This window comes from Scomber japonicus, chromosome 11 (assembly GCF_027409825.1).
Source record: "Scomber japonicus isolate fScoJap1 chromosome 11, fScoJap1.pri, whole genome shotgun sequence".
NCBI lineage: Eukaryota > Metazoa > Chordata > Actinopteri > Scombriformes > Scombridae > Scomber > Scomber japonicus.
The window spans coordinates 13,144,593-13,216,681 of NC_070588.1; the positions used below are offsets into that span (position 1 = coordinate 13,144,593).

At 39.2% G+C, this 72,089-nt stretch overlaps 4 protein-coding genes across 5 annotated transcripts; 1 reads left to right on the forward strand and 3 right to left on the reverse strand.

The window, feature by feature from the left end:
- Positions 1-24,737: 24,737 nt before the first annotated feature.
- On the reverse strand, positions 24,738-28,351 carry c11h3orf38 (chromosome 11 C3orf38 homolog). The gene is made up of 4 exons (XM_053329259.1): positions 28,167-28,351; positions 27,411-27,586; positions 26,436-26,677; positions 24,738-25,334 (listed from the first exon to the last, which is right to left on the reverse strand). The coding sequence occupies exons 1-4, from the start codon at positions 28,291-28,293 to the stop codon at positions 24,971-24,973; spliced, it is 909 nt and encodes a 302-aa protein (XP_053185234.1). The 5' UTR covers positions 28,294-28,351; the 3' UTR covers positions 24,738-24,970.
- A 960-nt stretch (positions 28,352-29,311) lies between these two features.
- zgc:152951 (uncharacterized protein LOC569013 homolog) lies at positions 29,312-40,528 on the forward strand. Of its 2 annotated transcripts, XM_053329252.1 has the most exons (12): positions 29,312-29,475; positions 30,749-30,988; positions 31,267-31,384; positions 33,627-33,779; positions 33,905-34,099; positions 35,442-35,515; positions 35,606-35,803; positions 36,290-36,427; positions 36,524-36,613; positions 36,829-36,972; positions 37,597-37,734; positions 37,779-40,528. In XM_053329252.1, the coding sequence occupies exons 2-11, from the start codon at positions 30,749-30,751 to the stop codon at positions 37,723-37,725; spliced, it is 1,479 nt and encodes a 492-aa protein (XP_053185227.1). In that variant the 5' UTR covers positions 29,312-29,475; the 3' UTR covers positions 37,726-37,734; positions 37,779-40,528. The 2 variants fall into 2 exon arrangements, with proteins under 2 accessions (XP_053185227.1, XP_053185228.1); XM_053329253.1 differs by lacking the exons at positions 33,627-33,779; positions 33,905-34,099.
- Positions 40,529-40,659: 131 nt separating this feature from the next.
- On the reverse strand, positions 40,660-54,724 carry LOC128368355 (zinc finger protein 654-like). The gene is made up of 12 exons (XM_053329147.1): positions 54,545-54,724; positions 53,482-53,627; positions 53,164-53,245; positions 52,305-52,440; positions 51,910-52,112; positions 51,567-51,703; positions 51,164-51,305; positions 49,019-49,303; positions 47,711-48,904; positions 46,546-47,336; positions 42,380-43,482; positions 40,660-42,278 (listed from the first exon to the last, which is right to left on the reverse strand). The coding sequence occupies exons 1-12, from the start codon at positions 54,722-54,724 to the stop codon at positions 42,274-42,276; spliced, it is 4,404 nt and encodes a 1,467-aa protein (XP_053185122.1). The 3' UTR covers positions 40,660-42,273.
- A 5,913-nt stretch (positions 54,725-60,637) lies between these two features.
- htr1fa (5-hydroxytryptamine (serotonin) receptor 1Fa) lies at positions 60,638-61,846 on the reverse strand. Its single transcript, XM_053329255.1, has one exon. The coding sequence runs from the start codon at positions 61,844-61,846 to the stop codon at positions 60,638-60,640; it is 1,209 nt and encodes a 402-aa protein (XP_053185230.1).
- Positions 61,847-72,089: the final 10,243 nt, after the last annotated feature.

Genomic DNA, 72,089 nt, shown 5'->3' on the forward strand with positions numbered 1-72,089 from the left:
TGTGCCATGCTGAGCTGGAGGGCTACGAATCATCTCACATCCGTCATGGAGGCTGGTTGCAGGGTCAAACTCAGTACTGTGGCGAATGGCCCTGTTATCACGCAGCTTTACATTCGCTGCGCTGCCTTTTCTCAAAGGCAGCAAAACAGGACTGGAAGACAACCAAAAATAGAGACGCCCAATTAGAACTGCTCCCAAAGCTTTGATGGAATTAGCAGTGAAAGGGGGCTTGCATAACCCACCCTCCCAGAAAACGACAAAATGTGCAGACAGCATATGCAATGCTGTCCTATTTACTGGAAACGAGTCCTGGGTCAATTTTCTGGTGCCGTGAAAAAAAAAATTACATAAACAAACTGTGCAGAGGGTAACTTCCTCTTTCTTGTTGTCCCTTTTGGTAAAGCACATTTTTGCTCGTTGTTACATTAAGTTTGGCCCTGTGAGAAATTGTCCGGGTTAGTTGGTGTGTAGCCTGCAGATATGCAGGTATGCAAACCTGGTTGCCTGCCTCAGGCAATACAGTCAGCCATTGCAGAAAGGGAGTTTCATCAGGCTATTTTATATATAGCACTTTTTTCTTCTTTCTAAGTTTTGTCTAAACCAAAACAATGAATTTGAGCAAAGCCATTGATCAAAAAATGTCACTGAATGTTTTGTCAAATAAGACATAGACTACTGATGAATAGAAAAAAGTGTACGCTTCTGAAAAGCTTTTCCTAATATATAATTAGATGAGACCCCTGCTTGACATTTTTCAAGATGGTATTGTCAGTTATGAAGGTTATTATTATGGTTGTTTACAAATTACAAGTTTGCCTTTGCATTTTTTGTGTTCTTTTGTTGTGGCTAATTATGCTTCTCATCACAGCAGAAAAGGATCTTTTTTCATCAGGTGACCCGCTGTGAATATAACATTCTTCTACACACATACATATGCACACACACACACACACACACACACACACACAGTGCCAGTTTATTCCCGGGGGTTTGGTCATAGCTCAGCATCCAATAGCTTAGCTGCTGACTGGTCTGAGTGGATGCACATCAGCATTCCAGCTGTACCAGGACAAATAAACAGTTCCAATATTCCATGTTAATAGATCATTGAAGTTCTGATCTGACTTAAATATGACACATTCAAATGGGTATTTCTTGTTGCCTTACAACAAATAGAATGATGGATCTGAAACAATAAATCAACAATAAGTAAATCAATATTTAATTTTGTAAAAATGCTTAAACAAGCAGTAAAAAGGCTGCCACTTTTTTGCTTTATAGAGTTCATTTCAAGTTTCATGTCAAAAGGGATTTGACAGGGACATTAAAAGGATGTTATTTATAATTTCAACCCACTGTGTTGTAATTTCATTCAAAGTTCAAACTAAAACTGGCCAAAATTGGAGTTAAAGCAACAGCAGTCATAGGGTTAGCTAGGCAACCTGGCCTTTCAGTTTAATATTATATATTAATATCCATTGAATATATTCCAATGGATCTGTTTAGTGCAAAAATATGTTGCACTAAATCTGTGAAAAACTGAAAAAAAAGTATTATATTATATTATTATATAGTTACAGACTTATACACAAGGCCAATAATGGCTGGTTTATGCTTTTGATCATTTTTTGATCCATCATGCCAAGTCCAGATGCAAATTACTGTCTTTCTTTTTGTTTGTTTGTTTGTTTTATTTGTTTGTTTTTTGCCAGTACTTTGCATCTTTGAAAATGGCCTTTGGGGGACATAGACACTGAGATCAATGTAGATGTATTAACACCTTGTTAAAGGATAAGTCAGGGGATATTTTTCTTATTGGCAAGAGATCCAATGGAAATACTTAAACTGTGAACAGATTCTATACTAGTAGTATTGTCTGGGTGACATGTTTCTTCATTATTAAAAAACATGATCAGAATAGTTTAGATTTATTCAACATATTTCATCAATCCTGTTAATTTACATTTTCACTGTTGTAGCATTTATTTTATTTTTTTGTATAATGTATAATTAAGACTATTACATTAAAATCTCTCACTTTTTAACATGTCAAATGTCTGGTACATAAAAAATAATAAAAAGAAAAAAAAAATACTCTAATAATCTTATCAACCTAAATTTTGGTCTTACCCCCTTGCCATTGTGAGAAGAGGCCTGGATGGGCCAAGGGAGAGGCCAAAGGCGGAGAGACAGAAAAAGAGGTGGGTGGGAAAGAAAGAGGTAGACTATGGCAGTTAATGGGTTAAGTCTATGGGACAACTCCCCTCCTGCTCCCAAGTAGAGAGAGGGAGAGGGATAGAGAGAGGCAAGCAATTGTTGGGAGCTTCCTCCGTACTCTCACTAAGTAAGGAGTCTGATGGGGGTGGTGGTGGTGGAGCGAGTCAGGGGGGGACAGAGAGCGCCGCCGAGCGTGCCTAATCAGACAGGACAGTTCCTGCTTATTATAGAACCAAGCACGGATAATAAAATCTGAATCAAACTGCCAGCTGAGAGCCACGAGAGAACCTCCTCCTTTTCAATTTTTAAAGTTATGGAAGCGCTTGACACTGGGGTGGATCAAATAACACCAGTTTGCGTGCAAATACTTACTTAGCGAGCCAGCACGACCCAAATCTGAGCAGCCGACACGCAGGTGAGTGGCACTGCAGCTTCAGCTAATTACACCACAGCCCCACCAACCCTCCATGCCATACTCTCCACTCTCCCAGGACTACCACGCACCGCCAACTCACCAACTGTCACAATCACTCCCTTGAGCAAGCACAGTTCATTTATTTCCATTAGTTTTCATGAGAGTGGTGAGCGCAATGACAAATTCATGTTTTGGCTGCTGGGAACTGGTAGCAATCACGGAAACACCAAAACAGCCATACACACTGTACAGGAGAGAGAGAGAGAGAGAGACTGGGGAGAGAGCAGAGAGGGAGAGAGACAGTAGCAGCCAAGGGGAGACTGGCAGCACTGTGTGAGCTGCAGGCCAAACTTTATCTCCAACAATTTACGCTCATATGCAGCTTATATGCATTAGCAAAATACATTTTGGGGGATATAGAATGCTGCTTAGATTAAGTTTTTCTTCTGTATACCAGGCAGAATGTTAATTTGGAATATAGCTGCCAAAGTTTCACTGCAAACAGGGTTCGAGTTAGGTGGGAACCAGTGAGAGCTAAAGAGTAAAAAGGTTCACAGCGGACGCGGAAGCGCCACTTGGAAATTCTCGCGCGTGCCACAGCCCTTCAGTTCAAATAGGTTTATTTTGAAATGCTTTATTTAGAAAACCGGATTTTCTCGTTGTTGCTTTGTTTGACTTCCTGCCTGGCTTTACACATTCGGCCACGGCACGCGGAGAAAATAGACCAGAGGCCGAAAAACGATCGCTGTGGGGCTTTGCGCCTTCCTATGTGAACGACACCATTGGTTAACATGGGTGCCGAAAGGAAACTGGCTCTGCTCCTCAGCACTTCACAGCTAATGCCGGCGCTTCCGCGTCCGGTGTGAACCTGGCCTAACCGGGAGACACACTAGACTCATAGCTGAACTGAAACAGGATTTTCCTCGACTTCATGCAGTTAATTGTCTCGCACATTGTTTAGAATTAGCAGTTAATGAATCCTTTAAGTTAGTGGCAGGCGCTGTTATAATAGCAATCCGCCAAAGTGACAGCGCTCCTGGATATGAAAGGGAATGGGAGATGACACTCTGATTGGTTTACCTTGTGTTACACCCAAAACAGGCCTATGATTAATGAGGGGACTTAAGTCCATCCCTTTTAGACCATGTGCCTGGCGCAGTGACCATTTTTCCAGCGATGAAATAGCAAAAGTGGATTTGGACACACCCCAAAGGCACTTGCGCCACGCGCTTCACGCCATGCGCCATAGATCGTTAAAATGGGGTCCTTTTTTATGTACTAATGTTTTGTAAATCAAAACTGTTTTAACTTTGACATAACTTAGAAATCCAAGCACACAAATGAGTAAATCAGCAGTACAGATTATTATTTTTTTACTGTGATTTTGTGTGTCTTTTGGTTCTCAATGACATCTGGCTTCCGTACATTTCAAACACCCTGTATTTGACCATCAACCTACACCTACCTGACAGTAGGTGTGCCATCTGTGCCTGCTGCCCCCATCTTTAGTGCTTAGTCAGCCCCAAACCATATGCTTGGTCATTGCCCTGTATCTATTTTAACTAATCTGTGTCCACTGACTGCATTCCTATGCCACATGCAACTGCTTGTGTGCAAGTGTATGTTGATGCCCACAAAAGTCACCAAACAGCAACATTTATTCAGTCAGGGAAGTACACCTCATAACGAGCATGTAAGGCTTTCCAATATTTAACCCAAGTTGTCTGGTTTAATAACATGTTATTTAACTAATGTGTCACCCTAAATATACACTATGAAGCCAGACACTCTACTCCCACATGAAACACTAACAAGCCATAACTGAAATAATTCTTAGTGTTGAGAAAAACCAACAGTGACCAGAGTGGTTATCTCATGGCATCAGAATCTGGAAAATAGTTTCCTCCTTTTGCAGTGTCTTCTTTCAAATGTCAAATAAGAGCGAAAAGTCTGAAATTGATGTAAATTTGATTACTTATACCACTTCATATTTTCTTAATTTACAAAATGGAAAAACATTATACACAATGAAGCTACACCTGGCCAATCATTCATCAACATTCACTGCAATTTATCCACATTAACATTATTCCAGTTGAGGTTCAACATGCCTTCAGACAAAAAAAATCCCCACAAACTTTCAAATTCAAACCTGGTTAAATCACCAGCTGAAAGCAAACAACAACACAACATAATGATGTAGAACCCATGCATACAAAGACACACACAAACACACACACAAGCCCACAGAGATATATGAACACACACTCACATTATGTCATCTGTTTTCAGCAGTAATTTAGCAGTCTGTGATGAGATCTGGCAAGACCAACATGACAGGATAATGACTAGGCTGACAAGTATGAGTAGTAAAAGAAACACAAATTGTTTTGTTTTTTTAAAGAATAGATTTTGGCTCTTTTCAGGATGTTTGTGTGTTTTCTGCGCAGAGGCTGACAGAGGAGGCTGTTAATTACTGTGATAGAGAGAGTAAGAAGACGTTGACAAAAGGAGGTGATTTATATGAAGGATATGATGACATGATGAGTCTGATCAGGTGGAAAGAGATGATTATACCTTGAAAAGTATAGTGCGCATTTGTGTGTGTTTGAGTGACAGAACAAAAGAGGTTTTGGGCATTTCTATGTATGTACACATTTTCTATTGTTACAGTGTACCAGAAAAAAAATTAAGAATAAATAAAACTGTGTACGTTTTGAAATACTGTAAATCAAAATGATGAAACTTACAATGTACTGAGAGAGCCAGTCCAAGTTCTGAAGAATTTTAATGAGATGTTATTTGAGGACATTATTTGAGAAAAATATAAACACTGAATATATTATTAATTTGTAAAAACATTCCAAACAGATTCTGTCTGGTTTTAAGATGTCTTTGGCTTTATTTCATCTCACTGAATAGTGTTCTTCTTTCTTATGTTAATCAAGATAAAGAAAAAGAGGAGACACTGAAACAATATGAGAAACAAAGAGTGAAAAGGGTTTTAAAAAGTTATTACAACATGCTGGCTACATTAGTACAGTCATTTTACAGTCACAGTGATGTAAACCGAATAGTTGCACCACATATTTACTTGCCACAGTTTACAGACTGTCTTGAGTCCAGGTGGCTGGATATCTGGATAGTTCTGGTCAAAGGGCTTTGTTCATTCATCTGAAACTGATTATTAAACTGATTACTCATACACCACTTACCTGAAGCAAAGACAGTCAATATTGCATTTGATAATCTGTATTTTATGTAGGCCTATTGCAATGAGGGCCTTGTAGGTCACATCTTTTGCTCAACTGTCTTGCACACAATGTCCTAAAAATAATGTTTCAGTCTGACATTTTGCAGGAAAAAACAGAATTCACCCCAAGTTTGAGCTTAAGATGTATTCAATGCTGATGTCACCCAGCCCTATACTACCATAAAGCTGAGGGACTCAAAAGATAAGATACCAAGATATCCTGACCTCTGGTTCTGAGTGTAAACCAAGTGCCAGGCTACAGTTCCCATAATGCAACTGGATAGCATCTTTCATTAGACCTTCCTGACTCCAAAGTACCCACTTCTGTCAAATCCCACAGCTCCAATTTGTAACACAGGAAGCTAAAAATAAATAAATAAGTACGTTTCAAACTCAAGCTATATAATCCCAATGGTATCATCAAGTTTATATTTTTTTCAAACTTTGGAAGCTCATCCCGAGCCACAAAATACATTATACAACTACATGCACAGGCTTTAGTTTTATTCATTAAGAGTAAATAGAACCTTATGTGTACAGGACGAGGACTAAGATTACAATAAGAAGAAATAGAAAAATTAGGCAAAATGAGAATTGTAAATTAATATACAGTATGAGAAATATAAGAGAAAGAGGACAGGAGCTGCTGCTGTTTCCCTACACAGCCTGTGAAGATATTGTGTTGCACTGAAGGAAATGGTACTAGCTAAAATGAGACTAGACAGAACAATGAATGAGATCAGATGAAATGTCCAAATGAGATTAGATAACAGACTAATAAGACAAATTAGATCAGACAAGAAGGGCCAATGAGGATGATTGTGTCACGACATCTTGTGGTTGAGTCTCTCCTGGGCACTTTTGTTGCGTGACAATTGCTTCTCTGATTGGCATATTTTCTCATTATACAAATCCAGACATGAGACTAAATGAGATGAGAGGAGAAAAATGAACATAATGGCATGGCAAACAGGTGGCTCTTGCCTATCAGTGTGCAGCTTGGGCCTCAAGTCCTCTGATCCCTTTTGAATGAGAAAACACACTAAAAAGAAAAGGATTCAAATCAACTCAAAATGAGACGAGATGAGAGTAGACAACTCAAGATAAATCACAGTGAGGAATATGCAGTCTCTCATAAACCCTGTGATCCCTAAATATATAAGACAAGACAAATAAATGAGAAAAACTGAGACATAAAGAGCTGAGGTAAGATGACACAGTCTTACTATGTTGAAACAGCGTCTTTTCACTCACTTAATAACAGAAGTGAGCCACCAAGAAGCCGGCAGATCCTTATCTGCAAACTATGTCCTGTCTCCCTAATCACTGCAGATGTGATAACTGAATTATCCGTCTCCTCTGATCTTTCCGACTGATAGAAAAACTACACTTCCTCTTCTCCAGGGCACAATTCAACTCCAGTGAACTGCCACCATTTCCCAGCCTTGCATCTGCACCCCGGCTCTGATCATATCTCTACATATCTCTACAGTTCAGCAGGAGGAACAGGCGAGATCACACAGAGTCAATTGCCTGTCATGATACTTTGGTTAAGAGCCAGCCATGAACAGCGATGGTTGTAATGTATGTCACGGCTCATAAGCAGCACGCTTTTGAGTCTAAGCAAAACAGTGGTAAATGGTCAGAGGAGATCTAAGCGCTGAACAGGCATAAGCATCCTTTCAAGTCATTTAAAGATCACACATTAGATTTTTTTAGTGAAATAAATCATGGTAACACATCCACAGATTGATACATTTTGTTTGTTTCCCTGCACATACACACGTGGAGCATTTGGTGTTAGACTTCTTACACAAGGACACTGTAATGTGGACAGGGGGATTGCTGGCCACCCTCCTCTACCATCTGTTGTACAGATACCCACTGTTTGAGTGGTTCAACAAAACTTGAGACACAAGTTTATTTCAAAACCTTCTTTAATTCTAGTTTTGATTTTGACATGTTCAGTCAGAAACTCAAAAAAACTGTTGATTTACTTGTAACATTGCACCTGAAAAGGGGGGTTCAGTCTAATACTTAAAAATATGATATTGCATGTACTGTTGGATTTTTTGGTCCATTCTGCAATACTTGGCAATAATACCTGATAGCATAAATAAAATAAACAAAGAGATATTTAAAACTTTAGCTTTAGAGCTGCAGACTTTAAATATATCTGTACTTTACCTTAAAGAAAATTTATTTTTTGATGATTAATCCATACAGAAGTCAGTGCACGCCACAATCCTCATAACACTTTGACTTTAGTATTGATTCTGATTGTTAGTAATCCAACAGTGATGCTAGATGTGGTTAGTGGTGCATCAGACAGACTTTTGAAACAGAGGTCAGTGAATCAATGCTTTTTTAAGCCTGATGTTAAAAGTGAAGTGTGTCGATTTTACACATAAAACTTTGCTTACAGATCTTCAGTGGCATTAATGCATGGGTGAAAAAGTTATATATTGCCTTTTTTTTTAGTTCAGAGCTGTACAAAGTCTCATAAATTCAGGGCAGTAATGTCGGTTGGGGCTTAAGACAAGTTTAAAAATGAAAATAAATCTATGGTTACTTTAAAGTTTTCTAGAAATGTAGATAATAAACTCTTTGCAAACAATACAGAAATATATCCTGTTAACCAATTGTCCTGCCCTAACACCGCACTAAAGCACTTTGTGGGCACAGACCTGGCAATGTGAGACTTGAATGTGGTTAGCATTTTAATTGGTTCCTCATAGCACCATAAAAAATTCACAGAGAATCACTTGGGCACAGAACAGAAAACCTCTTAAATAGTTCTTTACAGCACGGTAAAGAGTTGTGAACCATTTTCTATCATTGTTTTGTGATAAAGAGGTTACACCTGGGCCTGACAGGCTCCCCTTTAAACTACCAGCACCCACTTTGAGATCCAAAAGTTTGCTTTATCAAATTGTATTCTGCTCAGTTTGATAAATGCCACTGTTGTGTTACAGGAAAATTGATTATTGCCACATAGCCCTCCACCTTCCTCATCCCCTTCAAAAGAGAGATGCAAAATGATAAAAGATAGCCAGTTAATGAAGCATGAATGATTAAAGAGTCCCGCAGGGAGAGGTTGTCAAACACTGCAGACAGTAAACCTTTTTTATTTGTGTCATCCTCTGTTCATGCACTTTCAGCTGGGGGCAGGATATACACAAAGAGAGAAAAAGAGAGGGAGGGGATGCTTTGCCACAGGGTGAACTTGAAAGAGATCAGACAAATTAGCAAAAAATAAGATAAACAAAGAGAATGAGAGACAAGCTGAAGGACAGGTTTATCTCACCATGAAAGAGCTCCGAAGTACCAGATTTGGAGCAGCATTGGGACCTTATTAACTGCACAGACATATTAAAAAGTGACCTGCTCTAACATGAATTACATGAAAAACCAACACATTATAATCTTCTTAGCCTAATGCAGGCTATTAGACCCCCACATTAAACACCATTAACCCTGCAGCACACCTCAAACACACACACACACCTAGAGTGACTCAGCTTTCCAACGCTGCAGCTTCCTCCTTATTTCACATCTCCTCCCTTCAACCCTCCATCTTTCCCTCCTCTCTTTGATCAGGAACCCTCAGTAAACAGAGGCAGGATTTACATCAGTGGAAGCAAGCTGCTCTCATTGCTTTGCTGTGCCAGAGCCTTTTCTATCAGCAGAGCATTTGAGGCACCCAACATGGAGGAGAATTACATCAGCTCTGAGGGTGCAGCTTTTCTGTCAGCCAGACTATGACTGTGTCTCAGAGCCTGTAAATAATCCCTAAGTGCTCCTTATTTGACCTCAGATTGATTTGCTGGAAGTAAATCTCACTGCAATGCACATGAAAAGTGAAATGCATTAATGGAAGTGTGAAAACAGTCTGTAGCAGCTTCACTTGAGTAATTTCGTTTATGTCAACAAATCAAATATTCAGAAAACCATATATTACTCAAAACCAGCTTTGTAAACGGTGGTTATAGAAATGAATAATGATTTTCAAATAACAGTAGCATTTCTCTCATGCAGTAGATCAAACTGTAGTTCTCTTTATACAGCATGCTATGTGGTTGTTATTGAAAGCCTCTTTAATTTTCTCATCAGGATCTTATTCACTTTGAAAAATCCATCAAATATCCAGATTTCAGATATTCCTCACAAGTCAAACTTATGGTCTAACTTTGTAAACAAGAAAGTTTCTCTTCCTTTGGAAAAGACTTTTTTCTTTTTTCTGTTTTTATCTTTTTGGTTTTTTAAGTTTTATCTTTTTTATTTGATCATTAACCATCCATTGAAGCTTTAACATTCCAGAAATTCTCTCTCTCCCACTTATGTGCATACAAACAAATGCAGAGTTTGTGTTTGAACTTAAGTGTGCACCACAAATGTGATGTTGTCTCTTTTAGTAGGATTGAAAGTGATATGTGCACATGGTAAATACATACATCTATATAGTGTGGTATTGTAAAACACAGAAACCTGCATATGTGTGGATGTATGCATGTACAGTATGTGTGGATGTGTACTTGACAAATGCAGGCTAGCTTGGTCAGTTGCTCTTGGCCTGTCACCTCATTTACAAAACAGTGCATAGAATCCATACCAAAAGTGTACATGCACACAGAAGCCAGTAATGGCATGCACCTAAAATTAGTTTGATTTATAAAACTGTGCACATGAATGAATGTATGTGTTTTAACCTTTATAAATCATAATCAATTTGAAAATGTGCGCATGTGGAAAAACCTCGTCACTTTATCACACCCCTTTCACTACCACAATTTGATCATAAATGGTCAATGCAAAACTTGGTATTTTGTTAAGCATCCACTGCATAAAAGACACATGCATGAGTGATGAGACCACACACTCAATATCTAAAATACAATAAACACTGCATTCATTTATAAATACTAAAATCCAGCTTCCAGGTGTTTCTCTCATTTACACAGTCCAAATATGAGTGCAGGTGTGTGTGCCAGGTGACTGTGTACTCAGACTACCAACGACAAAGCAACAGGCTACAAGTCATTTTTAATGCGGTGACGTGAAGCTACAAACTGATGCTTGTCACTGCATGACGGGCGTGATGCGCTACAAATCAAAGTTGGGTTGCACTCAACTTTTTTCAGCACTCCAGTGATGCAGTGAGGCATCAATCAGTCACATGTTTTTGATTCACCATTAGCCAGTTCCCTGTGCTATTTAACTCTACCCTTCTCATTTACTGTGACACTGGCAAAAAAAGCAGCTTGTCAAAGGGTGGCAGCTGTTACAGGAGTACCAGGTATGTAACGTATATTTGTAAATGCACAATGGCTAGCTGTGGGAGTGTGTAATTTAAGAATAGTAAATCATATTTACTGTGAGGCAACTGGAGAAGGCAGAGTTTGTGTGACAGCCACCACGGTGTCTCCAGTAGGCTCTGTGTGCCCGACAGCACAGTCATGTTCACTGCAGCAATTTTACTCAAACACTAGCGTTTTGTGATGAAAACTAAAATCATACTCAGAGACATATTCACAGTATTAGAGGATATTAAAAACCTAATAATGCTCTTCTCTGCCATTATTTTGCTATTTGATTCAATCTTGTATTTCTACACCTGTTGATCATAATTTCATCAGTTAGTTAACATGCTTGAGGTGAACAGACTCTGCAGAATCTTGCCATTTGCAACATCCCGGCATCATCCTAGCATTTCAGCAGCCGTGGTGCACGTCCCCGCAACTGACCATGAGTGTGAGTAGCCTACAGCCTACAGATCAGTCCTCTTCACTATAAGTGGGGAATGTGATGATGAGACAGCGTGGATGACATATTGAACAGAACTTGATTTGATATTTGAGTTTCCTTATATCTTTTAAAATTGAAAAGTGCTTACTTGTGGCTCACTACAAGCACAAGCACAAATAACACTGCTGGTTTGAATGTTTATAATGAAGTGGCTAATTAATATTTGATATTACGTGAAATGAAATGTGTGGGAGGAATCATTATACAACCTGGCGCCAATTCACCACCTCACCATCTGCATTGCCAGTTTCCCTTGTCTCCAAAATATTCAAAGGCTTTGCAGGGGTCAGAGTTTCTGTACAGGTGCACACATTCTCCTGCCAAGTTTGTTTTTATAAATCACAACTTTTTCATTAGAAGTGGTGTCTGCCTCTTTTGTGTGTATGCAACGATTATAAATGAAGCCCAAGGTCTTGCCATTAGCAGGTGCGTCTTTAATTACTTCGTTAGTCGCTTAATTATAAAAGGTTCATGGCAGCAGACAGATGAAGAACATAAACAAATAAAAAAGTTGTGAAAATTATCATTAGTTTAGTTTTAGTTTATTTAGTTCATTTCAAACATGTAAATAAAAAAAGAGAAAAACATTATCAGACAAAATGAAAAGACATGCACCAGTCAAAGACAAATGAAGGAATGAAAGAAAAGCAATGATAATGACAAAATAAATCCACAACCAGTAACTTGTATCACTTCAACCATCACCTTTCCCCCTCAGTAGTATTGATTATATGCTCTAAAGAGGGTTTTTGGCTAATTATCTGCATTGCTGATCTAAGAACCTCTATGTGCCCCATTAATGTACAATGTTTAAACAGATGTTCACCTAATGGGGATCTCCTAATATAAACAGCTACTGTATGTGAACTCCTGCTATATAAAGTACAATCAGGATGTCTTCTTTGCGAGCAGATGGTTGCAATTCTGCCAGCGCTACTGTAACTAGCACCAAGCGATTATGTGTGATGATAAGTTGCTTTTCAGTTGAAAGCCTATCGTTAGGGCTTTAATTAAAGCAGTAGCAAGGCGGGTGACACTGTCTGCCACAGATTCCTTTTACCCATGGGGGGAGGGGAGTGTCTCTCACTCCTTCTCTTTCTGTCAGAGCCACATGGTTCATATGTGTGCCACATGAATCTCTTTTTCCTTTCGTGTAAGTGGATTGGTATATACAGACTCAATGGCACACACACATAGACACAGATGGCAGTGTGTACCGGGGGCAAAAAAGTGTCGCCTTGTGTGGTCGAATGTCTAGACTAAGTAGATTCCCAATGGCATTTATAAAGGCGATTGCTGGGGAGAGGGCAAGGAAGAATCTCGTGAATTAAAGCAGTCTTTCACTCTTGTTTTGACACGAGGGCCTCATAGAAAAATCCTTTGCTCATTACTGTGGCCAAAACTACTAGTGCGTACAGTGTGACTCGATAGAATGTGTATTCACTCTGCAGACACATTGTGTATCTGCAGCCCCTTCTTTGCCGCTCTTTGTCCCCCAGATAGACAGTACTCATTACAAAATGAGTATTGTTTTGTTCACCCAAGTAAAAAACAACAACAGTAATCCCCATATGTACAGAGGACAAGTGGATAGCCAGGGCCTCTGTGTGACTGTCCTACTTTTTGGGGATGCAGATAGATTAATAAAACATGGTTGGGAATAAATGTAGCACCCTAAACCTGATTGGGGAGCCAAAGGAAGACAAAGTCGACTTTAGATACTTTTATTGTTTTGGCTCAAGAATTTTAAATGCAGTATACCCGACCTCTATGTTTTAGAGAAGCCCAGATGGAGAGGCAGTCAATATTATTATTTAACTTACTCCCTCAAAGGTTTCTTTCTGATAATTTTGCCGTTATATGGTTTCTTACATTATCTTTACCATAAGGCATATAGTGTCAATAAACCTCTGTTTCAAAAATAATAAATATCTTGTCTCACTGATTTGGCTTTACACAAAATGAAACTCTGAAAATGTTAAGGTTGTTTAACATGTTCTGGTGCATATTGGGTAACTAGTGTAGGATTGTTCCAGACAGGCAAATCAAAGACAAATCCATCACATGACCTCAATCTCATTGTTTTTTTTTACCAGCTGAAGACCACCTAAAGGGAAAAAGTCACAGAAACAAGAAAAAAGTGAATATCCCATTTATCTGCTAATATTTAAGGATTACTTAATTGACTGCAAAGAATGTACAACAACATTTTAATATTCATATCTCATTCATTTAAGAATGAATAAATGAGACGTTTATGTTATTCTGTCCAATAATCAGCTGATGTGGGTGTGAACATCCTTTAAAGCACTTTAAAGTCACTATTTCATTATAAATATAATGCACTGGCGCCAAATAATATCAATATCAACATCCTAACACTGTGTTTTCCCAGCTTAGAGTGGAATAAAGCCGGTATACCTTAAAATAATTGCTTTTGAGAAAGCACGTCACTTAATCCTGACCTTTCCTATTTCTCTCTTCCTTTCTCCGTCTCTGTGTCTCACTGTCTCTTAAACAGCACTTTGAAAGCATCAGGCATCTGGCAGTACCCTTATTAAAAGAATATACAGTTAAATTGAATGCCATCAATACCACTAAACTGCAGGCACTGTATAAAATGTCAATCAGTGTCCTTGAGAGGATGGTCATCGGGTGCTGCCAGAATGAGCTGATTTGAATGCTCCTTTACTTTGGTAGTGTCTCTAGATTTATAGAGGCAGGAAGGACAGTTTACTTTATATCAGACAAAAGAGAAAAATCACAAAGTTTCTCTGTTCTGCCAACAGGGAGTTTTTTACTGTCATTTCAGAACATAGAGTGCTGGTCAGAGACAGTTTTACATATTAACTGCCATCAAAACATATTAAAAATGACCTGTCCATCCTGTTAGTTTGTTTTTTGTATGACAAATTTAAGGAAATCCTTTCTCATTGCCCACTGAGAATATTTGGATCACTATAATATAGAGTGCATATTACTTGTAACACCTTTCCTACATGTTCAAAGTGCTTTACAATTAAATGCAAATGTTACTGACAGAACAATAAAGTCCTAAAATACCATACTAGTAATTTAGATGCTGGGAAATGCAGTTCAAGATACAATCATAAGAATGTATGCATATTTTTGCAGCACTATATACGCCTGAAATTACTTTTAGAGAGAATATGGAGGAACTGGGAGTTTTCTGTGGTTTCCTCAGATTCTTGGAGCCATTCCTGAAAAGCCTGTCTCCACAGTCTACATAGCTGAATAATGTGAGTCCTGGACGTTCAATTACAGTAAGTGATAACATGACGTTAACCTGATCCCTTAATGAAACAAAGTTTGACTGATGGATGTCATTTCAGACAACTTGGGTGTGTTTAGTGCAATGGAGTGAGCTATCAAAACACCTTGGAGCTGTTTGAATGAATGCTGTACAGCATAGTAACCACCAGGAGAAAATGAAGATGGATGACCCTGCTATGAAAAACATTCCTCGGTCAAAGGTCATACATCAGCGTTCAAGTGCGGCCTCTGACTCTCAGTTCCTCTCTCAACCCAGACTAGACTCAATGCAAACACAATCCCATGAGTGAATGCTGGAAAGTGTTTAAACTGAGAAGATTATTAACCAATAACACAGCACTGCATAGGACCACAAGTCAGCACCAAGCACGAGTGCACATATTCAGCATGCAATTCAAGCTTCATGTTTGCCCCAAAGCAAGGGGAAAGCTTTATTTATTGACATCTGATGGGAAGTAAACAAAATATCTCAACTGTTTTAAATCCAATTGTATTGTAATGCAGTCATAATCATCATCCCTGCCATTACCGCTGCTGTTCCTGAAATGAAATCTCAGAGTCATCTTGTCCCCTATTACATTACAGCCTAGAGAAGGTCAAGGCAACATGTGTAGACTTGTTCTGCTTTCCTCCTTGACACGCAGAATTAATTCATGGCAATAGCTGCAAAGTTGCAATTTCCTGTAATTTGCCAGGAAGGGACATTCTGCATGGGAGAATTCAGCCGTCACTTGTTCTCTCTCTGCCTTAGCTCTTCATTTTCTCTGTGATCCCAACGAAATGCAGTATAGACAATTATCATCTCAAACCTAATGATATGAAGCCCAGAGATGTTCCACTGAGTATGACTGTTTTCCAAATATTGCTGTGATTTTCTGGCTTTTGCTTAAGTGCCTCATATTTACAGTGCACTTTCTAGTTGAGATATATAAGTATTGTTTTTTTATAGCTTGTTCTACAATACAGTAAGTGCAGTCAGAGCATAGTTCAAAGGCATACTTGTCAGTGTTTTGAAGCATATGGGCTACGTGCTTCTATACTTGTTCTTTTATACAGGCTTTTCTTAAAGCTTTTTTCATGGACATTATCTTCAAGAAGAGACTTACCAGTGTTCTTTTATATCCAAAGCCTCACATTTGCCCTTGAATCTCCACACACAAAGACTAAACTAAATAATTCATATGCTAACACTTGTATTGAAGGTATATTATCCTATAAAACAGTCGGTATGTTCTCCAAAGCACCTAAAATTGTGTTGTCAGCACAGCCAGGTTGGACCATAACTGCTTATGTGTGCTTCTACGGCTCCACCCGGCAAAGAGTCCCTCTATTGCACAAAACAAACGCTCCTCCATGTGTATGTACATCATCACAAATACCTCTTCATCACAGGTATGGGAAGCACATTATGGGCTGCTGGAGTTATAACCTACCAAGTGTATACAGAGAAGAACATTTGTGTCATACAATGTGATACTCTGTGGAAAGAAATAATAATAAAATAAAAACAATTTTGCTGACGCGTCTGCAGTGGGTTACTATACTGCCAACTGGCAGCTATGACGATGATGACATATTGACAGAGGCTCCACTGGGACACTCCCAGCTCCATCGCTTTGGTGGGCCCAGGGAGAGAGATTTCTGCTTTGGGGTTTCATTGGGGGAAATCTAGATGTGGTTGATGACGCCTGCAGGCCTCTTGGATGAGGATGGATGAGGACATCTGGCTGTCAGCAGTTAGGATGCCTATCTGGCTCTGTCAGAAGTCCACAAGGGAGAGAGAAGACACTAGGGGCCTAGTCTCAAAAGGCAAACGTATCCTTCCTCCCTTGCATTCCTCATCATCCTCATCTTTCACAGGCTGGATTTTAAGGTATTTTTGTCTCTGCAGTTTCTTTATCTGCCAGGATGCCTATATTCCTGACAGAAATGAATCTTTATTTGGTCATCGATTGCTGCTTTAGTGCAGAAGGTGCTTGCTATGCCTCCCTAGACTTGAGTGTCTTTAACAAATCATGCTGTTTTTTCATTGGAGGTAGGTGCAAGTGGAGGTGCCAAGGGAGCCACTTTAGATGATTGGGAGGAACCTATGATAGCCTGTGGGAGACAGTCATTGATTTCACTGTCTTCACTGTCTTTCTAGCAGTCTGTTTTCAGGGCCTTCAGGGCAACACAACAAACACACAATAGGGGGTGAGCAATCCACAGTCCAATCCACAGGGTGCTTTATCAAACAATATGACCTTCCACTAGAGCACTGATTCTTCCCTTCATCTTTGCCTTCACCCTCCAGCATCTCCATCACTACAACCAGAGGCGCCTGAGCAATGGAGCAGTTGTAGAAAATGCATGCCCATTATTCGATTAGGGCAAACAAAATTATAGTTTTTCTAACCCACTTTTTGTCTTTTTTTGAAAATAAACTTATCATACAGTCCCCACAATCAGGTGATTACATTTAAGAATCCTATATCAAGTGCAGTGCAGTTGATGCATTCTTGGTGCAGGTGGCTGTTTCTTGACTTAAGAAGAGAAGAGAACAATAGTTAAGGAGGTATAGAAAAAACAAGAAACCTGTTTGAAATTACTTTGACCTTTTTTTCACCCAGAAACCCCAGCCCAATCCCCACCAATTATGTATCTTTCCAAGTTTGCTCACCCATTTCAAAACACAATCAGGTGCCCATGCCTACAGCCTACATTTCTCACTAGGTAAAGTAGGCTTTTAGCACCCACAGAGCTGAAGCAATCTGGGCTCATTATCTCGGTGTCCTTTAAAAAGGTAGCAGTGGATTAACATAATGATGTGAGGTACCTTGGCTTGTCTGCAGGTTTTAACACAGCCAGGAGTGCAGTATATATGCATCCCACTAGCATGGCATTGAGTTGTTGAGCCATTCCTTGGTGAACCATTAAAATCAGTTCTAGAAAACCTCAGGAAGGGGGTGAAACGAAATGGATTTAATAAACGAATACAGCCGTCTTGGGAATTTGAGTCCGGAATGTTTTCATTTTCTCCTACTGAGGACTGCTTGGTTAATTGGGTTACGTGGGCTCAGCAAGGAAGTTGTCAAGCTTCAGGGGTTTTTATTTGTGCCTGGCCATCAAATCACAGCCCAGGGCAGTGACCCTTGGGGTGACGCCCCCATGAGGCCCCTTAAGGTACAGCTGTCTGATGAGTCAGTCTAGAAGCCCCACTTTCCCTGAAAATCCCAGATTCTGAGGTGATAGAGTGACAGAAGGCAAGAGGCCACACAGGTTGGTATTATTGGAGGATTTTAGGGCTCCCTAGGTAGGCTTAGAAAGTGAGTGTAAGTGGCTGCTGGGGAGGAGTAGCAACCACAAACTAAAAGCTAATGATAGTACGTGGATGATAATTAGACTCAGTGGACATTGATTTCATTATAAACACACACACCTGCAAGCAGTCACACATTTTGAAACAGTATGCAAATGTAATGTGTTATCTTGGATCTAGTGCTAGTGATCCTATTTTTAAAAAACATGATTTATTAGTGTAATTTGGATGAACGTTTATTCATTAGGAATAGCCTTTAAAATCTTTGATTCTCTGATCAGCATCACCACTGGGCTGCTGTGTGTTAGCTGATAATATCTCAGAGGAAGGTGTTGTGTGAGTATGAGCTTGGAAATATGTTGAGTCAAAGGTAATAATATGGTTTGACATTGATTTTTCCTAGCAATTTTGAACAAAGTCTTCAGCGCTGCTATAATTACGAGGCCACCCTGCCTGCCCAGATGTTGGGAATTCACCAGATGTGGTCCACCTGCTGGGATAAGGACACTGACTTATGACTAGTGGGTCATAACAGCTTTCTTCTTGTCCTCTGTCTCACAGGGAGAGACCAGCCGAGGCAGAAAGCAGACACAGCTCACTGCTACTAATGACATACAAATGGTCAGCCACTGAGGACACAGAGAGATACTTAGGGTGTGTATGCATGTGTGCATCTGTAGATACGATCAAAGAAAACATTCAACATGAACCTAAGCATACTGTATGTACATAATGACTCACAGACATAGTGCATAATGCGAGAGCAAATGTTGAGATTTGGTAGATATCACTCTTGCTCTATAATGCACAGCTTGTGATATAAATCAATAATTTACAAAGAATCTAGCTTTAGTGATTGAAAGATACAAATAACATTGAAACATGATGGAGTATATATGTAAAGACCAAATCCCGAAATATACTAGTCAATTTAAGCCATAATTACAGCACTATGGGGGTGTTCCAAATAAGTTGAACATGCTGGGACCAAAAAAAAAAACCCCAAAAAATGTAGAATATTTCAAATCATACAGAAAAATGAACGGTTGTGTCCATACAAATATGCATTTACACTTACCTCTTCATGTACGTGTGGAGTACAAGTCTGTGTATAAGTGTGTGTGTAAAGGCAGCTACAGTGGTGGTGGCTTCCTGGGGAATTGAAATTAATGATTGTAATCAGAAGCAAACAGCGAGCCAGGCAAGGGCAATTAATACAAGCAAGGCGAGCTGAGCTGCTGGTTTGCTCGACCAGGCATGGCTGGAGCCGAAGAGATGGAGGATTAAGATGCAACCACAGACAAACTCCACAGCTTTTCCACACACAGCAGATGTCCACGGAGGACAGGCGCTGGGAGCCTGGCATGGACGAGCATCCGCCAACCGGCCACTCGGTCAGCCCGGCCCAATACGAGCTGACAACCTCCTGGCAGCATTTAGATAACACCATCTTCTCTGTTTAGCTCTGGAGCCAAGGGAAGGCCCTCACCGGGGCCTCATACGAAAGGGACTCAGTGCAAAGCTGCACAGTGGAGCTACTATGTGTGTGAGAGAGACAGAGGAATATAAAGGGATAAAGAGAGAGAAGAGGGGGAGGGCATTGTGTGCAAGCTCAACTCAAGTACATCTCAATGTGAGGGGCATTTTGTTACTCCTGTGTTCCCTCCATGTTTTTTTGCGATTGAAACATCCTTGGATGTAAGCATTCCTTCGAGCGAACATATTTGCTTCAGTATAAATAAACAAATTGGGCCCAGCTGCCCTCAGAAACGGCTCTGCTTGTTGTTTTCTTTAATTGACACTAAACGAGAGTGTCACCGCCCAGGATCTTTTCACTCAGCCTGCGCTTGTTGCCTTGAATGGCGTTAGTTCCCTTGGCGGTCTCGCGTTTCCACTGTTTACGTGAGATAATGATGCATGTGTAAGGATACACCACCAGGCCAAGAGAGGGGCTGATATGAACTGTGACGGCTGCCTTGTTGGTCCAAACCAATCTTTGTTGAAACGGAGCAATGATGTCAGCTCAGACATGTGGGAATGTAACGAAGAGAGATGCTGTGGGGGCAATCTGTGATGCACACAGAAAAATAAAGCCCACTGCCAAAAAGGACTTAAAGGTCATGTAAGGTCAAACAAACATGAGGTCAAACCTGATTCTACAGATGCTGAAATGTTGTTGAACTCATTCCCTCTTTGTGTAATGTCCTTAAAATGCAAATGTTATTACGTGTCTTTTCTGGCATCTTGAGTTTAAGTGGACCTTTCCAGGAAATTACCATTACTTTGTGACAAGAAGTGACCTGTGATGTAATGTCTTTCTCTTTTGGCTATTTACAAAATGAATAAGAGGATGCTTAAAGCATCAATATTGTTAAAATAACTTTAAAACAAAGGGATGATTAAGTTAGAGAGAGTAGAACTATTCAAATCTTAATGAATAATCATGCAATACGCTGCAGCATGTCTGTCAGCTTCATGACCCAAACAGAAAGTAATATAACACCCTACTCAGTGAAAGATACAGTATAAGGTTGGAGGATTGTGGCTTTAACACCAATGCCAAAATCTGTTGACCGCATTCCCTCCTCAGCAAATTATGTGGTTCTTTCTGCACAGTTTTAGTGTGTTCTGTTTTATGAAACACTGTAGGGTTGGAGGGCTAGTCCAACAAAATAACAAAACAACTCCGTCAAACTTTGATTGAATTCTCCTCTAACGTGCTTTGTCACCGGGAGAAATATCATTGCCTATTGATTGATTCTCTTACCATTCATAAATCCTGCTCTTTATTGTCCCGAGAGTGCAGACTACAGAGAGTATTGTGTTAAAGCTGTCTCTGACACCTTCACGGCTAACAATAAATTACTGACTCTTCAATAACTTCTGAAATATGTGCTCTTGTGCCTGTGAAAGGCAGCAGTTTAACGTGTCTCTCTTTTAGAAGACCATTACTTTAATGGAGGACAATTCAAACTTGAAAAATTTACAGTTTCCCTCATGAAATTGCCTGGTAACATCAGCTCACTCAGATTGCTTTCATGAATTGATGAGTTTCCTCACATAATAGTGTTAAAAGGATTTTTTTTTTACCCCCACTCTTCTCTTGGCCAGGGAGCAAAAGTTTTTCTCCCCTCTGGTGTAGCTTGTCTGCCCTCTTCTGGATGCATGTTGTCATGACATCATGTCATATCAACTTATCACTGAACAAAACATTAAAAATGTATTTTATTATAGTTTTTAATTTTTGTCAAAAATAGGGTAACTTCCTGTGTAAAATAGTATGAAAAGATGTAACCAACCTCAAATGGATATACATATTATACATATACTGTAGATCAGTTAATTCTCATGTTTTAATATAGACCTCAGGCACCCATATACGTCAAACCCTCTTTTTTAATTATCGGGACCCAGATGAGATAATTGATTGATTTAATTACTGAGTGAATGTCTACTATATAAGATGAAAGTTAACACTGAAAGTTTTGAAACTAGCATGTGTTCATCAAACCATCCTTACAATCAATTTGAGATCATTTCTGTTGATTAAAGAAATATATATATTAAGATGAGACGACTCCTCATTTTGCAAAAATGCCTGGAACCACTTCAAGGACCCATTGAACTCTCTGAGAAAACCCCTGGCTGTGTCTGGTACCCACTTTAAAAGTTACTGCTGGAGACATTCAAAAACAAATAGACTTTGGCATTAATAGATCTGTAAAGCCATCAGATTGTCAGAGAATGAAAAATGGCTTTACCATGAAACATTTAATAAAGTAATCTTTGATAACTAATGAGGCTGTTTCTATGAGCAAAACTAGCATCCAATCAGTCACAATCAAAGTAAGAGGTGGAAAAAATGGATTGACAATTAAAGCAGCAGCCTCCATGGTTCACCACCCATAAGCTATTTCAAAGACCCTGCAGATCTAAGTTTTAGCATGTTTCTTTATGGGAAACACACTTCCCTATTAGAGAAGAGGAAAGGAAAGAGGAAAAAAAAGTTCTCCGGAGTCAAAACTATCACCAGACGCCACTGCAGCGGTATTTTTGAACCCGTGCGTCAGAGCTGCGCCCGTGGCCAAACCACTTATTAAAACGCAGAAAAGCCAAGTGCCATAAAGACAGAAGGCGAGCAGCTTGTTATTATTCTTTCTGAGAGGTGAACAGGCTGAGATCAATGGCTGCCGTGGTTTCCCCTCACCACAACTATGGCCCAGTAAAGCACAAGGGGCCACGCAGCTCCGACCCATACAGTCACAGATATTAACTATTCCAGGGACCTTTGAAAAAGGATGCCAAGAATAATTTCCCACATGTAACATTTCCCACCAAAGCCACAGAGTCATACTGTTCTATGCCCCACCAGACCTGATGTGCCCTGACTAGGATGACAGAGTAGAATCAATGGGAAAACTCCATTAATGGAATCATTTTTCCATTTTTCTCCATTTTTCCCAATTAATGGGACAAATCAGTGAAAATGAAGTATTGTGTGGCCAGAAAGACAGCCACAAATACCAATTAAAGAGAAAGGAAAAGCTGGAATGGGGATAAATCCTGTATTTTTAAAGCTGATTCCTCTGGACTGTGGAAGTACAGGGCTGGATCAATATATCTGGTTGTCAATATGCCATTTTGGCCAGTAAAAACCGAAATATTAGGCTGTTATGTCTGATATGATCGAAGTTTCCTTCCTGACCACAGCTAATACGTATGTTTAGGTTTGTATCGGATGTCTGACCACCCAAAGAAACCATTCCAGTGTGGTGTGGGAGTCTGTCAGTCCAGGAATTAAAAATGCATAAAAGAGATGCAAATTGTCAAATTTATGGACAATGATTATCAGTTAGGCCCATACCAGAGGTAATCTATTCATACATGTTGAAAGCCACTGACAGAGCTGCCAGACTATGGTTAGATAAACAAACTCAGCTTCAAGACGTTCTTTCTCAGTGCACAGTGCTTGCTTGCTTTCTGCTTGTGTATGAAGGGTGAAAGTCACAAAAATTAAATAAAAAACACAGATGTCATAAAAATGCTTGTGAAATGAAAAAAAAAGTTCATTTTGACTATAAAAAATCTCTGTGGAAAAAAGATCACTCTGTGGAGAGGCTTGAACTTATTTTGATTGGTGAGAAAGAAAGGAAATAACTACTTGACAATACTTTGGTAAATAACGTGATTAAATAGATTATTTTTCAAGATCCTTTAACTACAGCATCAATTGATGCTGAACATCTATGAGCCTTGGGAATGCATAGCATCTGGACTCTGGATGAAGAAGCAAAGTAATTCAAAGTAATCCTCATTCTGTTTTGGTTTAGGCTGAATTAGTCTTAGATCCATCATGCAAATTTTGTGCCAAACCCCACTGTGCCCTTGCATACATATGACACAGAAAACAAAGGATTATACTTAACAACTACAGTGTGTTGCCATTTTCCAACAAAGCTGCAGTATTCTATCAAATTGTAAAAAAATATGAGAATACTGAGAGGTACTCACCACACATTCATTTTACAATATTTTGGCCACAATAATGTTTCACTATACAAGCATGTAAGCAATATGCAATAGTCCTCACTGAAACATCACAATGTTATGTGCTGAGGAGACAAAGAAAATAGCACATTTAAAAAGCGCAAATTACTCAGACTTCAGCTGATTGTTTGGAGCTGTGTTTGTGAAACTGCCAATTAAACACAAGTCCCAGGATTTCATTGCATAATAAATGTAAACTGTCATAAAGCTGCAATTCCAGAGACTACAAATGTCTTCAAGTGTCTACATTGTTTAAAGAAAACGCAATATCAGTACTTTAATACACGTTGCCTTAGAATTACAGGAGAATATATCTGGTGGATGTTACAGTTATATTGTAATGAAAACATTAAATATGTTTATATAAATATAATTATAAATATATATATATATATATATATATATATATATATATATATATATATATATATATATATACACACATATGTGAATATCACCTTCTAGATATTTAAATGTCTCTAAATGTTAGAGGTTGACTTGTCCACACAGATCTCTGGATGATTACACTCACTTTCCCAGCTTGTTTAACATAATAAAAATCAGACAAATATGTCAACATGCTGAGATGACCTTAACTCGTCCCACAAAAGCACAGTGGTCTTAAATTGTGTTCAAAATCAATTTTAATTGACTTTGCATTAAAATATTAACACACATATTTATTGCCAGTAGTGACTTATTTGTCATTATACTGCACATGTGTACACAAGCTTTATAGAATCTGTGTATATCATATGTTACATATTTACAGGAGCATATGCATGTCTGTATTTGCATTAGGTCTCACATAAGGCACAGGCTGCAAAAACATAACATGCTTTGTCTTAAGGTACAGACAGTATATTTGAAAAAAAAAAAAAAAATCTTGACCTTTTAGTGTTGCCATGTTTTTACATCAATGATGACCCAAGTACATTCAGATGCATGAGTGCCCACCTACCTATCTTAAATAAGAAAGATTTCTGATTTCTGCTAGTAAAGTTGCCAGTTCCAATCTCTAAACCCATCAACCTGCATCAGTGTATATGGGTCTGTTAAAAGAGTGACGAGTAAAGACAGCGTATGCCCAGTCAAGCCTTTCCCAGATAAATAATGTTTTTTTTAAGTATCTTGAATGACATCACCTGCAGAGAAGCTGCAGTTCACTGGAGTTATAAGTCAAGGCGGGCGCTGTAATCTCTGAGCCACCCAGAGCATCCTGCCCTCTGATCTTCAGGTTGACAAACTTGATCTTCCAGCTGTTCTTCTCCAGTGGGGAGCGGATGAGGCCAAATATTTGCTCAAAGATACCCAGACAGGCTGTGTCTCTGTGGATGGTCCCAGCCACGGCCACCAGCACCAGGCCGTGGGGGGACGCCAGCGCCTTAAGGCCATGAGGCTCCAGGTTGGGGCTGAGAAGGAGGCGCTCTTCCTTGGTCAAGGCGAGGAGACGAAGACTAACCAGTTCGGCACCCAGGAACTCTTCTGACTGTTCACTGCCGGCTCTGAGTAAGAAAGACAAAGCTCTGTCATCAGAGTTTGTTTTGGGGTTATGGTTGTAACTATTGTAAAAACACAGGCCATGTTAAAGCTTTTAAGTCTAAAATGGAAATGCTTCAATTTAAAGGTGTAGTTAAAGCTGGTAGACTAGCTCTGCACTGACTGTTGATATCACCTAAGTATTGACAAAATGTATCCCAAAATTATCCTGGCTGCCTTCATCTAAGTAATTCATTTTCTCATGTAAATCTGCATTTTTTTTGTCCAAACTTAAACAAACCAGTCAAAAACAAGAGCATTTCACTAACAAGGGGTCAGTTATCTCTTCTAAAACCTACAACTAATCATTTAAACAAAATTGTTTTTTCAGAGCATCCTCAGAGTGAAATCTTGTACCAGCCTGCATTAAATACAAAAACGTTCAAACTGCGAATTAAATATATATCACTTAAAAGGGTGTAATTGTCAAATGACTGTTAACATATGCATCATGTCCTATGTATACTTGTATGCACTAATGAATCCCTGGAAGACCAGGTATAGTGTCAGTGGAGGTTAATAGGGATCCTCCAGGGAATAACAATAATAAACCTAAACGCACCTTCCTGAATTCAGGAGAGACCAACACATGACAAACATGTTGTTCCCTTACCTGCCGTCTTTCTTTAACCCAATTTTCAATATATAAAAATCTGTTTAAAATACATAAATGTTGTTATATTAACAATAGTAAACACACCACAAGTACCGCACGTTGATAAAGCCAGGTTTATAGTTCTGCATCAACTCGACACAGGGGGTATATCGTTGCCTCGATGCTGTTGTGAACCTTTCAAAGTTCTGCATTGGGGTTGATTGACGCTCTGCAATTCACCGACAAAACACTAGGGGGTGTGAGGTTCCTGAAGGGTCTATATGATGTAGTACAGACCAATCACGGCCCTTGCCCTCTCCATCACCTCAACGCATAATTACAATTTGCACGTCAAGTGATGGCGTAGGGCTCTGCGGGGGCTATGGCGTTGAGTTGATGCAGTACTGTAAACATGGCTTAAGAACATTATTAACTTAAAATGTTCCCATTCACTTGTTAATGATGTTGTTACCTGGCGAGAAGGTGTAACTTCACATCTGGCCAGAAGTGCTGTGGACCCCAGTCCTGAGGTTGCTGACCCAGTGACGGGTTCTGACTGTTCAACAGCTGGAAGAACCACTGGCAGAACTGCTGTCCGAGGACCAGTGGGTTGAAGCTAGCCGCAGTCTTCACATCAATGGAATCAGATGGTGCCTCTGTGGACTTTCTCTTTCTGGTGTCATCCCTGTCTCCTGCACGGTTTTCGTCAACCACCTTAAAGAAATTAGAAATTAGAAGTTATTGGTATATTCCTGCAAACTTTCTGACTGCAACAATAACATTGTACTGGATTTTAGTGGGTGTTAAAGAGCTAAAAATGACCTAACATGTTACAACCAAGTCTGATGAATAATCGGTCTATGTTCTAGAAAAATATCAAGTTAACAATATCTCCATCAACATGTTATGGAGGAGAGGAGTCATATTAGCTTCCACTTCATTAGGTACACCTGTGCAACTTAATGCAATCCAATATAACAGCTGTGCTATATATTATACATTTATGAAGTTTATACATTTTCAATTTTTGTTTACATTGTCAGGAAGGTGATAATTCTGCTTTATGTTTATTACTGAGATCATAGTGGATGATGGTGATGTATTAGGGTGCAATATATTTAATGGTGTTCCTAATATTTTGTCCATTCCATTAACTTGCATGAGAGGGGCAAAATATTAGGAACACCATTCAATATAATGCACACCAGTACACCACCACCACTTAATACAACCTCAGTAATAAACAAACAGTAGAATTCTAACTTTTTTGACAATATCAACAAAAACGGAAATGTATAAACTTCATAAAAGTCGAATTTATAGCAGAGCTGTTGTCTTGGATTGAATTAGATTGCACATGTGTAGCTAATGAAATGGCTAGTGACTGTATAGACTGTATGTGACTATCCATACTGGGACTCCCTGTAGTATGGATTCCCGTCCCTACCTTCCCAGACGACCATAGCTCCAGTGTCCTCTTCACCAGCTGATGTTTCTCGGTGTTTGGGGGCATCGGCACGCCCTCTTTAGCCAGGTACTTGAATATGATTTCACGATAAACCTTCTTTCGTCTCAGGAGCTCCTCTGCATTTTTAGTGAAGGAGAGGATCGTCTCCGTGGCCTCTGGGTGACAGATGAACAAATGATGAAGTACAATTTGCTGATTTCAATGCCTGAACATAGTTTCTTTTAAGCTCATTTTTTTAAATACTGCTTTTATGTGAAGCACTTGGTGTATGTCATCTTTTGTTGCATTTACTGAATGAAAGGTGCTATAAAAATAAAGTTATAATCGTTATTGTTATTGTCATAATTATTATTAAGAAGTATTGACATGACAACAGAAAACCCGGGTTTCTCAGCTGATGATGCTGGCAAATAAATGTGTAATAGTTTATGACTGAGGAAAGTTTTAGGCACACTGTGAAGTCGTGTAGATTTACGAATGTTTCATTATCCGTAGAACTATTTCACTTTTAAGAAATACTATTTAGCAATAGATTTATCTTCGGCGTTAGCTAAAAGCAAAGTTAGGTATTTAACATTTTAACAATCATTCGTACAAACGTTTTTATTATAATTTTTATTACTGAACATGTGTTGTTATGTTGTAAGTTACGTTTTCCAACATTATGAGAAAATGAAACTAGCTCAGTGACATCCTGAACCGCTCTTTGCTTTCTGCCACAGATGAAAAACATACCCGTAATATTCTCCACCACTATCATCTTATTGGTGACAGTGTCGCTGAGTGAAAGCAGGTCATCTTTCGACATTAAGTTCAGTATCTTTGTGCATCCTGCGCGCTCTGTTTGTGACAGTCCCGACATCTTTCGTACATAAGCACAATTTTTTAAGACAGCTTTTTGCGGCCATCCACGTCCTGCTCGAAGAGGTTCGTGCAGGAACAAGTCAGCTAGGAAAGGTTCCGCGAAGACCATGGTTGCTAGGGTACTGCTGCATTCAAGTCATATCGGAATTATTGCGATTATGAGAACCTGACTTGTAAATTGAGTTTTTACCATTTATCGTGCTTTCTACCTGATTTGTTCTTCGTTACTTCTTTAATCTTTCCATTCGTAGCTGCTTCCTTATGGTTTAGCCTTCGCTTGGACCTGATCCACATGATTGATTACCAGGGTTAGGAAGGTTACTTTTGAAATGTGATGTGTTACAGATGACTAGTTACCATATTTAAAATGTAATCAGTAAACTATTGTAATTACTTAATGGGAGTAATGTAACTGATTACATTTGAATTTGGATTTTCATTTGTTAGGGTAAGTGTGCCAATTAAGCCCACCACAATCTAAGTTCAGGTGTTTGTCATGGATATGATTTGTAAGGGAAATCTTTTTTTTACAGAGCAATATTTATTTCGTATTCGAGAATGTATTCATTAGTTCATGTAGATTTTGGAATATAAAATAAAGATATTTAATGAAAAAAGTCCCGCATGGGCTTAATGATACTGTTACACCATTTAAGCCCATGCTCCAAATAAGGTCATGATTTATTTGAAATCTGAAAAACAAAATAAAATATAATAAAATATTGATTTCAAAGTATTAAAAATAGCAATATATGTATTCAGTAACATGTTAAATATTTTAAAAATTAGGCAACAAATCTGAGCAAAATCTTAAAAGGTACCTGTAACTGTAATTTAACTACACATTTTTCTCAGTGACTGTTACATTTATTTTGTAATGTAACTGGTTACTCCCCAAGTTTAGTTTATACCCGACAGGTTTACCACATATCCCCATGCTGTACAGTCAACAGCGCTCGAGGTTTAGATTTACGGTGAGCCCCTGAAGGCAGCAGCAGCTAGCGCAGTGACGCTGTTTAGTCAGTGCAGCAGCTGCTTGTTTCCCTGCAAGACACCTTTCAGCTGGCGATAAACTGAGCTCATTTATTAACTAATATGTTCTAATTAACAGGACTAAGAGGATCAGCTGTGCGCTCTAATTTTGTACTAAAGAATCAAGCAAGGAGTCAAACGCTGAAAGGTACTGTTATCATTTGCTAATATATTTACATTAACCGCTGCTATTCTTTAATTTAGCTTAGCTAGGATGTTGTTAACGCTATATAGATATGCAGCGTTAACTAAGAACTCGCATATCTATATATAGAGTTGTGTAATTGACCAATCATTGTTGTTAATGTAATCGGTGGTAGTCGTCCAATTGTTCAAACTAATATACTGTATGTCCCATCCCGAACTCCATAAGAACATTTGGGGATTTAATATAGATTTGCGTGTCGGTGACGGTTCATACAATTTTCATTATATTTAAATACCCTTTCAGACACAAAATGCGCTGTTTTACAATTCGGGGGTTCCCTGTTCATGTCTTTATATTAAGAAATCTCTCAACTGGATGGCTGAGAGAAGTTATCACCAGTTCATATCAAAGTATAACTAACTTATAAGTGAAGTTACACTTCTGGTGTGGAATACACCAACCAGTCGAAACCACCGACAGGTAAAGGGAATAAAATTCATTATCACGCTACAATGGGTTGGTTATATTAGGCTGCAAGTGGAAAGTCAATTATTGAAGTTGGTATGGTGGAAGTAGGAAAAGGGCTATATTGCGAGACAACACAAGGCAAACCAAGACACCAGGACTTTGCCCTACAAACTAACATCAACAAAGATTATATGGCTTGAGTAATATTTACTGGTAGCCTAAAGTACTGTCAAACTGAATGAGGAACTGTTTAAGCATTGACTAACTGATTTTATACGACATCAGTCAATGGCATTTCATACCAGTTTTCAACACAACTTAATACAGAGAATTGAGCTGGGAGGGTGTGCCAACATTTCTCATGTCAGCCACAAAGGTTTTCATTACAGCTACCTCTCTAGAAGACAGAAAGCACCATGTATGATTTGATTTCAGTATGTATGATTTCTAGTTTAAGTCCCTAGGTATGGACATACAATAATCCACTCTAAACTATTACTGAAAGATTTAAGTGATTTAGACATCAGTGTTAAACTACAGTCTAAACCAGTATGGCTCCATTCAGGCCAAAAGCTGCAAACAGGGCCTTAACTTAATTTAGATTTGTTGGACAAAGCAAAGCTGTGTATCCCTCACTTACTCAGAAGCCAAGAGCAGAAAAAGACTACGGTTCACATGTAAATATTCAAATTGTGTGCACGTGAAGCAGCATGTTGCTGGAAAAGAACGTGGAGTTCAGCCATTTTTTTCTGGATGACTACAGCTTAAGAGTGTGTGCTTTCTTGTCTTTTCATTATTGCTGTAGATGGGGGACTCTGACAGCAGTAGTGCAGGCCGGGTAACAGTGTACTCTATCCAAGGCTGCCCACACTGTGTGCAGGCGAAGGCCACCCTGGGGCGTTTGGGAGTACCAGTATGTGATGTGGATGTGGGGAGGCATCCAGAGCTAAGGGCCCGTGTGAAGGAGCTGACAGGACGGAGCACAGTCCCTCAGATCTTCTTCAACAACATTCATGTTGGGGGCAACGACGACCTGCAGAAATTGGTGAGGAAAGGGGGAAAGCTAAATACACCACTTCCTCCTTTTTAGGCTACACTTATGTCTCATGTAAACAAGGTATCTAGGACATGGTGTTAATATTACCTCAGCCTTTATGGGGCAAATGTTACTAATGTTACTTTTACTGTAAAAAAAACCCAAAAAAACACCTCACTCTCTAAAACATGACTCAAAAATAAACAAAGCATGAACAAATCCCAAAGTAGGCAGTTGTTTTAGGCAGGTTACATCCACATGTTTGTTTATCTGTGTCACCTCTCCAGGCTCCTGAGGAGCTTAAGAGGTTGGTGACGCTGGTCAAGGAAGAGCCTCTTCCATCAGATGCTCCACCACTACCTGAGGGGAACCTGTCAGAGGAAACAGCTGGGGAGCCTGATGGAGGTGAGGAATTTATTGTTCTAACATAAAGTAAAGAGCTTTTGCTTATTTCAGATCACTTACTGTAGTTGCTTTTACACAGGAAGGAACAACTTTTTAGACCGCTGGTGAGAAATTTGCTTCAGAAATCTTGTGTTTAATGCACATTTCACTGTGTTTAACAATTATGGTACAAGGATTAGTTTGAGAATAAGAAATGTGTCAGATGGGTTTGGAATGAGTGTGTTGTATTGTTAGATGGTGAAAAAAACACTGAAGAGAAAGTGTCACTTACAGAGTGTAAAGGACAATGCAAGGGTTCATGAAAGGGGTTTGCCTTGGAGGTATTATGCCTCTTATGACATGGCCAGTTACCAACAAATTGTCATGTTTGATCAAATAAAGAAGACTGAAAGGGAATTTACTGATAACTCATTTTTATCTTGAAATGATATCTTGCTGTGTTCATTGCTAGGCAACATCTAGCTCAACCGGAAGTGGTGAGATGTTTTGAAACTCTGAAAAGTTTTGAAATCAGAGGAAAGAGACATTTTTCAAATTGTTCTCAAATCTTTAAGCCTTTAAGAACAGAGAACAGCGCTGAATTCTGCTACGTAATGGTATTACAACCTATCACATAGTGCTCTCTCTCTCCCCCTCCTCACAGACAGTGTTAATGTCCTCTCTTTCTTCTTCCTGCTGTGAGTAGATTTAGATGTCCAGATAAATGAAAATACAAATGCATTAGAAATGTTTGGCTTGTGAAGAAGCTGTTTTTTTGTTGGTGGTGGTTACACACAAGGTCAAAGCCCTTCAGCCAAGCCTCACTGTTTAATACCGACACACTGATTGAAAAATGCAAACAAACTCCCGCATCAGGTGTGGTTATACTGACCAGTTACTAAAAGTTAATTCACGCCAGGACTTAGACTTTTTCAGTGGCCATGGTATAATGTAAAATATATGTATAGTACAGCCTAACATTGGCTTAAGCTGTGGTTAAAAACTATTTCCTTTCAGCATTCAAATTATTATCAGTCAATCAGAGTCAGCAGGGTTGGTTTTGAGTCATCTTAGTCAGAAGATTAGCCAAGTGATTATGAAATGGTTCTGGCATGTGTGGAAAGTTTGGGTAACGGCAGTGTGTAAGTGTGTGTTCATCTCCTGTCAGTAATACAAAGACAGACAAGGAAATCTGATACTTATGCTGATGCCAGCAGCAGCGGCAGCTTGCCTCACAGCACCTCATTGTTTGTGATTATCAGATGGCCCAAAGGTGCAGCTGCACAGATCTTTTTGGAAAAATATTGAACTTATTGTTAGCTTTGATGTCGTAGCAGTATCATCTCAACATCCATTTGTCCTTGTCCCCTCATTAGTCTTTTATGTGCCTGTGTGATGCCACATCAGGCTTTTTCCTGCAATACTATCAGTTAGGTGCACACATCCATATCAAATATTATAACAATGTAAAAATAGCACGGCCACAAAAAGACTGATATGTCTCCTTTAATTTGAGACCACAAATTGATCATTTCAGCATACAAATAATTTATTTGAGTGCCACAAACTGGATCAGCAACAAAATAGGGAATTTCACATTTACAAAGCTAAAATGACATTTATTGTAAACCTAAGCTAAAATATAATAATGATAATAATTATGGTCAGGTCAGTAATAAATGCAGTGTGTGACGTGTGCAAACAAAACTCTATTCCGTCTGGCTGCTGGAGGATTAAGAGGATGAGAAGAGACAGAGGTTAACAAGGAAGCCACCTAAACAGCCTGAGGCTTAGACTACCCAGTGGTAGGCAGTACCTAACTCCCTCTCTAACCCTTCCCACCGGCTCCTGAACCAGGAAAACAAACCAACCTGACTAGCACAAGGCAGAGAGAGGCGTGTCACATGAGACCTCAAATGTTTTGTCCATGACACCTGCCAGGATGCATATGAAGGAACTGTACGCTGGTCCCTCTATTAAAATCTACTAGTTGCATGTAGAAAATGAAGTGGAATATTTAATGGACTTAAACAAATAAAAGCACACATGTTTCCTTAAAGACACATCCTATTACACATTTATCACAAAATTATGTAACAGCTGAACTGCTATATTGGAGCTATGATGTGACCTAACTTTGGTGATTCAGATATGTTTTTGTGCTGGACTTTACACACGCACACATTTTTTTATATGTTAGTGTGAACATGTGTATCTCTGTCTGTTTGTACATGTGTGGCTTGGCATGTTCCTGCTCTCACAGAGTTTAAGTGTGAGAGAGATGAGTTGGCGGACCTGGTAGAGGACCTCAAACATGGCAATGTGATTGGCAATCAGAGAAGGGGACTGACTTTATACAAAAAGAGCTTCTCAGGTGATCAACTGGTTGACTGGCTGCAGATTGAGAAGGGCATGGGTAAGTAAGGCTGTGGAACTGCAGTAAAACTGGTCACCTGTGTTGTGATTTTCTAGAAGTTACTCATACAAAGTGAAGTCAAATCCAGATCTGTCAACCCTTCACTGTGGCCTTGTGTGTGCTAGGTAGGGCTCAGGCCTTAAATACTGGCCAGGCATTGTTGCAGAAGAAGTACATGGTCAGTGTGCGTGGCTCTGGGCAGCAGGATGGCAGTTTTGGAGAAGGGAAGGACAGCGGGGAGACACTTTACAGGCTGCTGGAGGATGACCCTAATTCAGCCCTCAACGCAGGACAGATGGCAGCCTGCAGTCCCATCCCGGGTAGGTCAGGACTGGACCAGGCCTGGAGCATACACACATCGCACCCCAAGTTCTAGCTGACCGGTGTCCTTAAACGTTCTCTAACCTCTGTCCTTTGTTTGCTACTGGCTTGGTATTTGGTCCTTTTGGGTTTGTGTAGCGTGTCGGTGAGCTTTGTGGTGGTCAACAGTAGAGTTCAGTGATGTATCTGATAACGTCCTTTCATAAGAAATCATTCCATCAGTGACTTAGAACTGCTGCATGACCTTTTTCTTGAGCTTTTAGTTACATGTCACTGCTTTCATCAGTGGATACAGTTTGCTCACTTGTCACAGTTCCAACTTTAACAACTGTGCAAAGTCATTCTGCTGAAAGAGCAGATTCTTTTGTAAATTCAATCCCTGAATTGATTTTTCAGCAACATTTTGATTTGGATTTCACAAACATTTGCATGAATATATTTTGTTCTTTGGGCACGTTTTAGTGACACAATGTTGTGCAATGTGCAAACTGTGGTTCCTTTTTTTATTTTTCTGTTGCCAAACGAAGTTACTGTATGCATTCTGTATTGGCGCAAAACGGCAGCCAGTGGCAGTATCACTGAACATCACTTTGAACTGAAGAAAAAAAGAGAAATTGGCCTGAAAATATGTATCATTCAAGCTTTTGTCAAACCCATGTTCTGCTTCACTGTGGGATCGGTGTGGTCTTTTGAAAGATTACTAGTTGTGAGATTTCACCTCACTACCCAGAGGTGTGTTTGTCCTTTGGTCATGAGACCTATCGCCTGGCTCTGTATTGTTGTATTTCTGACTGAATGTTGCACCCCTGCAGAGGCTAACTAACAAGCTAATCTGTGCTGTACTACACTGAGGTGATTTTTATCACTGCTTTTGTAAGTGTGACTGTAATAATGCTTGGCTGTTTTCCTCTTGAATTCATTTTATTTCTCTTTTCTCACAGTTTCTTAATAATGATCTTATTTGTACCACATCAAGGTTAGCCTGATCTGTTTGGAATTTGTGTTTTTCCTCCTATGAACTTAATCAATGTCTATGTTAAAGTTATACTTCATGATTATCTTCTTAAGTCCAGTAACACCACTGAAATTTTGGCCTAGCTAACTTTTACAAAGACTCAATCATTCACTCAATCTGTCCAGTTTCTCTCTCTTTCTGTGAGAATGTATCTGTGGATTCAGTGTGATTAGTGGTGACGAGCATCCATTGCAATCACGATGGCCATTAATCAAAGCTTCAACAGTCAAATAAGTGAAAATCTGTCAGCGATGACATCAAATCCAAAAAAGAAATCTCCTCTCTTGCTATCATAACATTTTTAACTGACCGCTTCTCTCTCTCAGCTGCTGAGCTCTCTTTGCTTTTACGGGACATGATTCTGAAATTGTTCTCCGAGCATCTCTCTGCCGATGGCAAGGTAATATGAAGCAATGCTAAAAATAAGCACTTTTTCTCCTGTATATTTGGAAAAAATGAATGTATGTATGTGTTCTCCTCACTCTCACAGTCTGTGGACTACAAAGGCATGTCGGCCAACCCTGCATTTGAACGCTACTGTGAGCTGGCCATTCAGCTTCAGAGGGTGGAGCTGCTTTCACTGAGCCGGGAGGAGAAGCTGGCCTTCTTCATCAACATCTACAATACACTGGTCATCCACGGGAATCTACGCCTGGGAGCACCAACCAACATGTGGCAAAGATACAGAGTAGGACTATAAACCTGCACTTAAAAGTTGCTCCAGTGTTTCCCAAAACACCCAAAATCTGAGTCCACATAGAGTTTATATACAGTTGTTTCTGGATCCTTTAAGCTCTTTACAGCACCCCCTGGTGGCATTATGTGCTGCTGCTGCTGTTCATGTAGTTTCTGAAGTTGAGGATAGGTTTTTCATTTATTAAACACCTATTACAGCATCTTTTGTTTTATATTCAGACAAACAACATTCAGAGATAAAAAAAAAAAAAGTTCTAATTAAACTCTAAATACAAAAATTGTAGTTTTTGTTTGTGGTACAGGCTCAGATTAATGGATGAATGGTCAATTTAACATTTTCTTGTGTTTATACATTCTGTGGTTACCAGGGTGACCATTTCAAGACATCTTTAATTTTGATGCTAATCCACATGTACTGAAGCAGGAATGGATAACATTACTTTAAAAATATTTTCTTTCGTTCCCATTTTTTTTTTAGTTCTTCAACTATGTGAGCTACCTGATTGGAGGAGAGGTGTTCACATTACAGGACATTGAGAACGGTGTTCTGAGAGGGAACAGAAAAGGTGTTGCACAGCTTCGGAGACCCTTCTCCAAAACAGACCCACGGCTACAAGTATCCAGACATTTAGTTTCATTACAGTTGAACATTTTATTAATTTAGTGGTGGCAGTATTGTGTTTATTTCACTTTTTCTCATGTTGTCCACTAGGTGGCTCTCTCAGATGCTGAACCCCTTATTCACTTTGCCTTGAACTGTGGTGCAAGGGGCTGCCCACCAATTAAAACCTACACTCCACAGGTAAGTGGTTGGTTTCTTTTTTCCTAATGGCAAGAGTATTTCAAGTTGGAAAAATTATTAGTTAAAAGGTTTGAATAGAATAGTTGGTGCTGCTGTTTTCTTTTTATTGGTCTTAAATAATGGACATAAACTGGACATTCATTATACAACATATCTGGTGATATTAAAATGCTTGTATGGTCTAAAATCAAGTTTGATCTACTCAACCCTATCAGGACATCGACAGCCAGCTCCGCATAGCAGCTGAGGCCTTCCTGGAGAACGACGACGGATGTGTGGTGGATTCCGGGAAAAAAGAAGTGCGACTCAGTCAGATATTCAAATGGTACAAGGCCGACTTTGGAGGCACTGATGAGAAGGTAGTGTTGAATCCAGCTGAATCTAAATGTGAAGTTTCTTATCTTTGTACTGAGCAGCTAATGAAGTTGGCGGATTGAAATGTGATCGTCAAGGAGTTAGCTCGAACCGGTTAACCCAAAGTGAAGAACTTGTCAGGAGACTGAGATGGCTTAACGCAGGAACTTTTATTGGAGCTCGATCGACGAGAGTTACAGTAGAAGTAAAACACTGTGTAATACCACTCCATATTCCTTCCTACCTCCAGACAAGAGTATTTAAACCCTTCAGCAAATCCTTATCCTTGCTGACTATTATAGATAATTCTTCACACATCTGTGCCTTTTATGGATTATAAACAAGACACTATGCTGATTAGAGTTAACTGAAGTTATAGGTTAGCTTGAGACCTGCTATGTTTAGACAAGTCTGACTGTCTACATACCCAACCGTGGTTATTATAGGAGACAACCAGCCCTGTCAAGAAGGCTTTGTATCACAAATTTCCCCAAAGTGATCATCAGTAATGTTGATTGCTTATGCCTTGATGCCATGGTAAAGTATGGATGTATACAGGTAAAATAAGATGCAGACACACTAACCCTCAACCTCATTGTGTTTTCTCTTCCACTTTGTCTCTCTCGTAGCTGCTGAGTTGGGTGCTCGAGCACATGAGTGACTCCCCAAAGAAGACCAGTTTGCAGGGCATCCTCACTGCCGGGAAGACCAAAGTGAGCTTCCTCCCTTACGACTGGAGCACCAACAGCAGTCACTGAGACACACATATACACACACACACACACACACACACACACACACACACACACACACACACACACACACACACACACACACACGTCGAGCTATATGCAATGTCTTTCCGCATCTGTTCACCTTGTACTGTGCTGCATCCACTTTAAAACAAGATGGTTGGCGATGGCTCACAAATGCAGTCCACCGGTCCTCAACCATGCAAATGTTTTTATGCAAAAACAAACCTAATGGTGAGAGGGTCAACTTTGCACTGTTTCATCAAATCATACTTCTATCGTTGGCTTATTATAGCTTTAAGGTCTTGTCCTAAGCTCCCACGGCCGAAGAACTTCAGATACTTTGTTGAGTTGTACATTTTAAAGGTCTGAAGAGAGGATCTATTTTAGAAATGAAGTTGTACGCATATACTTTTTGCTGCAGCAGCCTAATTAATAAGATTAAAATACGTATTAAGTATGTTATTTACATAATTTATTAACATTTTCTATGTAAAATGTCAAACCTCGAAAATTGACAAACATATCACAAATTATTTTACAGCAAATCTCCTGCTGACAGTGTAATAAAAACAAATCCAGTCATCAATACAGCTTCCTTGTTCTGCAGTCCTAGTCCTTAAACACTGTCAGCAACTCAGGAGTCATAGGTGATCCCTGTCTTTTCAGTCTAATTCAACACTTGTTGGATTATTCAATTTACTAAATGCTCAACTACAAGTCCAAAAGCTTTTGATTATAGCATTTAATCAGAGCAGATAGAGACAATAAGTTGGTTCATCTCCAAACACACACTGCCTTGACAAGCCATATCAAAACCCTGTGAACCATACTTGTACAAAGCTGATCCATCATTTTCAAATGACGCAAACCCACACCATCTATAGAATTTGCTTTCGCCCATTTTTAACCTGCAGAGGCAAAGCGGTTGATGTTTCATGCTACTGCTAAAGAAAGTAATTGCTGCTGCAGTTTTAACACTTAATGGGAAAGGAACTTATATTACATCCAGTGGATATTAAACACGTATACTAAATATAACTCTGCTTGTGGCTATAAAACAACAGATGTTTTGCTTTTTGAAGATTTTATAAAGAAATGTATGACTTATTTGCCTCTCTTAACAGATATGACTCAGGTTTAGCACTGAGTTTTAGTGTTATCTAGAGAAATACTTATTAACCTTTTACTCAGCGCTTTTTCATTGAACAAATACAATCTGGTTACATGCAGCTGTTCTGGCACATTGTGTGTCACAGTGGCTGTGATCGGGCTGTGTCCTCTTAAGTCCCCGTCTTTGTGGACAGGGTTATTTGTAGGATCCAGCCCCTCAATTAAAAACCAAAACACAAAAAACAGCAACTGTGTCCTTGTTTGAGAAGCACAGACAGATACAGAGCTCAGACTTTGTCTTGGGTCTTCATCAGCGTTTATTCGTAACCCCCAATGGGATTTTTTTTCTTCCTAATGTGAGCCTATAAAGTTGTTCACTCCTCCTCATCTCTCTAATCCAGGTCTTCCAGTTAAATTGAAAAAGTGCTACTGTGGTCTTTTTAGCACACTTATTTAGTAAAGGATGGAGTAATATTGTGAATAATTGAATTTATTATCCAAAGTATTCCCACTTTGGATGCACTTTGACACTTTGCATGTTTTTGCCGGTTTTAAATGCTATTTAGGCATATTTGTACATTTTTCACGACAAATATCCAACAAATATTCGTTGTTTGTCTATATGAGAATATTGTGCTGTGGTTATCCAGCTGTTTACTCCAGAGTGTCTGCAGGAACTGAAAGAAAATCCCTATCTTACATCAAACATCAGTAGTCATGAATACAATTTAAATGTAGTTGTGTAAGTCCTACTGATTTTTATTGTTTGAGTTTAGTTTCCACCTTCCACTGATCCCCCCCAGTATTCATAGGTTATCCATTTTACTTTGCCTTAAAAGTTTTTTAAGACTTTTCCATTTTTAAAATAATACATTTTCAATTGTGATTTTCATTGTGACATTGAATCCACATAATATGGTAATGAGGACTGTGTGGCTTAGAAAAAAAACTCTGTAGAGGGCATCATCTCTTTCCATAATTCACTGACTTTATTATCTCAGGTCAAAGAATAATATGAGTGTTTATAGTCCTAACAATTTCAGCTCATTCTGTATAGTCCATGTTCCTTCCTAAAGTAATTGTGTCGTGTGTTAGAATCCTGCATAACTAAAGCGAATGGTTTATTTAGTATGGTTGCAACGCAAACGCCTGCACTGAATGCATGATACTGGAAAACTCTTGTCTTGAATGCTGGCCTGTGGCTGAACTGCGCCTCTGTCACTTTTTTCTTGGCCTGTAAACTCGGCCATAATAGCTTGACCTTTACTCCCCCCCCCCCAGTATGACTAATACAGGGTTATTTAAAGTCTCATAAGGGAATTGAAATGTGCAAACCCAGGTTTTGCAAAGCCAGCCATAATTAAACTCAACCAAAAAGATTTAAAGTCTCCAGCCTTCACAACTTTCCCTGTAGTATAAATGCCCTTGCTTTACTACACTTAATTCAATTATGGAGTGACTGAAATCAAAACAAAAAAGAAGGGAAAATTGGTAAAGTGAGAAATTGTTTTACTAATGTATATTCATGATCCCTGTACTTTTTAAAAATTACCTCACACATATCAGGAAATTGTCATGCAAAAACTTTTTTAAACAAGCAATTCTATTTTCTTCTTTCCTGGTGTTAATGAAGCAATATGTTTATGAATAGTAAATATGCAATGCTGAACTAAAATAAAATATACATTGAGTCTGTCGGCTGCCTGTTTCTCTGTATATACACGTCTACTTTGAAGCGAGTGACACCAAAGGAAATAAAAACAGCAGAACTGTCTGGTCTGTGCGTGTGAATGGTGTGCAACAAGAAAACATTCAAAACCAATAACTTTAAGATATATCATTTGTTTATTCAAACAAATTCAATCACTTTTTCTTTAAGAAAAATATATGGGGAATCATTACCTTTACAAATCAACCTATTCACATTTTTACAGATAAATAAGTATGTTTAAGGGAACAGTCCCATAAAAACATTACAATAAAAAGTTATTAAACAGATCAACCACTGCAAATGTTTATACATAAATGACCAATCTGAAATACTGAATGAAATAACATGGCCATTGAGTAAACTGAATAACTTTGAAATTCAAAGCAAACTGGTACTGTATTACTGATCTTAAAGTTAATCTTTACCTACAGTCTAACACTGATTTAAAGTCTTGGCACTAATAAAAGTGAATAATTCATATGCTGTACAGAGTAAAAATGTGACAGTATGAAGGCAGATTTACATGGTTTCAGACATTTTGGTCAAGGCTTTAATGAGTGATTCATGTTGATTTATCACGCCCGGATGACCAATCAACAAAAGGCAAACCCAACCCCGAAATACAGAAACAGCAGCCCACACAAATTATACGGAAAACATCTCCTCGTACAGTTTTAACACTTGCTGTATATGAAACATCTTTGAATCAATCAATTATGATTATAAAGATATGACACCACCACATATCTGCCATTATTGTACTGTCAGTGAATGAACCATTTTATACATCCTCTCTACAAAGACAAAAGCTGGTGCATGATTTATTTGGAAGACTACAGTAATTAAACACACAAAGCAGAGGGGGGGGGGGGGGGGGCTACACTCACAGTTATTAATACTGCTTATAATGTAATCATGTAAAATTCTCAGATAAAATTAAGACAGGTGTGACAGAAGACTCTGAATATGATGGGACAGCTTCTGCCACTAGGTTTAACCAGTAAGACATAAGTAAATCAATCAAGACCAGATCCTCAGAGCCGACTCAGTTTTTATAAAATACATTAGGAGAAATAGAAGTGTTATGTTCATTGTAAAGTCAGTTGGGTGGCTACAGTTGAAAATCTGGAAATGTGTTTTTTTTACTCAAGTGTTTAAATATCTGATCATTCAGGCTCATTTTATAAGGCTAAAAACTGCATTATCCATACATCCAACTTTTAATTAATTTTCACTCAGGATGAATGAATGAAAGACTAAATTAAACATGTCAGTTGATCACAGTATGGTCCAGCAGAAGTCCACGGTCTAAAATTATTTTATTTATGGCTGTTTGTGATTAAGTATTTGTACACGGGCAACTGTTTGTTTTTTTAATTATACGGAGGTTGTCTTGGGCCGCAAACTCTGTTCACAGGTATTGCTCAAGGCTCTGTTTTACCTACTGGACAACACACACACCAATGATGTTCTGAGGAAAAATGTTTATGCTGTCAAAATTATTGCTTCAAATTCTTTTCTCCAATGAATTTAAAATGAAATGAATTTAATTAAATAACAATAAAATCATCCAGCTAACCACTTACTTCCCCTCTGTTGAACTGGAATCAAAGAAATAAATACAGTGAGTGCTGTATCTGAGTCGTAAGAAAGGGTTCCAGTGTTCACTTAGCGGAGCCAGGTGGCAGCATACAATGGCCACTCCACTTCCAGCTCCTCTTCACTCACAGCTAACCTACAAATTTTAAAAACAAAAAAAATCATTCATCAGTGGTTCAAGTGGATTTGAAATACTGGATTGATGCGCTTTATCATCAGTGAATCAAGTGTACTTACTTTCATCATCCGAATCAAAGCCAAAGAGTGCAGAGCAGGTGTTAAGGGCTTGGTGTTTCTGTAATTCTTCAACGCTGCCGAAGGAGGACAGACATTTGCCACACCGTTGTCTGATCTTCTGCTCGGGGGCCACATCATTCACCTGCTGCTCCTTCTCTGGGTCAGGGTCCTTCTTTTTCTTAGTGTTCCAGTAAACATATTTCTTTTGAGCGGCCTCTTCGGTGGACCTCCTCTTGCGCATTGAGAGCAGAGATTCATCCAAGTAGGTGGAGGGTGGCGGCCGGATGAAGGGGGCTTTGACGAAGGGCGCGTAAGAGGGATCTTCGGGTTTGAAGGATTTGTGTTCGGTGATGTGTGGCTCTCCCAGTTTCTGCTGGACTCCCTCGGCCAAAGTGGATATGTCCTCAAGGTCTTTGACATTCAAGGGGTCCAACTCGACGGATGTTCTTTTTTGACACCTCTTTCTCGGAGTGGCTGCAGCAGCATTAGTATCGGAAGAGAAAACCTTGCTTTCCGATGCTTGGTCACTTGTCACATCCTCGTGTCCATTGATGGGGGGTTTGATGTCATCCATGTCCTCATGACTGAAGGGTATCTCTGATTTAGCAGACAGGTCTTGATTTCCATCCCAAGCTGGTTCTTCCTTTATTACCTTGATATTTCCATCCCAAATTGGTTCTTGCTTTATTTCCTTGACCTCGACTCCAAGATTAGAGGTTTCTGAGACTGACTCAGGACTGAGACTCTCCTTCTGCCCCTTTTTACTCTGCAGCCATATCTCCTCGACCCTCACCCTCTGCTTCCAGGGAGCTTCAGAATTTTGTTCCTTCTGTTTGCTGGGTCCCAACTCTAACTCGTCTTTTTGTGGTGCTGGGATATAGTGTCTCCACTCGTGGTCATAGAGACCCTGGAGGCTTGAGAAGAGCTTCTCACAGTTTGTGAAAGGGCACTGGGGTCTAAAGGGCTGGTGGATAATCACATGGTCTTTTAATTCCTGCTGTGTCATGAAGCGCTGGTTACACTCTATATGGTAACAGAAGTGTCGAAGAGGCATGTCGTGGAGCTTCATGTGGTCTTTATAATGCTGGAGAAACTGTATCTGCCTGTTGGATGAAAGCACAGCACTGTAAGCTCTCCTCAAAAACAGAGATTGCAGTAAAAAAAAAAGTATTCTTTACAAAATTTAAAGAGAATGGTGAAATTTGAAAACAATTTTTGATGCTCTTGACACACAAGTTACTGTCTGTTTTAACTGCAAATCTATCATGAATGTGTGTATTACACCCCAAGTTGACAGGTAAAATAAGAAAATTCATATTTTCTCCTTTTTTTCCCCCCAACATGCAGACACATTATAAGTGATAATAAAAAAAGTGACCTATATTTGTATTATGTGACTTTGCCTAAAACTCTGGAATCTGTCGTCACCCTATTTTCTTTTTTTTCTTTTTTACAATATGTTGTTTGTCCTACATGCATTTGCTCATCAGCAAAGCTACGTGTTGTTTCGGACTTGCAATTCATGCACCATTTCACCTTTGAACCCAGAAAATGTTATGTGCTTAATATCTGGAGAGTGGAATAGAGATTCTGAAATCACTGAGGCAATAAAATGTTGTCAAATAAAAATTAAATCAGTTTCCACCATTACTGGTTTAGACCCTAGATGCTGAACTAAGAATTAATATGTCTAAGCACACTTGTCATTTATACAATTGATGCTGTAATCTGCACACCATCCAATTTAATAGCTTTCACACAGTTTACTAAACAATACAGTGGATAGATGTTTTTACAATTGAGGAAATTAAAGATAACGTTTTTGTAATGGTGGTGCCAACACATTCATCTATAGGCTTTACGCCGATCTGATCGGCTATATCGGATCGGCCGATATTTAGCATTTTATGCAATTCGTGAGATCAGCTGTAATGTCTTAATTCACTGATCCAATCAGATCAATGTTGTCATGTTGAAACTTTTTGCAGATGCTCCCGATTGCAGATGGCTTGTGTTTTATCTGTCTAATTTACTAAGAAGTTCCACACCACCGACATGTTTGTTTGAATCCGACAATTAGTTTTGAGCCCTGTCACGATGTGACGGACAATAAAGTTTTTTGAATATTGAATCATTAGTTGTCGGATTCAAACAAACATGTCGGTGTTGTGGGCAGACAGATAAAACACAAGCTATTTGCAATCTGTGCAACACTAAAGTACCTCGTGGGGAAGCATCTGCAAAATGTTTCAACACCACAAATTTACCTGGATAGGGAACACGAGGAGGAGCATCGGGTTACTGTGGAGAGGATGAGAAGGAGGCACAATGACAGAATACGTACAGGATGAGGAGTTTTTCTACCTGTATTAATAATTTTGGAGTGGAATATTTTTGGTTTTACTAACGGAATTGACTTTGTCACAAATACTCTCCCATATGTCGGTTTTTCTGGTAATATTTGTTTTTGTTGCAAGTTTGTTGTTGTCAATAGACACTACTCACAAAAAGTCAGAGATATTCGGCTTTCGGGTGAAATTTCAGGAATAACATAAAATCCACTATAACCTTTACAGATGAACTTAATGTGACCTTCTCTAAACTTTTGAATGCACATGTCCAACAGTTCAATGTTTCAGTACTTTCTGCACAACTTGCTGTTCTCTAACAAGGAGCTTAATGGCAAAATTCACAACAGGTGTTTGATCGATGAATCGACCAATACATTTCCTGGTTCAATTAGAATTGGTATTTAAACAATCCTCCTCATCATGCTGTTTACATGTTGACATCATGAGACCAAGACGACACCTAACAATTGATCAACAGTACCTCGCCATTGCGAGGTTTCAAACAGGATGTTCTCAGACGCAAGTGGCCACTGAGTTTAGAGTGTCAAGTGTCATCAGCAGGTTGCAGCAGAGATACAGAGAGACTGGAAGAGTCACAGAAAGGCATAGAAGTGGACATTCGTTGGCCACATCCCACACTGATGACCGCTTCATTGTGAACAGTGCCCTGCGGAACCAGATGATGAATGCCACTCAACTCCAGGCACATTTAAGGGAGGTGAGAAACACCAAAGTGTGACGTCAGACCATTCAAAACTGTTTACATCAGCATGGTCTGCGTGCTGGACGACCTGCAAGGGTACCTGACCACACCACCAGGCACAGGCATCATCGTCTTGCATGGGCCAGGGAGCATTAACGCTGGACGAGGGATCAGTGGGCCTCAGTGCTGTTGTCTGATGAAAGTTGATTCATGTCGAGCAGAAATGATGGCCGCCAACGATGTTGGAGACATCAAAGAGAGCGCTATGCATCAGCCACTGTTGTCACCAGACAAGCGGTGGTGTGGTGTTACAGTGTGGGCAGGTGTGTCTAGTCAATACAGAACTGCCCTACACACTGCCCATACTACCTAAATTAATAACATCATTAATCCAGTCATTGTGTCCCTGCATGAACAACACAGGCCTTCATGGACGACAATGCTCCAGCTCATCGAGGTCGCATCATTAGGGAACGGCCTGCACTTTCTCCAGACCTGAATCCCATAGAAACCCTATGGGATCAGCTGAGTCGCCGTGTTGAGGCTCTTACCTCTGTACCCCAGAACCTCAATGACCTGAGGGCTGCCCTTCAAGAATAGTGGCATGCCATGCCTCAGCAGACAATAAGTCGACTTGTGGACAGCATGAGACGTCGTTGTCAAGCTGTAATTGATGCTCAAGGGCACATGACAAGTTATTGAGACATTTACATTTTTTGTTGTGGTATACCCACCACTGTTTCAATAAATTTCATGATATAATACCACTGTAGCGTGAACTTTTTACATTTTCCATAAATGTCACCCGAAAAGCCAGATATTCCTAACTTTTTGTGAGTAGTGTATTTGTTAACCTCTTCCACTAGAACCTGATCACATTTCATTTTGCGCTTGTGGGCTTTCTGCTCATCCAAACTCTCCATAAAGACACGCAAAAGCCTCATTTAAATACTGCTGTCTCCACCCTGTTGCACCTGTTTTCATTTACACAGTTATTCTTAGTAGATCACCCACAAAACACACGCAAACAAAACGCACAATCTATTGCACTGTGCACGCAATTTAGTACCCACTATTTGGGATCTTAGTAAATCAGGCCCAATGAGTCTTACCTGAGGCAGAAGGAGCACTTGTGCTTGGCCCAAACAAACGTCTTCTCAAGCACCTTTTCTTCATCAATATGGCACCTAATAGCATGCTTTGTCAGTGTGGTGCTGATCCTCAAGAACACTCTATCACAGGACACTGAGGGGCACAAATGATATGTGATGTCCACACCATAGCCGTTCTCCTCTGCTGGCTTTTCCTTCTCTTCTCCTTCTCCCTCTGTTCTCATCACAGTCGGATCTTTTAAAATCACCAGGCCATCTTTAATGACCACCTGCTCATCCTTGAAGTCCACCAGCTTGAATATATTAGAGTTAGGGTTCTTGCACTTTTTGTGAAGCACAGATGTCTTTTTGATTAGAGTGCGGAGGTTTCTGATAATTCGCTCTTCCCTCTTGAGGCTGGACACTTTAGATTTGCTGCTGGGTTTCTGTTTAGGAGTTTCCCTATCAGGAATGGAAGTCTGATTTTTATCCTGAGGCTGGCTCTGAGTTTTCACATTATCTACCATTCCATTAGTAGCCGGCGTGTCCTCAGTGCATGGTTTCTTATCATTGGGTTTATGCTTGCACATTTCCTCAATGTGGTCCAGAACATGCTTTTTGGCAAAAGTAAGCTGTTTAAAGCGTTTTCCACAGAGTATACACCTTAATTTCCTACTTTTGAGGTGTGAGAGAGCATGCCTCATAACATTCAAGCCTTTGTAGTCTTTGCGGCAGAAGTTGCAATGATACATCAAGTGGGCATACTGTTGAGTGCGGAGTACTCTGTCCTTCCATGATCTCTTGGTTTTCACCTGGAGAACAGACGACAATTGAAATCAGTGCAATGAGTTACACAGAAAAAGCAAGCACAATATCCAATAAAATGCCAAACAAAAAGGCACTTGAACATCCTCATGTCTTTCCATTTGATATATCAGTGCCTTGCTGAATTACTGCAGTCACAAGAGTGCATATAAACATAATGATTCCACTGCAATGTATTTTATTCAAAGCAAAATGCTGCTATGGTATATGTTGTCAGCAAGAAAAATACAAATTCTTCTGTTGCTTGTGGATCTGTTGCTTAAACTGGCCTTTCTGGAATGTATTTCATCATCTCAATAGTACCTTAAACAACACGTTCCTGCTGAAGTTGATACTATAAAGCTAATCAAGACAAACTGACCTCAGTGTTTGATTCCTCTGTGGTCACTGTGGGTTGTGGCTTCTGTTCTGTGTCACCATTCAGTTCATCTGATCCTGATGCTGAAGCTGAAGCTTCTGGAGGGATCGGTTTCTCAGTGTCAGGCCTTTTGGATTTGAGAGAGTAACTGTGTAACAGTTCAACGGGACAATCCAATAATTCTAAAGGTGGCCCATCAAGTTCAGGAGCAGCTTCAACAGCAGGAACAACAGCTTGAGGCTCACTTGGTAAACTTTCACCGAGCTTGGACACCAACTGTGTTTGAGATTCCTCTTTAATGTGTTCAATGAGTCTGACACCACAAACCCAGTCAGTTTGGTTCTCGAGTCCATTTTCCTTCTCAAGCTTATGCATCTGCTCCGACTGATTCTCTTTCTGTTCACTCTCTTTTTCAAGTTCGTTCTCCAGGTGAGGCATGTCCTGCTCTTGGTCTTCTGTGTCAGTTTCCTCCTCAAAACCATTCTCCCCCTCAGTGAGGTATAGTTCATTTTCAGGGTAAGAGAGTTCCAGCTTCTGTAAAGGCTTTCTTCCCCGTTTTTTTCCTTTAACTTTGACCTTCTTCTCTTTAACCGTCTGGACCTGCTCCAGGATTGGAAGACCCTGCAACCATCTTTTCTTCCGGCCTTTCCTTTTCAAAATTTGGCTCTTCACACATCTGGACAAGTATTCTCTACTGCGTTTTAGAGGAAGCTTCATAGGAGCAGAATTTTCTACGTTAGTGTGATTGCGTCTTAGTGAATACATAGGCTTACTACCTGAAGAGGCAGATTTGACATTGTATTTGAACTCTGGATCATCACCCACATCAACCTCATCATCGGACACAGATTGTTTTTTCCTTCGCAGGCTTCTTCTCCATCTTCTCCCCTTCAGAAGAGCATTATTTGATGGGGCAACACACTTTCCTGTCTTCCCATATAAAGTCTTCTCTTCTGGAGGGGTTCTGTTCACAGAAGCAGCTTCAGCGCACTCACAGGAATTGAAACCTTGAGTGTGTGTGTCATGTACACAGTTATTTGTTAACAGCTCTTGATGGTGTTCCTTCTCCTCTTCTTCCCTCATATCATTGAGAACAGCAGCCTTCATAACCTTGTCACTCATCAACTCCAAGCAGTGTGTCCTGATTGTCAGGAGGTTCCAAAACTCAGGGTCAAAACACAGGCGTTCCTTGAGCATCTGGAAAACAAAAAAGACATAGAAGCACAAATTATAAAGCCATTATATCCACTATAATCATCATATATCATATCATATAATGCTAAATATATCCCCCTCTCCACCCCGTCCAACCTGCAGAATGTGGAACCGAACACTGGTTCGGACAGGGCTGTTGTTGGGATGCGGCTCCTGGTCAGGATGCATATGAAGCAGGCAAACAGTGCGGTAAGCCTCCAGGCTCCGTTCCTGGCAGAAGGCCAGCAGGGCACATGCTCGACAGATCTCCAGGTCATGGGGCAGAAGGAAGGCGATGGTCTTGCAGACCAGTGACTGGGTTACACTATCGGCCTGCTTGTCACACAGCTGCAAGGCCCTTGCACAAAGCTCCAAGCAGACGTGAACTCCTTCACCACCCAGCTGTCCCAAACAAAAAAAGAAAAAAGGTTAATGATTAGAGCAAAGCAGGAAGGCAAACTTTCATTTTGACTGCTGCACAAGTCTGCACTGTTTACATGTCCTTTTATTAAAAGAACAAAATTAAACATTGCCCTCTACACACATTGCCCTCTATTGGCTGCTTTTCACCATTTTAAGGCTTTGTTTTTCCAGTGGAGAGATGGTGATGCCAAACTGAACCAATGTGCCTTGAATTCTGATTAAAAAAATGTTAAAGACATTGTATGTTGTTGTCCATCTGTTGTTTCTATTCTATTTTTTCACCCACTTGCTCGTACATAATAGTGATATGTTTATGTTTAAATAATTACCTTTTTAGACATGTTGTCCTTGTGATTCTTTCTGAAAATTGTTGTGTGTAAATACAATGGGCCTCATTTACTATGTGTTTACAAATGTTCTTATTTGCACATGCAAAATTACTGTTGGATTCATGAGAAGTGTGCACCAGCCAGTTTTGTCCACTGTGCGTATGTTGATTAATCAGAATCATTCTAAATTGACAAAATGCCCGCTATCAGTAAAACATATTACCATGCCCCCATTTCTCTATATGGGGAAAGCTCTGTTGGAGCAATGCAACGATGGAATGAGCTGAGGACTCTGATAGTAAAAATGTAGAAAAACTTGCAAAACATATTCTCAGAAGTAGAAGCCAGAAAAGGCAGATCTGGCTACTAGACATGCCATTGTGATTATATTGTGAGCTGTTGTGAAGTGAATTAGAGTAATATGAATATTTCCATCATTTAATTACATTTATGATTATAATTTATAGATAACATCCTACCTATTAATTTTATATTTAGTAAATACATTGTGTATTATTAGCAATTTCACATCTTTACATGTTGTATATTTAGGCCCAATCTAGTTTTTAAAAAATTGTGATTCTAATATACTGAATGCATATTGACTATATAATTTTTTTTAAGACTGTGGGACATTTATAATTTGAGTATATGCATGGTCTAGTTTCAGTTGTGTTGACAGAGGAAGAACAAATTCTGGTAAGAACAAATTGATGAATCTCATTTGTGTTTAAAATGCAGTTTAAATACAGATTTATGTATACACATTGAGAGATACTACACAGTAGGGGTGGGAATCACCAGAGGCTCCACTATATGATATTATCAAGATACTTGTGTCACAATACAATATTATTGCAATTTTAAATATGTTGCGATATGCTGCGATATATTGCTATTCATTACCTTTTTTCAACTGCAAATTATGTCTCCAAAGGAAAACTTCCTCCTGCACTGACTGTTACCTCTGCTGACCTCACCAGAAAACTAACTAGAGCCCTCTAGTGGACTGAAACAGCAATTGATTTTATTATTATTCTTGTACCAAAAATTTAAATTTGCACTTGTAAATTATATAATAAAAGATTGATACTTGGCGTCTGTATAGCGATACAATATTGCCACGCAAAATATTGCGATACTTTGCTGTATTGATTTTTTCCCAACCCCTACTATACACTGGAGTCAAATTTGTATGTGTGCACACACTTGGCCAATAAAGCTGATTCGGATTCTGAAATATTCTTTCCAGCTATGAGCCCTGAGTAAGATCCTTGTTGGATCGGATTCTGAAATATTATTTTCACCTATGAGCCCTGAGTAAGATCCTTGTTGGATCGGATTCTGAAATATTATTTTCACCTATGAGCCCTGAGTAAGATCCTTGTTGGATCAAAGTCTTCTATGTGATACATTTTTCGGAGGAACGCTTCAGGCAGAATATTTTTTATATAATTTCTCCTGTCAAACACAGTATGGAAAAGAGATAATGCTGTGATCTCAGTCATACCTCTGTGGTGACCAGTTTGATGAAGGGAAAGATGGCTCTGAGGTTAGTAGCAGAAGAAGCCAGCTGCAAGCACTCAGCCAGGAAGCCTTGTCTGGAGGGATAGGCCCTGAGATGCAGCCTGCTCCAGATGAACACTAGGTCCCTGACAGAAGACAAATAACTCATTATTTATACTATTAATTATCCAACAACTGTGATCATTTCTTAGTCAGTAAAAAGAGAAGAACTGAACCAAACAATGTTACTACCTTTACAACAAGATTCATGGATATAACAAACGTACATTAGGCAAACACTAAGAAATGTGCAGAACCTGAAAGTACCATTATACTATAAAAGCTGAGGAGGATAATCCAGTGTAATATTAGAGATGTCCATGCATGAAGGTTTAGCTCATTCTTACCAGATGTAATACATGTCTCCATTGTGTAACTGCTGAGTAAGGAAAGCTTTACACATCGACAACAGAAGATCATCCTTTTCAACACTCTCTGTGTTGCAGATGATTTCCACTGCATCACGGCCATCAATCTCTGCCATCTGAGGACGAAGATGTGTGGAAACACACACATTCATAAAAAATACATCAAAATACAAAGTAAAAAAAACAATTGTTTCTTTTTTTCAGTATTTTTGATCCCTCTCTCTGCCATCTTAAGCAAAAATCATATTATTCTACATAGCCCCACCATATCTTACATCCCTGATCCTTTGCGCTTTGCTTTTGCCATCCTTTCGTTTCTTACCTCCTTATGAAGGTGTTCATGCAGAGAGGTCTTGTAGAGGCAGGTCAGGTAAGCCTGGTGGAAGTACAGATGACTTCCAGCCTTGTGGTTTTCCAGGCAGCCTTTTGCCAGGGCCATTGCCTCCTGTATTCTTTCACAGGCCTGCAGATAGCGAACCCGGAGCTCCAAGAATACTGGCAACTCTGAGCTCAAGTATTCTTCAACTGCATGTGAAATGGAAATACATGAATAAATGTGGATATGCAAACATATGGACTGTTGAAAATGTTAAGAAGAGTAACAATAACACATTGCTATTAACATTCTTTACTGATCAAGGATTGTTGTTGACCGCTCAAATGATGATAAGATGTTTCCTGTATTGTATGTGGTATTAAATGTAGTCATGACCCTACCTTCTTTTGGAGACAAGTCTGTCTCCTTCAGGATTCCTTGCAGCACTGGATTCTCCCATGGGCCTCCTGCTTTGATGATCTGTTTTAAATGATGAAGGTGGATGTTCCTGTGCCTCAGGAGTTGGGAATGACACTCCTACAAAGAGTGGTAAAAAATAAAAACAGATCAATACAAAGTTCCTCTTAGAAGACACTACTGAGATGACCAATTGTGATAATTTGTTTCAATATACAGTACACAGGTATGTACGTCCCACTAAAACAATCAAAACAGACTAGCAGTATTAAACATTGAAGTAGTTGTTATTTTGACATAAACTCTGGTGGGAAACCAAACTGGTTGCATTGTTGTTTGTGATTAGTGCTCATGACTTACACTTAACATTAAGTGCATTTTAGTAAAGGCAGGTACTGGGTTTGGGCGGTATCAAAATATTCTCCGTTGAGATGAGTAACATGTTGGTATCGGCCGCAGCAACAAGTGTCAAAAGTGGGTCTTCCAGTAAGAATCTATGGAAGGACGCTTATTTTCTATCTATTCAATATTCTATGATCAATAAAATATTTAAACCCAGCAGGCTAGACATTGCAGGCTAGACACTGTCATATATGTTGAAATGACTTTATCACCAGCAGTTCAGCTTTCACTTATTTTTTTAAAAACCCAATACATAGATATGAAGGTATGAAAACATAGATACCGCCCAAGCCAGCCAGGTACGTCAGTGACATCTGATAAGAGTGTTTCGTATGACCTGAACATTTGCTGAAGCAATAGTGTGAATTCAGTCTGATTCCTTGTTTCTTTTTCCCAATAATCCTGAACTAAAGACTGCAACAGAGAATCAGTTTTTGTCACCTTAAAAGAATCAAGGATGTCTTTTAAAGGCTCTTCCCCAAATTCTTCTTTGCTGAAAAATAGCATCAGTTCAAAGAAGCTCCTGGAAGACAACAAGTGGAACATTAGTGCCAAAAACACGTTGTAGTAAGTGAGACAACAGCTCAATTATTAAATTCAGTTCGTCAAGCCCTACGCAGTTTTTAAAAATATTGCACTATAGGTTAATACGTAATTAATTACACTGCTTTGTATATTGTATCAGTCCCTACCAAATAATAGTTGAAATGAAATGACAATGAAATGAAGTATTACATTACCAAGTAACAAACTACTTACAGGGCCAGACTGCTGAGAACATAGTGTATGTGCTGACAGTCATCGGGGAAGGCAGCAGTGGCTTTAGTGAAACGGCACAGTGCTGTCCGCAGCACCTTCAGCTGAGGGAGAGGAACTTGCCATTGACCAGTGTACTCCTCAACCAACTACACAAAAAGTAAGAATACAAAAAACATGGAAAATATTGATTTGTTTGTTTTAGAACCCATAATTGTATGGTTGATGTACCATAGTTATTCTCACATAGTCTAAGAACAAAACACTGTTCTTAAGATAAAATTGGTTGCGTGCAACTGATCACCATAATTACTTTGCCTTCCCTGTGTTAGATCATATGGCCTGTGGATGTTATGTGTAAATACAGAGGGTTAGGGGTTATCAACTAACACCGTTGGAACTACTGTTGAATTATGGTTAATGATACTCAAGTTTCCCTTTGGCGACATAAAACATTTTACACCACATTGGTGACATTTTTATATTTACCACAGGTTATTTGATCTCAAACAGCTTTCTGAGATTTACAACCTATGCAGTGTTTTCCTAATTCTCGCAAGAAAGTGTTATTAGTAGTTAACCATTTATTTTGGCTTACCGCAGCTCGCTAGAAGACCTAGGCTAACCTCATACCGTTAATTAGCTTAGCTTACCTGTTTTGCTATCAAGTTAAATATAATACAAATAATAATAATAATAATACGCTTCATTTGTGTCGCACTTTTCATCCATTGTGATACTCAAAGTGCTGCAGTGTTAACAACAGAGCACGCAATATAGCAAATATAGTTAAGATGAAAATGACCAAATTATCTCTAAAATAACTCTAAAGTTCACAGTTGCTGCATGAAGTTACCATGCAAGTAGCACAGTACATATGTATCTACATTTTGTAGACTTTTCTGTTGTGTTCCTGGCGGGCTGTGCTATATATAAATAGTCTTAGCAACACAACTGCATAAATAGAGCTAGTCTGGAGGCTAATGTTAGCCAGCAAAGCTAGTAGCGTTAGCAATAAACAGACGCCGACTCGGAGGAATATCAAACGAAATTGAGTCCAACATACCTCACAAAACTCAGAACAGTACTCTTTGCTCTTTAGAGAGGACGCATCGCTGCAGTGTCTGATACACAATGTGTCTAGAGCTGTTTCAAGCCCGTCTATTTCCAAATCACTCTCGCTGTCCGCCATACTGGCTGCTGTATCCAGCGCATAGTCTGAGTTGCCAGGCCTGATAAGCTGCATCCTCCTATCCGCCACGACAAACCCACTACCAACCTGGCAACCTTGTAATTACAAGCGCAATAAAGTTTTTCTGCATTGTTAACAATCAGTGGTGGAAGAATAATTTAAATATTTTACTCAAAAATACGCGTTCGTCTTGTTGTTCATACAGGTGGATGTTTTAGCTTCACTGTGCAGGACATGTGCAGAGATTGTCTGTACTCACTGAAAATCCTTAAGTGTGATGTGGAAACCTTTATCTATACTATGTGACAAAAAACAGGGTTAGCATAGGAGTATTAGCTGAAGAGTTAATTCTGTGTTCCCAACTTGATCCAGTAATAATGTCTCTGTGGATTAGCTTTTTGAAAAGGTGTAGAGCTTAAAATACAGTAGATTTTAACATTTTAGACATCTTTTTGTATCTCAACATCATTCACATGATTTTCAGCTACTTCAACAAATGTAGATCTACACTGTCACTGACATTCTGTTAACACACATGAAGACTATTCACTCTATTTAAAAAAAGCGAAAAAATCAGGATTTGGACGCAATTTAGAAGACATTTTAAATTGTAGACAACATGTCTGTACTCTCTCCCATTAAGAATAAGTATAACTTTCCACCCTCTCTCTCTGATTCTAGATTTGGACTCTAAGGGGACAAGTGGGAATGGTTCGGAGGCTTTGGGAGGGGGATGGACTGGGTACCTTTTACAATTATAATCAGTTGAATGATGCAGCTTCCCTATTCCTGTGAATATTTTTATTTTTAATATATGCTGCAAATGAATACATGGAACTAATGGAAAAGTCAATAAAAATGGTTGAAGATAAAAGGGGAGAAAAAACTCACCTGCAGCCCCACCACAATCCTGCTCACTTAGAGATATTAACATATAATCTTTAATATTTTAGGAATTTTGAATATTTCCATCATAAGACCAATCACATCATGACAGATAAATATTCATTGATCATATGTGTCTAAAACGTACCGATTTTTGCACAGAGGCTATCATGTGCAATAAACATTTCAGTACTGGAGCTGCTCTGACAAACTGACAGCTGTTTTGAATGCACAGAGTCACTGTTATAACAGAAGGACATGCAGAGGTTTTATTCAGACCTGAAGGGGAATTCACAGTGTAGTCATTTGACCACTTAACACACGCCCCTGTTTTTTATGCTGTTAGCCTAAACGACATGCCCAAGTTGTGAGCAGCACAGATCCCACATAGTTTGAGACTCAGAGATGTGTCTGGTATCATTGGAAAGGAAACACTCTCAGGAGTCTTGTAAAAGTGTCTGTGTGATTCTGTGACTTACTGACAAAGAGTGGCAGAGGTTACAATGATGGGGTTGTTTACTCGCCCATAGGTTTGCCTTTACAATGACATGTGTACAGACATTCAGGGACCTCTCAGCAGGATATAGACACAATGAGGCCACAGCCACAGGTCTTGGCTTCATGCAGTCCAAATTTGGAGTCAAAGGACCAAAAGATGAATTTTTTTGAATTATTTTTCAACAGGTATGTCCATGCGTTTTCCTCAGGTCCTTTTTGGAGACTCCAAATGGACACTTGGTTACCAAAGCTGTATAACCACAATCAAACACCTATAACTTCACATCCCCTTTGCCTACAATCAAAATCTTGGTCTCTAATGAAAGCTGACGCCATATCATTATTATTATTATTATTATTATTACATATAACCATATTTTTTTGTTTGGCCATATCTATCTATCTATCTGTTTATTTTGTTATAAGTCATATATCAAGTCGAAGAAGAACGCCGACTTCATTTCACCGAATATTTCCATAGGCTAGAACAGCAGTCAATCAAAGCCATGTCGTCATTGTTGTCGGTCACATGTCCTCATTGGCTTTGGAGACATGTACTGCCTAAACCTAAACACCGATTGGCTTGCGTGTGGTGTCGTCAGAAGCAGGAGAGGCTCACGGTCGTAAACATCTAGTCACATGTACTCTGAGATGGACGTGCAGGTCAGGAAATGACGTAAACGGACCGTATATGGTTTGTTATTTGTGTTATTACGTTACGTGTTGGACTAAATACATGGACATATTGAGGAAAGTATTTCGGTTTTATGGAAACGGATTTCATATTTCACAAGAATGGATACTTGGCGAGCTGTACAGAAAGTGCTGAGTCATAAGATGATCGTTGTGGATAAAGAGAGGACTTTGAAGGTATGTAGGCATTATAGCTTTTCTTACTTAGCTCAGGGGCTAGCCGAGCTAATCGCTAATACTATTAAGGCTGTGAGCAACCATATAAGTCGTGAGTGGTCTTGAATGAATCTGGACAATCTAAGCTTTCCAACGATGTACGGCATGAATATATATGTTTGAGGGTTGGTGTTTAAAACATTCAGAAGAACTTGTGGCTACCTCCTAACATCCGTCCCGTCCCGTAGACGGAACAGCGTACGTTAAGTGGTTAATGTTTTCAATGTGAGGGCAAAAAGAAATATTCAAAGAAATGACATGAAATTAAACATAAAAGTGGTAACTTAGTCCTTCAATGGTATATCCAATCAGGATTTTGATTTTAACATACAGCAAACCTCTGCTAATTAATGTGCTTTCATATGCTCTGATTGAATGCATTGAATGCAGATTTGTTGAAAGCAAACATGCCCTCTTTCTGAACTGAAAACCCGAAGTCTCTCTTATCTCAAAGTTTTCACTAAATCTGCTGGAATACCACATTGATTTCAACATGGCAAATTATTCCATTAAAAAAAAACGGGTGTGTGGGGGGGGGGGTATTTTGTCGTTTACCATCTCATTCAGCAGTGGGCGTGCTAAAAGGCAGTTGTTTACACTTCCTCAACATCAAATCTTCGCACTCACCTGTCAACATACCATCCAAATGAGGCAGCGGAAACAGACGTCCAACATCGTTTGTCTGCATACTTCTCGACACACTCAGCTGGTACTTTGCCAGAAGCTCGTAAAAATGCCATCACTGATAAGATAGCCAGATTTATTTGTAGGAATATGCGGCCCATTAGTGTTATTTCGGGAGAGGGAACTGTGTATGTTTTTCATTTGCCATGTTCTCCTCATGTACTCTTTCATATAGATGTGTTGTAACATTAGATAATACATTATATTATTAGACAGCTAAAGATAATATACACAGATACACACTCACTCAATGAGATGCTAAAGGACACCAAATCCAAAATAAGCAGCCTGAAATATTTTCTTGCGAGACACAAAGGGAAAAAACATGAAACAGGAAATGTGAAGATTGCTTCAATGATTTTAACACTTTGATCAAGAAGTTGACCATATATCACAAATAGTTATACAGATATACAGATATGCTTTTTGAATTTCCTCTCAAAGAATCTGAGAAAAAGATCCTGCCTTTAATGAACACATACATCACTATTCACGTTACAAAAACCAAAAACATAGCCCCTAATTCGGAGGTTTGATTGGTGGAAGGATCTGTGACAAGAAATTGGATAAATGTGAGATAAATACCCAAAAGGGATAAATATCTTTGTATCAAATGTTGAGTAATGCAACAGTTATAGTTTCCATATGAGAAATAAAGAAAATGCCCAAAATACATTTGAGACATGTTAACAAAATCAGGCCGTTAAGTTGTGCTGCTACTCCAGTAATTACGGCAGCCCAAAGGCACTCGTTCGGATTTGATTGGGCTACTGTAATTACTGTATTAACAGTAATTTAAAAGGCAGATTGCTTGCTCTCAGAGCAAGCTCCGCTCTGCTACTGTAACCCTCTCGGTGGGGTTGTACACCAGGCAGAGGATGGAGCAAAACCAAGGCGCAGGCGTACCGCGGCGTAGCCACTCTCGGTGGAACCACCATGCACTGGTAATGGACCATACTAATCAAGCTAGCAGCTAGCATTAGGGTCAGCTTCACTCTCTTGTCCAAATGGTAATGGTAATTTCTGGCACCAAAAATTAAAGATGGCAATGGTCAAATTGCTAAATTTGAGGCCTCCAAACAAAACAGTAGTCAACAAATCAATTGGTGACGTCACAGTGATTACATCCATGATGTCTTCCTGAGTTATGTATCTTCCTATCTAGGTCTAACATTTGAATGATGATTAATGAACATCATAAAAACGAAAATGATCTGCTGAATGGCATCACCGAATAACCTTGATTTTCACTACTGTTGACTGATCAATTTTGGAACCCAATCCTCATCGCACTAGAGACAAAGAGGGCTTGAATGAGGAGGTTCAGTTTTCCAAAAAGAGTGAATCTCAGTAGTTTTTGGTGTGATGAATATTTTTGGAATAATCAATGTGAACTTTTTATAAACATTTAGAATATTTTCTAAGCAACCGAAGGCAGAGATGTACACTGTATTACCTTTTTTCATTTGATTGATCAAGCCAAATGAATAATACAATAATTCTTCATTTATCTCACTTGTCATAGTGAGGGAGAAAAATGCATTGATTACAACCAACTACAGTCTTTTTGCTAGCCACAAGGAGGCACCACGATATCATGATATGGAAAATATCCTGCCTGTTTAGTCAGAGGGCTAAAATATTAGGTTGTAGTTAATCATCTCAATATTCATATACGTTTTCAGTGAGTTATAATCTTTAATTCCTGTCCCTACACTCTACATACACATGCAAACTAAACTGCACCAACACCTTAAACAAATCTTCACTTAGGAAATTATTAACTCAGAGAAGAACAGCAGAACATCAATTGGACTGTTTATTATTGAATATTCAGACAGTGAGAGTCAAAAAAAGAAACAGTATACAAATACTGGTCATACTGTCAGAGAAGTATATAACACACTTTGCATTATCTTTCTGGCATACAGTACACCCTCACACTTGACTCATCCACAATATTTTCCATCAACATACTATGTGCCCTCTTGGAGGCAATACAGAAATAGTAGTTCTATTCCAAGTACTTGAGTGGGAGTAATGTAATGAGGACTTCTCCATCAGTGGTTTTCATATTCATTAGCATAATGCTGGCCGTGGTGTGGGAATAAGATGGGATGGATTGTTTAATGGCACCAGGTAATACAAATAAATAAACAAATACCTTAAGAAACATCTGAAAGACACATAAAAGGTTGTGAAAAATATTACTTAAAGTGCCAATGTCTCATAGAACCTATATAGTAATAATAATAGTGTTTATTGTTATTAGTATCATTATTAATGGAATGACTTGGTCCCAGATCAGAAAGCATTTTTTACACATTGTCCTCCAATACAAACCATGATTATCAACAGCTTTAAGAATCTTCAAATTTATATTTTGTTGGAATGTTTTTATGGTGCTGAATACATACCATATATTCCACATTGTTTTTGTTAATCTGTCAATCTGATGAAAAGCACCCTCCAAAACGTCACAGTCACAGAAAGTCACAACTTGATATGCTGTGGTATTTTACACATGTTCTGTATTTCAGCAGCTTGGACTAGTTAGGAGGCAGGTTATTAGATGGAAGAGACTAAATGGTCACCTATTTCTAGACCTTTAAATTGGGGGTATCAGAACCCATATCTCAAAAAGGTCAACGATGGCCCATTTTCTAAAAACCAACATGTCAGTTTCCCACCCCATCTCCAATTAACATCAGGGAGATCTCAGGCTGTTCTATTAATAGCAGGATGTAGATTTCAATGTGGAACATTGCTCCAAAGCTCATTGCTGAGCTGATGCCATTTAGGCTGTTGGAGTGCCTGGTCGAGTGCCTGGAAATGGGTATCAATCCTCTCCTCTTTGAGATTATTCTCTCTCAGGCATAATAAGTCAGTATACAGTAAGTACTCTCTGACCTACAACCATTAATTTGCCCCATTCTGGTTACATGTGTATGTGTGATGGTGTGTAGGTATGATTGTCCATAATTGTAACCATCAGAGGTAATGACTGCACCTAACAAGTCTTTGGAAAGCTTTTTTGAAGTCTTCATTAAATATGGTGTAGATAAGAGGGTTAATCAGCGAGTTGAGGTACCCCAACCATGTCAGAAAGTCAGCCATCTCCATCGAAGTACTGCAAGAACTGCAAGTGTTGACGATCACCTCTTTGACAAAAAACGGCAACCAACAGATGACAAATGCTCCTATTATCAACCCCAATGTTGACGCCGCTTTGCGCTCCCTTGAGCCTGAGATCCGTGGTCCTTGGTAAAACTGGCTGCGACGCGACTCACTACGTGACTCACTACGTGACTCGTGCCGGCGAGACTTGCACTGGAAAGTCTTTTTTGAGACACGCACCCGTTCACGTGGAGGTTCCTCAGTTGAGGCTTCAGAGAAAGACTTTTCTGGTGGGCTTATGGGCACCGGACTTTGAGGCCCCCGATCATCGTCATCATCTCCAGCAGGGTAGGATGATGGGATCATGCTCCCATTGGTCATACACGAGTGACGGCTAGCCCGGCTTGCCTCCCTGCGCATGTATAGGGTCTGAGCAGCCCTGTAGATTTTATAGTAGAGGATAAGGATGAGCAGCAAGGGGATGTAAAAAGCTCCGAATGTGGAATACAGAGTGAACGCCATGTGATGGTGGATAATGATGCACTGGTCTTCCTGCTCTGCATCCCCACTGTAGTGCCGCCACAGCAGTGGAGGAAGCGAGATGAAGATGGACAAGAGCCACACCACCGCCACCATCGCCCCTGCCCTGGCCCCTGTGCGTTTCCGAGAGTACTCCACAGCATCAGTAATGGCCCTGTAACGGTCAATGGCAATTGCAGCAAGATGGAGGATGGAGCATGTGCAACAAGTGACATCCACACTTAACCAGATGGTGCACACCACCTTGCCCATGACCCAGCTCTCTTTTTGGATGTACATGATACTAAAGGGCATGACCAGCACAGCCACCAGCAGGTCGGTCACTGCTAATGAGCAGATGAGGTAGTTGGCTGGGTGATGTAACTTGCGGGTGACCGCGATAGCTGTGATCACCAGGCAGTTGAAAAATGTAGTCAGGATAGCCACTACAGACAGGGTCAGCGTAAGCAGGATCTTACTGGAAGGGGGTTTGGTGGTTTCCAGTGAGTCATAACCACCGCTGCTTGTGGCATAAACCCCTTCAGTGCAATTGGGAAAATCCATTCTGCAAGCAGAATGGAAAGAAAGTTTGGCATTAGACATAAAAACACTTTAAGTTATTATTTATTATTCTAATTGTGACTGAAGTATGTTGATTATTCGTTGGTGTTTAATCTGGTCTACTACTATGATATAGAATTCATTCAGTCAGTAAATATTTTCAAGTACAGTATAATTCACTTGCAGCAAGAACTGTTTTATTCCACCCCTCTTTTTCTTTCAAAAGAATCATACCCACTGATTTTGGTTTCTGTACTGCATACATAAAACCTATCGAAGTGGACGGAAGGAAAGATAATAGACTTTAAAGTTCAAGGTCTTATAATATTAAAATACTGGAAAAGCTCTGAACCTGCCAACACATGTTTATCAAAACTCTAAAAGTAAAACTCCAGTCCTACCTGTTGAGGCTGTAACGTGCCCAGTTGGTTCAATGTGCAACAGACAGCTTGCTCTGATCTGTCCTGCTTGCTAGCTCTGCCATCACATCCCTTTTGTCACTCATCAACATCTGGGAGAGAGAGCAAGGAGAAAGAGAAATTCTGAGAGAGTGAGAGAAATATGTGGATTGGAGAGAGAGAAAAAAAGACTCTTAAAAGCAAGAAAATTAAAGATACAGCCAAGGATGAGTACACTTACACAACAGCATAAATCACTGCAGATGCAGTAAAGGTTTTTTTTTTAAAGTTAATATTTGAAAGTATAATTTTAATTCACTGATATGTACATATTGTTTTAAGCTGGTCAGTTGAGTGTTCACCAATGTGAGGTCTACACCTCCAATTAAGGTTAGAATAGTAAGTCATTACTATGATTAACCTGGGTTTATAGTAATGTCCAAATAGTGTGATATTCATAGGGCTTTTCAAACTTGATACTGTGAGATTAAATTGCCATGGAGAGCAATGAAAAATAACAACTTTCAAGTTATTCTTATGAAAATACCTGCACTTAAAGTAATAGAATATCAGGTAAAAATATTCCACAGCTTCAGTCCAAAAATATTACAGTTTGCAGCTTTACATGTATCGGCTAAGTAATTAATTAGGAACAGCCACTGCGATTAAATGAAAATGCTCAGGTATGACTGTCATTGCCACTCTCCTTCATTCTCCGCATTGCTCAGTATCCTGAAGACATGAGTGGGAACTGTTGCTATAGAAACACAAGAAGTACAGTACTTTTACTTAATGTGGTGATGGAGTAAAGAAAGCCTAACGCTGACTGTCAGGTCTTTACTGAGACCATGTGATTCCCAGGCAGTAGGTGCGGAGGCAGAAGGGTGGGTGAGCGGGGTGGCTAGGCTACATGACAACTGAATGGGATAAGAAATCCCAGTTCACTTAACCCTAACACATGGCAAAGTGGTTGCTAATTTAATCCAATCTTCCAAAGCCCTTTCTTAACAAAAAGGGATCTATATGGAGCCCAACATTTGTTTTACTGTCATACCAGAGCTAACCCTCCTTGGTGGGATGAAATGAAAAGCTCCAGCAATGCATGGAAAATTTAGGAGATGTGGTGGTGTGTCATTTTTCTTTACCATTGTTGAACACCTCGTATAAAATGTAGGTGAAATCTGCCAAGAGCACTGCAGAGACATATAATGAGTGTTGCCTCACAAACTCATTCAAGGTGTGGGCACAGGCCATCCCTTAGCCAAACTGAGTCACCTGGGTGCTTTTTGTTTAATGTCATGGTTTTCACTGCATGAAAAGAGTCATATTTTCTGCTTTTTATCAAACATAATTTCACAAAGTACCATAGCAGTGTGTTTACAGGTTGTGTTTTTACCTAACATCTTCTCAATAGCAGATTAAACAAAAAAATCTTGCTTGCATTTCCCAACTCACATTTGCCAGAGCTGTTTACAAAAGTGTTTAAATGTACTTTCAGGCTTATTTTAGGCTAATTGCTTCCTTAAGTGAGATTTCATCAAAGATTGTTCTATTCAAAAAAGAGTTGGGTACACTTAATTATGCTTCATTGGCTCTGCAACGCATTTTAAATGCAGTTTCACAGTTTTTCCAGACAAATTGCTTTGCCCCTGTGAAGTAAACCAATGAAGAGTATTTGTTTGTCTTTATACCTGTGATTTGACACTTGAAAGAAAATAAAATTGCTTCCTCTGTCATGATGCAATTATACACTCCTTCTCATTTACCCGTGGATGATTTTGGAAGAAAACCTAACCACATTTAATATGTAAATTCATTTATACAGGTAGAGATATGTATGATAATTACTGCTGCACTTTTTTCAGTTTTTGCACACACATTTGAGTAGTTGCACGCTGTGAGCATAGTGGGGGGTGTTTCTAGGAGTGTGTATCTGTGCATGCATGTATGTATTTTCAGTGGCTGACAATGTGCATTTACAGTGTCAGCCTGTCATTATGTGCAACAAAGAAATCATCTGCTTTTGTCTTGAAATGTTCTAAAACACAGGCTTTCTGTTCAAGGCCATCTGAAGATAAGCTTCAGTGAGCCAGTGTGCATGTGCTCTCCTCTTTATGCAGAGAAAAACCTCACAGTGTACTTGCAGGAATTCAGCAAAGAGAGAACACAGCTCCTTTCGCTGACTACAGTAATAGCATCATTGTTTTAAAATTATACAGCAACTGTCATGTTGTTATCTTTATTGCCGTGTTGCTACATTCATTCATTATCAATTAATTGTGGACTGGTGATGATACGATAAACTAATCGAGCCACCGGATACAGTTCTGTAACTTTTAACAGCCGCTGTGATCTGTCATATTAGCAAGTACTAACCCTTACTCAGCACTCAAATAACTGTATACATTTTCAAGATACAAACATTTGAATTGCAAATGTATTATGTGACAGAAAAATCAAGCAGCTACTGCGAAACTGCATAAGGATGCTTCTGCTCTCTACAAGCTATGGATTCAGGATGTGCAGATAATGAGGAAGCTGACAAAGCAGAAACATGTCCTCAACTGTCAGACATAAAGATAGAGAGATTAATTGAATATATCCTCAGCCTAGCTTGAACACATGCAAATGTAACAGCACCCTCTGACTAGCACACATACTGTATAGAAAACACCAACTTCACTCTATTTTCCAAAAGGTTTGCAGTCACTGAAAAGATACCGTCTGACATTCAATCCCCCTCTTTCTCCTCATTTCTCTCTTTGTCCTCTCACACGCAAAGGGAGGCTGCACGTTTCATAGAGCACAATCTCATAAACACAAACACAGGAGAGTTGTAAAAAAGCAGATTTTGTGAGTGACATCTGCAAAGAAGAAAAAATGACTAACTGTACAACCGTAACAGGGCACAGCGATACTCTTTCATTGGCTGGTCTAACTCTGTGTTTGACTATTTTTATCGGCTGTATCAATCTCATTTTTGTGGTGGAGATAAATGATAAAATTGGCATTAAACAATACTGCAAAGGACAACCTCTAAACTAATGAAATACTGTTAGTGGAAACGAATCTCATACTTAAATAGAGATTAATTCATTATACATTAAATCACAATGATAAATTAACAGGAAATTGTACTCTTGGGGAGCAGTGATTGCATTAAATGATATTAGTGTGTCCACTTGTACAAAACATTTCCCTAATAATCCAGATTACAGTACTTCACAGATGGAATTACTTTACATAGACCAGATGACTCCTAGTTAAAGCATTTTGAACACATTTTGTAGCAAGAAAATGCAGCAGTAACCCAAAAGCAACTGACAAAATTATTGACACAAGATGGAAAACAAATTAGTTGGTTAGCAGAACTAATGTCAGTCTGTTATACAACAAAGGCGCGTTACTATGTAGAACAATAATCAAAAGTGAATATGCGCTAATTATTAATGTGTGTCTAATTGTTAGTGACTCGTAGTCAGTGACAGGCATTTCACAAAAGGGTGATATAATTTCCTTTACCCCCCTGAGTGGGCTGAGTCACAGTCATGTCCACTTTATAGCAGACACTGTTCTCACACATTGACCTGTGTCCTCGTTTCAAGCTTGACTGGAGCACCCTACTGCACTGTATGCATGTCACAGCGGGGGTTTCACTGCACAAGTGGATACACACACTGACTGTTAGCTCTCTCTACCTGCTTCATGTAGATAGAAATATAAACTGGTGAGATGCCCCCTGAGGACTGCATTTGATGGGATTAATCTAAGTGGTGAATCATTAAGGGCAGAATTTAAAGTAAAAAAAGAGCAGGAAAATGAATCTTTTTAGTTGGTACATAAAAGGTATATAATGTGTATATCGATGGTAATATGGATAGCTTGCCACTTCATTCATCAAAGCAAACATTGAGTTTGAGCAGAAAAATGGATGGTGCATAGTGAATGAGTTGCTCATTGCTCAGAATTTACATCACATAAAGACTAACACCGTAAAATGCAAATTGTGTCAAGGTCAGAATCACTGGTCCACAGCTGCAAACACGATAAAGGAATCTGTCACAGCACTTGCATGCGGATATGAAGCTGGTGGCAGATGATGGGAATGCCTCAAACACTGCCCAACAGCCTGAGATTAGTTTTTAAGTGTTGTGCAGCAGCAACGCTGAAAGAACTGAAAAGATTTATGTCAGGCTGTGTAGAAGATTGTGTGTCAGAAAACTCTTAACAAGAATTAATTTCCTCACTGAGTAGCAAGTGCAGCTAGTTACATTTTAGGGGGTAATTATTAATAGATTCTCCAATGTGTGATCCAACCAGCAAGCATTGATGGCATCTGTTACAGCAATTACATAATGTCAAAAAACACTTTGATTAGACATTCTCCATAATTATAGGAAAACACATCCACTCAAGCTTTTATCTGGTGAACAGTGAATTCCTCCCACTAGATACCCTCCAATTAGGGCATTTATTTGGATCCACATCAACAATACAGGTTTAATGTGACTTTAAATGCCAAATGCACTGTGTTTTAAAATGAATGGGTAATTGCTCCTAGTAACTGTCATCAACAGTTGCTGTAAGACAGCATGTAGGCTTTCATTCTCAATTTACTGAATCCCTTAAAAGCAGCATGACTGGCAGTATATTTGCAGTCTATAATTAAAAAAGGCTGCAACAAAACATATGACATTAAAACCACTAATCCAATGTTTACCTTGATTAAACCCCTATAGGATTTTTAACATTCTTGACTCTGTGGCAGACAGCATCACAAGGCCTTTAATCAATGTACTGCAAATTGATAACGTGTATATGCACACATGAAGCTAGTCAGTTAATATTCTCCTGGTTTGGACATTTGGGAGATGGGCTCATTGTGGGGAGACACTGGACACACAGCTGCATGAAGAATCACTTTACTCTCTACATGACTGAACATCTTGACAACACAACTGTCCAGTCCCTCCCATCCTCCCAGCATGTCCAAATCACTGACTTACTAGATGAAACACATTATTGCCTTCTCTGCTAATGACCTCTATAGAGTTCTATATATAGAGAGACTTCTGCTGCCACCCTTGATATGAATCACGATTTAGTTTGTAACCATTTTTGCTTGTGTGTTGTTTTTATCATTTTGTAAATTGTGAATTCAGAAAAGCTTTAGAAGCATTTTTGATCGTTTCATTCATTTATTATGTGACTGCACAATAGCAGACGCTTTTCCCACTTAGGCAAAGTTTTGCCTTTATTTTTTTTTTCCGTTAGCTTTAGAAAAATCAAAATGAGTTGTCTAATGATTCACATCTTACTCATCAGTGTAGGATGTGTCTTTTCACAAACAACACAGTTTCTTGTAAAGCATTGTTATAAACGAAGTAACTGAATCAAATGTCTTAAATTTGTCAAAACAGGGGTTCCTGATAGGAGATAACAGACATTTCTAGGAATCTAGAATATACACATACTGTAACAGCTTCCAAAATTGTGGCTAAAAGTCTGGAGTCTGACAAATGATCCGTGATCTGTGCCAATTACTTCAAAGACATCTGTTTGCTTACAGTTTCTGCCATGGAAGTTGGTATCTCTCACCAAATTAAGGTTAAAGAGTCACATAATGTTTTGAGCTAATGAGAGTATTTATTTAAATATTTAATATAGCTGGAGCATATTCTGACATAATAAATGGCCTGACACTAATCTTGCTCTCAAAGTGGAAAGGTAATGGTCTTAATGAATTGAAATGGTAACTCCCCCGGCAAAGAATTAAGATTAGGAAAGAGAAATAAGAAGATATCAGCAACTATATTAAATGAGCAAATTGCTTGGCTGTGTAAAATGCCTGCCCCCTTAACACTGAGAAACATCAACACAAGCTGCAACACATCACCAGCTTCTGAAGTCGTCTCAGCTAATGTGTCGGCAAATAAGTGTCTATAATCCACATCAAGCAGACAGTAATATTATTGTTCATTCGGAGACGTGTTTCTAGCCACATTACTGAGGTAATCACATAAATATCTCCATCTTTGGTTGCTGATTTATCTACTGACTTTTTTCTTTCCACTGTTCAATGCTGGGCAGGTAGCGTTCAAGTGTTTTTTTAATCAACATGATGAAAACGCATTTAAAGTTGAAGCCAATCTGAGGCACTACAATTAACAAATTTACTTTTTCACTGTTATATGTATCTCAAATCACAATCTTTTCCTAAACTAAAGTGTGATAGTATATGGAACCTAACCAAAGGCAGGGCACAGGATGCAAATCCCAGTCTCCAGTGTCAAAGTTCTGTGTTAATGTCTCCACTGTGATAAATGTGTCATCTAAAAATCTCAGTTTCCGGACAGGGGGAAAAAGTTCATAGTGAACATACCCCAGACAGCCATTCCTAACCTTAGCATTAAACCAAGTCTTCATCCTAGAATATCATCATTTACTTTATGAGAACCTGCTTTTTGTCCCAAATAACATGAGTAATACCTGGCACACACACATACACACACAAATAATCACTATTTTATTAGTGTTCCTCATGCATAGTTCCTCAAGCCAGCATGTGCATCCTCTGCCTCTGTTCACTTAGTTCAACAACAATTACCATATGATGAGGGCAATGAGTGTGAATGGACTGGGCAGAGACGATGAAGCAAATGGCTACACTGATCGGAGGTTAGGAAATAAAAAACCTTGTTATACAGAAAAGCTGTTTTCACTGTTCCTTTACTACATGTCCCCTTTTATCCCTGAACTGTAATATGTTTCAATTTGAATCCAACATGAAGGAAATGTGGTGTTTCTTGACTGAGGTTTTGAGCTCTCTTTTTAACAGTAAACTTTGCCGTCTCACATGTCAGCTGTCCTTGAACTCAGCTACAGAAAGGGTTGAATTTGCAGTGCCTGCTTGCTACAGATTAACTTTGTCACAGAAATGTGATGTGAGAGCTATGTTGTTCACTCTACTGCATCAGAGTTTGCTTGGCAACAGCCTGTCTTTTCAGTCAGTCTCCCTGCAGCTGTTTGATGTTGATCGAAGTTAGACTGGCAGCCTCACTGTGGTAAGAAATGTTTAAAAGTTAGTGTGATGTTGGAATGTGTATTTCTGTAGAGAATTGGGTGACAATAAAAGCTCATTAAAACGTGTTGGAATGATGAGAAAACCTTCTGAAAAACTCAACTGCAAAATCTTCTTGTTTCTCTTCATACTATATGTTGCATTCTCAAGCTGCATGCTCACATCTATAGAAAGGTGAGTAATCAGAACCAAGGTGAAAGAAAAGGCTCAAGCACAGCAGCATGCAGCTTAAGTGTTGAAATATCCTCAAGACTGCCTTCAGCATAGCTGCAGGGGTTGAATGAATGAATAACAAATCACCAATTGAATTGAGTTATCAGGTACTATCAGACATTTTGCTTTCAAAACAAATTTTCCATTTGGTATTGAGTTCAGAAATAAAACCCATCCATTAGCTTTTTCTGAGCTCACCTCTGGTTGTGTCCACAGCGGTGTTGAACAAATTCTGTGGGCATGTCTGGGGCGCAACTCAGTGCGCCCCGTGGGAAAACTGAAAGAGGCCAATGAGAGAGCAGCTTCAGGTCATGTGCTTGTCAAAAGTTTGAGGGCTTACATTGACTCCCATTAGGTCGGCACCCCGCACACAGGAAGTACATATAGAAATTAATAAATTACCATTTGGAATCAATTTATAATGAATGCTGACAGCTGACAAAATTTAGTCTGAATTAATATTTTCAAAATTTTTTGACGGTTCGACAATGACTTTGTGACACTTCTGTGTACATTGTACCAGCCAATTAGCGGCCGGAATTGCGGGTTGCCAGGGTTGTCTGTTGTTCCGGTGCAGCTACTGTAGGCTGGCACTGGGTGAAATGGAGTTGTAAACAAACACAGCCATGTTGGACTCACTAAAACCAGCGTTTTTTGCTCTGAAGTACAACTTTTCATCACAAAACTTTGAAGGTAAGACAGAATATCTGTTAGTCGCTGTAAATAAGTGGTTGTTTACCTTTGTATTCTTTGGCTGCTGGTTCACTGAGTTTTTAGCGCAATAATAGTGGTACTGTTGAACTCGACAGGGTCTTAGCTCTCATATGAGATGCTATTTGTTTGTGTACCATGAAGTATCAAAACGGTAGCAATGGAAATGTGGAGAGTGGGTTGACTTTCTGACGCTATTCGGATTTTGATATTTGATCATTAATATGCTTGGTGTTTCAGTTGTGTTTGGTGTGTGTAAAAATGACGTGCTTGTAGCGGAGTTTCTCCTATTTAATTTGATGTGCAGTATGACTGTATTGCTACATAATTAGGGCAGCGTTTTATGCCTTTTGCTGCGGAGAGTCTCAGGGTCTCCCAATTGGGGGACCTTGGAGTTTAACAGGTTTAACTGCTACTCCCACTGCCGTTACAATGTACCTCGATGGTTTCAAGTTAGTTACAGCGAGGGTATGTTCGCTTCCTGTTTTCAAAATAAAAGCACCAACTCTATCGTTATGGTTTTCTTAATAATAAAAGGCAACGGGTGTTTTATATTGTGAAAATGACCGGAAGTGCGTTACTTGCTACGGCTAACTTGAGTGGCTCAAGTTAGGTAGGTGTTATTTGGACAAGTTAGCGTCACATTGTGGATCTAAAGGGCTACTTTCTTGCCTAAAAAGGTTAGAAATGTGGATAAAGTGGTATATTTACAGAGTTAGAGCTAAAATAAAATCTGCTTCAGCCTGCCGATTTCAGCTTGGGTAGGAACGAAATGCATTATGGATTATCGTGTAGTTTACTGACTGGTCTGCTCACGCCGATCAGGCTACAGAAACAAGCAATAATTTTGAGTTTGGAGCTAGCTAGCTAATCGATTACACACCACTCAAAGAAAGACTTCCAGTTGAAGCCTGGCTAACGTTAAATACTGTTGTAAAATTAATTGGTCGAAATTAGTCGTTACCCTGTATGATTCATCACTTGACATGGCACAGGCTGATCGATTGACACTCTCGGGAACGAACCTGGCAACCCGACTGCTGGAATTATTTTTGGTTGTTGCGACTACGATCTCAAGACACTAGATGGCGGTGTTCTGCTCATTCTCCATATTCAACCTTTAACATTTTTGATGCTGTTTTTGCCTTTCACCTTAACCTTTGTCTGTATCTGTGTCTGTTCATTGAGGCATAAGATACAACTAGGAAAAGAAAATGTATTCAGAAAATTTGAATTCAAATATTTATCAATATTCTTCCCATGTTATTTATTAATCTACAAAACTGGATGATTAGGCCTGCAATTAAAGATTTGATATTGGATATTTATTTTATAGTTAATTACTTCCATTCAAAATGTGTTTTCCTTTACAAATGTATTTTTTTAGTAGAATAAAATATATTTGTGAATGTTTTGCAGTGTAGTTAATTTATGACATATATCTGTTCAAACCATTAACGGATCTGTCAGGTTTCCGATATGTCCAATAAGTTGTAAAAATAGACAGGTATCAATGCAGTGCATTATAAAATGTGTCTTGCCATTACAAAAAATAAATAAAACAGACAACTATTTACCAGATGGAGATTCCCAGTTCTCTGCTTTTCATATTTACTCTCTGTCTCACAAACATGAACACACACACACATCTCCCAAAGCAAACAACATACAAGTTTATTGTGCTTTTTACTTCCACTTCTGCAGTCTATCAATTAGAGCCACATTGTAAGAAGTTCATAAAAGCCACTGTTATCACAAACACACAGTCATATACAAATATGCATGCACACACTATCCTTATTGCATTTACAGTACAACAAGCCTCCCACACAGTTAACAGCTC

Excerpts from the sequence above, each read along its gene's own strand:
- c11h3orf38 (XM_053329259.1), bottom strand. The coding sequence starts at position 28,293 with ATGTCGGGACTGTCACAAACAGAGCGCGCAGGATGCACAAAGATACTG. Across the intron at positions 27,587-28,166 it reads AGTGGTGGAGAATATTACGG|AGGCCACGGAGACGATCCTC; the intron begins GTATGTTTTTCA and ends TCTGTCACCCAG. Across the intron at positions 26,678-27,410 it reads AGCTATGGTCGTCTGGGAAG|GTGGTTGACGAAAACCGTGC; the intron begins GTAGGGACGGGA and ends AATTTCTTTAAG.
- zgc:152951 (XM_053329252.1), top strand. The coding sequence starts at position 30,749 with ATGGGGGACTCTGACAGCAGTAGTGCAGGCCGGGTAACAGTGTACTCT. Across the intron at positions 36,428-36,523 it reads AAACAGACCCACGGCTACAA|GTGGCTCTCTCAGATGCTGA; the intron begins GTATCCAGACAT and ends GTTGTCCACTAG. Across the intron at positions 36,614-36,828 it reads TTAAAACCTACACTCCACAG|GACATCGACAGCCAGCTCCG; the intron begins GTAAGTGGTTGG and ends CAACCCTATCAG.
- LOC128368355 (XM_053329147.1), bottom strand. The coding sequence starts at position 54,724 with ATGCAGCTTATCAGGCCTGGCAACTCAGACTATGCGCTGGATACAGCA. Across the intron at positions 49,304-51,163 it reads TCAAACTGGTCACCACAGAG|CTGGGTGGTGAAGGAGTTCA; the intron begins GTATGACTGAGA and ends TGTTTGGGACAG. Across the intron at positions 47,337-47,710 it reads CAGAGGAATCAAACACTGAG|GTGAAAACCAAGAGATCATG; the intron begins GTCAGTTTGTCT and ends TCTGTTCTCCAG.
- htr1fa (XM_053329255.1), bottom strand. The coding sequence starts at position 61,846 with ATGGATTTTCCCAATTGCACTGAAGGGGTTTATGCCACAAGCAGCGGT.